Source organism: Symphalangus syndactylus, chromosome 16, assembly GCF_028878055.3.
Source record: "Symphalangus syndactylus isolate Jambi chromosome 16, NHGRI_mSymSyn1-v2.1_pri, whole genome shotgun sequence".
Classification (NCBI taxonomy): Eukaryota; Metazoa; Chordata; class Mammalia; order Primates; family Hylobatidae; genus Symphalangus; species Symphalangus syndactylus.
The window spans coordinates 33,332,787-33,388,500 of NC_072438.2; the positions used below are offsets into that span (position 1 = coordinate 33,332,787).

General features: G+C 46.1%; 1 non-coding gene and 1 pseudogene across 1 annotated transcript; one reads left to right on the plus strand and one right to left on the minus strand.

Annotated features, from left to right (window-relative positions):
* Positions 1–9,810: 9,810 nt before the first annotated feature.
* LOC129465076 (U7 small nuclear RNA) lies at positions 9,811–9,870 on the minus strand. Its single transcript, XR_008651855.1, has one exon. It is a non-coding gene; the product is annotated as a U7 small nuclear RNA (small nuclear RNA).
* An 8,362-nt stretch (positions 9,871–18,232) lies between these two features.
* On the plus strand, positions 18,233–35,698 carry LOC129464610 (S-phase kinase-associated protein 1-like; annotated as a pseudogene).
* The last annotated feature ends 20,016 nt before the right edge of the window (positions 35,699–55,714 follow it).

Genomic DNA, 55,714 nt, shown 5'->3' on the forward strand with positions numbered 1-55,714 from the left:
CTATTCCTTGTAATCGTAATAATAGCAAGAGCTGCTGTGAGTGGACGCTGCCTGCAAGAATTGCACAGTTCCTGGCTAATGACAGGGATGGGGGGCAACTGTGGAGCACTTCCCAGCACAGGAGGCCGGGGCCATTGTCCATATCCTGCTATAGGCCTGACGCCACCCAGATGGGATCGATTTTAGAACTGGGCAGCAGCCATGGAAGGAAGATGGTACCCAGCTGTGGAAGGAAGATGGTGGTGTGACAATCAATGGGACCCACAGCACTTAGACCCAGGGAGCGTGCACAAGACAGGAGCTGAGTTTGCCTTCAAGGTTTTGAGCCCAGTTTTTCAGGAATCTGGAAAACAGGCATTCCTACATTATCCGTGTTGTAGCTGAACTTGGGAAGATTTTTGTTTTTATTTTTTATTTTTTTGAGACAAGGTCTGATTCTGTCATCCAGGCTCTGGAGTTCAGTGGTGTGATCACAGCTCACTGCAGTCTAGACCTCCTGGGCTCAAGCAATCCTCATGCCTCGGCCTCCCAAAGTGCTGGAGTTACAGGCATGAGCCACCACGCCCGGCACAGGGAGATTTGTACAAATGCTTGTGCTCAGGAACACCTCAGATTCTGATTCAATTGACCTGGAGTGGGGTTAGATGTGGCCTCTTACGTGACCCTAGGGGACAGCTGGAGCTGAGAATCGCCATTCTAAACCTGTTGATTCAAGGTGTGGCCCATGCATTGGCATCACCTAAAAACTCTTTAGAAGTGCGGATTCTCAGCCCCACTCAAGACCCACTGAGTCCAAATTTGCATCCTAACTTCTCAAACAATGTGCCTGCATCTTACCTGGAATCATGTTAACATACGGATTCAGATTCAGATTTAGCTCCTCCTAAACCCTAAATCTGAGATCTGTCCGTGGGCCCACTAGAAGGTCAGCATGCTAATAATGGATATTTCTACAGTGATTCAGAGCTTGCCAGACATTTGAAGTGGCCTAATTGCATTTTCCCTAACCCTCAACCTCATCCTGCTCTGCAAAGCAGGCTGGCCAGGCATCATAGCACCACGTTCATGGTTTTGTTTGACAAACTGGAGGCCGAGGCTCTCAAAGCGGCCTCTTTTCTGAAGACCCATAGCTAGTATTGTGGCAGGAGAATAGGGCCTGCAGGCAGGGAACATAAGGCTGATCCACTCTGGCTTAATCAAATGAAAGCACTTCAGCAATGATAGGAATGCGAAGGGCTTTGTAACCTCTCTTCATCCTCTCCATTTGTACCCTTTATACTTTGTAACTTCACATTCATCCTCTCTGTTACATAGATCACACGCAGGTAACATCGTCTCCATTTACATAGGGCGCATTCCTAGTGAACGACTCCATAACTTCACTTCATTCTCTTCGTTTACATAGAGCATACACCAAGTAACCAATGGGAAACCTCTAGAGTATTGAAACCCCAGAAAATTCTGTAACCGGGGCTCTTGAGCCCCTATGCTCAGGCCTGCTCCCACACTGTGGCGGGTACTTTCATTCTCAATGAATCCCTGCTTTTGCTTTCCTCGCTTCTCGCTTTGTTTGTGCATTTTGTCCTTTTTTTTGAGACGGTGGAGTCTTGCTCTGTCCCCTAGGCTGGAGTACAGTGGCGCGATCTTGGCTCACTGCAACCCCCGCCTCCCGGGTTCAAGTAATTCTCCTGCCTCAGCCTCCCGAGTAGCTGGCATTACAGGCGCACACCACCACGCCCAGCTAATTTTTGTATTTTTAGTAAGGACTGGGTTTCGGCATGTTGGCCAGGCTGGTCTCAAACTCCTGACTCAGGTGATCCACTCATCTCGGACTCCCAGAGTGCTGGGATTACAGGCGTGAGCCACCATACCCGGCCGTTGCCCAATTCTTTGTTTGAGATGCCGAGACCTTCTACTAGTAACAGTATGGGTCCACTCAGGCCTTGCAATTCCAACTCTCTGGCACCAGATACCAGACCACACTAATCAGGGTCACCAGCCTCCCGTAAGTATTTGCTAGTTGAATGACAGCTTACCACACTCCGTGAAGGGGAAAGATGATTAGCATGTGACTTGTGGGAGGGGAGGAAAGTGGTCCTGGATCAGTAAATCCCAACCTTGGCTACACAATGGAATCTTGTAGGGATCTTTAAAAAAGTACTGAAGACTGTGTTCCAGCCCTAAGGATTCGGTTTTAACTGAAATAGATGTGGCCTGTGCTTTGAGACTTTTTTATTTTTTGAGACAGAGTCTTGCTCTGTTGCTCAGGCTGGAATGCAGTGGCACGATCTTGGCTCACTGTAACCTCCACCTCCCGGGTTCAAGCAATTCTCCTGCCTCAGCCTCCCAAGTAGCTGGGACTACCGGCGCCTGCCACCATGCCGGGCTAATTTTTGTATCTTTAGTAGAGACTGGGTTTCACCTTGTTGGTCAGGTTGGTCTCGAACTCCTGACCTCAGGTGATCCACCCACATTGGCCTCCCAAAGTGCTGGGATTACAGGTATGAACCACCATGACTGACCGCTTTGAGACTTTTTTTTTTTCTTTTGAGACGGAGTCTTGCTCTGTTACCCAGGCTGGAGTGCAGTGGAGCGATCTCGGCTCACTGCAAGCTCCGCCTCCCGGGTTCACTCCATTCTCCTGCCTCAGCCTCTCCGAGTAGCTGGGACTACAGGTGCCCGCCACCACGCCCGGCTTATTTTTTGTATTTTTTAGTAGAGACGGGGTTTCACCGTGGTCTCGAACTCCTGACCTCGTGATCCGCCTGCCTTGGCCTCCCAAAGTGCTGGGATTACAAGAGTGAGCCACCGCGCCCGGCCTGCTTTGAGACTTTTTAAAAGTCACGCGGGTGATTCTAATGTGCAGCGGAGGCCAGCAACCTCTTCCTGTCTCCTGCCCCAAACGACACAGTCTTGTCCTCTGAGTGGAGATAGCCTTCTCTTTTTTTTTTCTTTCTTTTTTTTTTTTTAGACAGAGTCTCGCTCTGTCACCCACCCAGCCTGGAGTGCAATGGCGTGATCTCGGCTCACTGCAACCTCTGTCTCCAGGGTTCAAGCGATTCTCCCACCTCAGCCTCCCAAGTAGCTGGGACTACAGGCACGCACCACCATGCCCAGCTAATTTTTTGTATTTTAGTAGAGATGGGGTTTTATCATGTTGCCCAGGCTGATCTCAAACTCCTGAGCTCAGGCAATCTGCCCTCCTAGGCCCTGCCAAAGTGCTAGGATTACAGGTGTGAGCCACTGCACCTGGCCATTTTTTTTTTTTTTTTTTTTGAGACAGAATCTTGTTCTGTCGCCCAGGCTGGAGTGCAGTGGTGCGATCTTGACTCACTGCAACTTCCACCTCCTGGCTTCAAGCGATTTTCCTGCCTCAGTCTCCCGAGTAGCTGGTATTACAAGCGTGTGCCACCACACAACTGTAATCCCAGGTAGAGACGGGGTTTTGCCATGTTGGCCATTCTGGTCTTGAACTCCTGACCTCAAGTGATCTGCCCGCCTTGGCCTCCCAAAGTGTTGGAATTACAGGCATGAGCCACCTCGTCTGGCCAGGAGACAGCCTCTGGCTGCTCAAATGCATCCTCCCAAGCCCTGGAATTCCCTGGGGTTGGCGTATAATCCCTGGGTAGCCTTGCACTGGGAATGCCTGCTGGGATCCCAACCTTCAACTTCATTTAGGGTTGCCACATACAGCCAAAAAAATAAAAGAAGAAGAAGAAGAAAAGGACATCCAATTTAAATTTGAATTGCAGATGAACAATGACAAGTAATTATTTTGGTATAAGTATGCTCCATTGCAATACATGTGGCATTTTCATACTTGAAATCTGTTGTTTGTCTGAAATTCAAATTTAACTGGTTGTGCTATATTTTTATCAAGTAACCCAAATTCTCATTCCCAGCGAGTGACCAGGTTATCTGGCGCGAGGGTATCTGGATGTAGCGTAGGTCACCCAGCTTCATTAGGTGCAGCTGCCAAGAAGAATTGGTTTTCAGGTTCCTTTGTTAAAACTCCCCCAGTTGGACAGACACAACACCCTCCTTGTCTCCTTGGCTACAGAGTCGATTTTCCATGAATACATCTCATGGGAATGAGCAAACCGGTTTCTCCTCTTCCTGGCACCAGACAGTGTACACCAATAACGTAGCCCAGCTAGAATCTGGGAGCCTAGAATTCGAACATGGAAAGATTTTTTTCCTGGTGCCACATAATTTAAGCCAAAAAGCTATACATAACATTTGGTAGAAATGTTACTGCTAGCACATTCTGAGAAGGTTGGTGGTAGGTGATTTTGACTTAGATACGCAGCTGGTGTTCACACTGAATGCACGCAACAAATGTGATCTATTGATAATAAAAATAGTAGCTGCTGAGTGAGGTCAGCATGATGGCAATCTAAAATGCAGGGGCATAAATTAGTATAAATTGCTGTTCACTCACTAATTCATTCAAAAGTGATTTCTGGCCAGGTGCAGTGGCTCACACCTGTAATCCCAGCACTTGGGGAGCCGAGGCGGGCAGATCACTTGAGGTCAAGAGTTCGAGACCAACCTGGCCAAAACGGTGAAACCCTGTCTCTACGAAAAATACAAAAATTAGCCTGGTGTAGTGGCGCATATCTGTAATCCCAGCTACTTGGGAGGCTGAGGTGGGAGAATCACTTGAACCCGGGAGGTGAAGGTTGCAGTGAGCTGAAACTGTGCCACTGCACTCCAGCCTGGGTGATAGAGCGAGACTCCATCTCAGAATAAATGAATAAATAAATAAATAAATAAGTGATTTCTTGTCCACCTATTATGTGACAGGCATTGGGCAAAAAAGATGCACCCCTGCCCTCAAATTGTTCCATTCAATCTCTTTAGGAGAGACAGATGAGTGAAGGCAATTATAATGCAACATGATGAGTGCTTTGATGAGGGTAACTACGAGGTGCTATGGGGACCCTTGGAGGGTATTTACCCAGGAGTGAAGGTCAGGAAGGTGTCTCTAGAGGAAGACCTGAAGCATGAGTGCGAACTAGTGCAGTGAAGCAAGTGGGAGGAACGGAGAGAACTCCAGGCAGAGGAAATAGCACATGGCAAAGCAGGGGGAAGAGAAAGAACATGACACCTTCAGGACGCTGCAAGTTGTGGGGTGCAGCTGGAGGGTAAGCGGTTGGGGAGCTGAGCAGGGACCAACGAGGACATTGGTAAGCCTGCAGTTTGAAGCAAAGGAAAGCCTCATGGAAGGTGTTTAAGCAGAAGAGTATGAATCAGATTTGTCCTGGCTAGAGTATGGAGGATGAATTGCAAGGGGCAAGACTAAAGTCAGAAAGACAAGTTGAAGGCTGGTCTAGGCATCCATGGGAGAGATGATGATAGACCTGCCTAGGTAGTGACAAAGGGGTGGAGAGAAGTGCATAAGCTGAAGAGGCATTGTGGAGGGGGATCTGCGGGACTTGGAGCATTCATAGGATGTGAGGCGTGAGGGAGGGTTAGTGTCTGGACGGCTCCCAGGGTAGGAGACGGATTTGGCAGTGTAGATGACCAGGTTAGGAGATGTGACCCAAGCTGGCACCTGAGCTCCAAGCTTGAAGACCCAACTTACCTCTTCTCCATCCTCATGGACAGCTAATAGGCTTTTCCAATTGGATTTGGCTACAGGGGAGGAAAAAACTTTTTCTTCTACCCTTGGGCAGGCACGGTGGCTCATGCCTGTAATTCCAGTACTGTGGGAGGCTGAGGCAGCCAGATTGTCTGAGCTCAGGAATTGAGACTAGCCTGGGCAACATAGTGAAACCTCATCTCTACTTTTTTATTAAATAACAAAGAAATTTTAAAAAATTTTCTTTTACCCTCTTAGGTCAGTGACAAGGGCTCTGCAAATTAAACAAATGACAGATTAACAGAAAAAAGGCATGTTCATTTTATTTGATGTTAATATTTTAATTTTTACATGTACATGGGGATCTCATAGAAAAAGAAGTAAAACTCTAAAGAAGCAGTTAGGTCTGAGAGCTTATATAGTAACAAAGAGCGTTACATTTATAGAGAAGTGAAAAGACAAAGGAAAAGGGTGTGGCCTTCTAGGGAAGGTAATTCTGGGAAGGTAAATATATGGGGGAAAGAAGGCCGTGTGAGGTGGCTCACGCCTGTAGTCCCAGTTCTTTGGGAGGCCAAGGCGGGCGGATCACTTGAGGTCAGGAGTTTGAGACCAGCCTGGCCAACATAATAAAACCCTGTCTCAACTGAAAATACAAAAATTAGCCGGGCATGGTGGTGCGCGCCTATAATCCCAGCTACTCAGGAGGCTGAGGCAGGAGAATTGCTTGAACCTGGAGGGCAGAGGTTGCAGTGGGCCAAAATCCTGCCACTGCACTCCAGCCTGGGTGACAGAGCGAGACTCTGTCTCAAAAAAACAAAAAGAAGTTGTTTTCTCTTCCTGGATTGGAGAGGGGAGGGGGAAACCTTCACAATAGGAAATGTATGCCCAGCTTTTAGACAGAAAGGAGGGTAGTAGAGAGCTTTTCCTGTGTCTGCTGTTTCTCAACTGCCATCATCTCAAAATAATCTTCATGCCAAAGTGGCATATTTTGGGTGGCATATTTTGGAGAAGTATATTTTGGGGTGGCATATTTTGGAGAAGTATATTTTGGGGTGGCATATTTTGGAGAGGCATATTCTGATCCTCTTTATGGCCAATATGGAAGTCTTGGTCTCATCCTTCTCTCTCCCTTCTGGATCCCTCTCTTCTGTCCCTCTTTCCTTTAATTCCAGTTCTGCTCCCATCAATTTGACCTCAGGTGGGTCATTCAAACCCCTGGGCCTTTCTGCATCAGTGAAATGGAGGCACCAGTGAATTCCTGTACCTCATCTGCAAGGAATCTTCCTGTTTTAAAGTTTCAAGACTTGGGCCTTTGAGCAAGCAGAATGTAATAGTTATGAAGGGGGACTTTCAAATCTAACCACCAGGATTTTATCCCAGCTCTACTGATGCTAAGCCTTTAATCTAAAGCAAGTCACATCAACTCTCCAAAGTTTCAGTTCCCAATATAAATTAGGAACAATCATAATACTTTCCAAATACAGTTATTGGGGGGAGATAATTTATTTAGTATAGTGCCTGACACAGAGTAAGCTCCCAATATATATTAGCTATTAAAATATAATATAGGTAGGCCAGGCATGGTGGCTCGTGCCTGTAGTCCCGGCACTTTGGGAGGCTGAGGTGGGTGGATCACGAGGTCAGGAGATCGAGACCATCCTGGCCAAAATGATGAAACCCCATCTCTACTAAAATACAAAAAATTAGCTGGGCATGGTGGCATGTGCCTGTAGTCCCAGCTACTCAGGAGGCTGAGGCAGAAGAATCGCTGGAACCTGGGAGGCAGAGGTTGCAGTGAGCTGAGATCATGCCTCTTCACTCCAGCCTGGTGACAGAGCAAGACTCTGTCTCAAAAAAAAAAAAAAAAAGAAAAGAAAAGAAAAAGAAAATATAATATAGGTAATGATATCACTATAGCCATTATTGTTATTCATGCACTAGCAAATGTTGTGAGCAGATAAGTGAACATAATAATAGCTAACACTTATTGAGCCCCTGCAATGTGCCAGGATTTTTTCTGCATTTTACATAATTCATTTATTATTTGCACAACTCCTTGAGGGGGGCCTATAATTAGCTCCATTTAATATATCAAGAAACCTGAGCACAGTAAAGTTAAGTGACTCGCCCAAGGTGATATAACTAAGAAATGGCAGAGCCAGGCCTTGGAACTCAGGAAGTCTGGCTTTGAGGACCATACCTGCGGTTACTATGTGTCACACGAACCTATCAGAATACACATTTTCAGGCCAGGCACAGTGGCTCATGCCTGTAATCTCAGCACTTTGGGAGGCAGAGGCAGGCTGATCACCTGTGGTCAGGAGTTTGAGATAAGCCTGGTTAACATGGTGAAACCCCATGTCTACTAAAAATACAAAAATTAGGGCCTGGCATGTTGGCTCACACCTGTAATCCCAGCACTTTGGGAGGCTGACGCAGGTGGATTGCTTGAGGTCTGGAGTTTGAGATCAGCCTGGCCAACATGGTGTATTGGGGGAACCCACCCCCAATATTTCAATGTAGGTTCTTTCTATTTTCCCTAAGTGTTGGCTGGCTGAGAAATAAAGAGAAAGAGTACAAAGAGAGGAATTTTACAGCTGGACCTCCATGGGTGACATCACACATCAGTAGGTTCGTGATGCCCACGTGAGCTGCAAAACCAGCTGGTTTTTATTAAGGACTTCCAAAAGGGAAGGAGTGTACAAACAGGGAGTAGGTCACAAAGATCACATGCTTCTGAGGTCAATAAAGATCACAAGGCAAAGGGCAAAGCAAAGATCACAAGGCAAAGGGCGAAATCAAAAACTCCTGATAAGGGTCTATGTTCAGCTGTGCATGTATTGTCTTGATAAACAGGGTTCGAGAGCAGAGAACCAGTCTGACCTCAAATTTACCAGGGCTGGGGTTTCCCAATCCTAGTAAACCTGAGGGTACTGCAGGAGACCAGGGTGTATCTCAGTCCTTATCTCAACCGCATAGGACAGACACTTCCAGAAGGGCCATTTATAGACCTCCCTCCAGGAATGCAATTCTTTTCCTAGGGTCTTAATATTATATTCCTTGCTAGGAAAAGAATTTAGTGATATCTCTCCTACTTGCACATCCATTTATAGGCTCTCTGCAAGAAGAAAAATATGGCTCTTTTTGCCAGACCCCACAGGCAGTCAGACCTTATGGTTGTCTTTCCTTGTTCCCTAAAATCACTGTTATTCTGTTCATTTTCAAGGTGCACTGATTTCATATTGTTCAAACATACATGTTTTACAATCAATTTGTTCAGTTAACGCAATCATCACAGGGTCCTGAGGTGATGTACATCCTCAGCTTATGAAGATAACAGGATTAAGAGATTAAAGTAAGACAGGCATAAGAAATTATGAGTATTATTAGGGAAGTGATAAATATCTATGAAATCTTCACAATTTATGTTTCCTCTGCCTCTGCTCCAGCCGGTCCCTCTGTTCAGGGTCCCTGACTTCCCATAACAGTGGTGAAATCCTGTCTCTACAAAAATACAAAAATTACCTGGGTGTGGTGGTGGGCCCCTGTAATCCCAGCTACTAGGGAGGCTGAGGCAGGAGAATTTGTTGAACCCAAGAGGTTGCAGCGAGCCGAGATTGGGCTCATTCACTGCATTCAATCCAGCCTGGGTGACTGAGTGAGGCTCCATCTCAAAAAACAAACAAACAAACAAACAAACAAACAAACAAACACACACACACATTTTCAGCGTTTTATTCTCAGTCTCTGCTCATTCCTTTGCAATGTCCCATGAATCTCCTCATTCAGGAAAATAGACTTAACATCCATGTAGCTTAGATTATTTTTTCCACCAATAACTCTAAATGGGCCAGGTGCAGTGGCTCACAGCTGTAATCCCAGCACTTTGGGAGGCTGAGGCAGGAGGATTACTTGAACCCAGAGTTCAACACCAATCTGGGCAACATATGAGACTCTGTCTCTACAAAAAATTTAAAAATTAACCTGGCATTGTGGTGCATGTCTATAATCCCAGCTTCTTTGGAGGCTGAGGTGGGAAGATTTCTGGAGCCCAGGAGGTCGAGGGTGTAGTGAGGCTGGGTAACAGAGCAAGACCCTGTCTCAAAAAAAAAAAAAGAAAAGAAAACTTTAAGTAACCTAAATCTGTGCTACTCAAATTGTGTTCCATGGTCTATCACTTCTGTAGCAGTAATATGTTTTTGGTTTTTTATTGACTTTTTGGGGGGCAGGGCTTTCTGGCAAATGCCAGAAAGCCTGCTGTATAAATTCCAAAAGAGCTAGCTATAACACCGTTTGTTTGTTTGTTTCTTTTTTCTTTTTTTTTGAGATGGAGTTTGTCTCTGTCGCCCAGGCTGGAGTGCAACGGTGTGATCTCGGCTCACTGTAACCTCCAGCTCCCAGGTTCAAGCAAATCTCCTGCCTCAGCCTCCTGAGTAGCTGGGACTACAGGCTAGTGCCACCACACCCAGCTAATTTTTGTATTTTTAGTAAAGACAGGGTTTCACCATGTTGGCCAGGCTGGTCTCCAACTCCTGGCCTCAGGTGATCCGCCTGCCTTGGCCTCCCAAAGTGCTGGGATTACAGGCGTGAGCCACCACACCCGGCCTGTCAGACTTTTTTTTTTTTTTTGGTAGTTGTTGTTGTTGTTGTCATTGTTTTGAGATGGAGTCTCACTCTGTCTCCCAGGCTGGAGTGCAGTGGTGCAATCTCGGCTCACTGCAACTTCCACCATCCAGGTTGAAGTGATTCTCCTGCCTCAGCCTCCCAAGTAGATGGGACTACAGGTGTGTGCCACCACATCCGGCTAATTTTTGTACTTTTTGTAGAGACGGGGTTTCACCACACTGGGCAGGCTGGTTTCAGACTCCTGACCTCATGTAATCCACCCACCTCAGCCTCCCAAAAGTGCTGGGATTACAGGTGTGAGCCACCATGCCCATCCTGTTTTCGTTTGTTTGAGACAGGATCTCTTTGTCACTGAAGCTGGAATGCAGTGGCACAATCTCAGCTCACTGCAGACTCAACCTCCTGGGCTCAAGCAGTCCTCCCACTTCAGACCCCCAAGTAGCTGAAACTACAAGTGTGTGCCACCACACCTGGCTAATTTTTTGTATTTTTTTGTAGAGATGGGGTTTCACCACATTGCCCAGGCTGGTCTCAAACTCCTCAGCTCAAGCGATCCGTCTGCCTCAGCCTCCCATAGTGCTTAGGATTACAGGCCTGAGCCACTGTGCCCTGCCAGCAGTAACATGTTAGTAGAAGCTATGCTGGCCAGGAGTGGTGGCTCATGCCTAGAGTATCAATGCCTTGGAAGGCCGAGTTGGGAGGATCACTTGAGGCCAGGAGTTTGAGACCCAGCCTGGACATCAGAGCAAGACCCTGTCTCTACAAAAAATAATTAAAAATAAAAAATTTATCCGGGCATGGTGATGTGCATTTGTAGTCCTAGCTATTCAGGAAGCTGAGGCAGGAGGATCACTTGAGCCTAAGAGCTTGAAGCTACAGTGAGCTGTCATCACACCACTGAACTCCAGCCTGGGCAACAAAGAAAGACCCTATCTTAAAAAAAAAATGTGCCAGGCATGATGGCTCATACCTGCAATCCCAGCACTTTGGGAGGCCAAGGCTGGTGGATCACTTGAGGTTAGGAGTTCGAGACCAGCCTGGCCAACATGGAGAAACCCCGTTTCTACTAAAAATACAAAAATTAGCCAGGCATGGTGGTGCACGCCTATAAGCCCAGCTACTTGGGAGGCTGAGGCAGGAGAATCGCCTCCCAGGAGAACTCGGGAGACGGAGGTTGCAGCGAGCTGAGATTGCACCATTGCACTCCAGCCTGGGCGACAGAGCCAGACTCCATCTCAAAAAAAAAAAAAAAAAAAAAAGAGAAGTTATGCCCCCAAAGGGTACTGTGGCTACATGAGCTTGGAAAATAGTAGACTATGCAAAGTTTACTTGCTTAGTAAACTGCAAGACTTCTCAGACATTTTAAAGCACCCAGTGGACACTGTGAATCTCTGGATGGGAAATATAAAAAGCAGTGTTTCTCAAACCCATTGAACCATGGAACCCCCTGCCTACCTTTGTTTTCAACAGAGCATCTCATGGGACTTGTGTTCCCTGGAATATACTTCGGGAAATACTGACCTAGGTGCTAATGTTGAAACAAGCTAATAGAGAGGCTGGAGAAGAAGGGGAACAGGGCAATTATAATATATTTTTAAGTTTTTTGTAGAAGCAGGGTCTCACTATGTTGCCCAAGCTGGTCTGAGACTCCTGGCTCCAAATGATCTTCTGTCCTCAGCCTTCCAAAGTGCTTGGATTACAGACATGAGCCACCATGCCTGGCTGGGCAGGGCAATTAAAATCTATAGCCTGAGAGTAAAAGCCAGAAGTTTGAGTATCAAGTCAGAGCAACCGGAAACTTTATCTAACTTAAAGGTCACTGACAATGGCAAACTGGAACATAGATTTTGTTTGACCTCACTGTTTAAAAAAAAAAAAAAATGCGTGGGGCAGGGAGTGAGGCTGCAGGGAGATTTGTAGAAATGCTTGTGCTCAGGAACACCTCAGACTCCGATTCAATCAACCTGGAGTAGGATTAGATGTGGCCTCTTATGTGACCTTAGGGGACAGCTGGAGCTACGAATCACTGTTCTAAATCCTGGTGATTCAAGGTGTGGCCCATGGCCCACAGTGTTGGCATCACCTAAAAACTCCTTAGAAGTGCAGATTCTGGGCCAGGTGTGGTGGCTCATGCCTGTAATCCCAGCACTTTGAGAGGTTGAGGGGGGTGGATCACCTGAGGTCAGGAGTTCGAGACCAGCATGACCAACATGATGAAACGCCGTCTCTACTAAAAAAAAACAAAAATTAGCCGGGTGTGGTGGTGAGGGCCTGTAGTCCCAGCTACTCGGGAGGCTGAGGCAGAAGAATTGCTTCAACCTTGAAAGTGGAGGTTGCAGTGTGCTGAAATCTCACCATTGCACTCCAGCCTCAGTGACAGAGCGAGACTCCATCCCCCCCCAAAAAAAAGGAGAGTGAATTTTACCTAAATGTCCAATATCAGAGTATTTGATAACACTGGCCTCACATTTTCACATGGCAATAATTGGCTGCCCTGTTTAGACAAATTTCCTCAATTTGCCACAGTACCCATTGTACTCTATTGTATTATATTATATTATATTATATTATATTATATTATATTATATTATAGTTGGCCCACTTCTGTCACTTACGTTACATGTAAGTGGTTGAGTTTGTGACCCTCGGTCTAACTGCAAATTATAAACTTCTCAGAAGCTGGAGTAGTGGTCTAGATTCTATAACTACCACTCAGGCATTTATTTTTGTAACTTGTTTCTTTTTTTCTTTTTTTTTTTTTGAGACGGAGTCTCGCTCCGTCACCCAGGCTGGAGTGCAGTGGTGCAATCTCGGCTCACTGCAAGCTCCGCCTCCCGGGTTCACGCCATTCTCCTGCCTCAGCCTCTCGGAGTAGCTGGGACTACAGGCGCCCGCCACCACGCCCGGCTAATTTTTTGTATTTTTAGTAGAGACGGGGTTTCACCGTGGTCTCGATCTCCTGACCTTGTGATCCGCCCGCCTCGGCCTCCCAAAGTGCTGGGATTACAAGCGTGAGCCACCGCGCCCGGCTGTTTCTTTTTTTCTGATTATAAAAGTTACTCATGCTGATTCTAGAAAACTTGGAAATACAAAAAAGTATGAAAAATAAAACAGTGACATGCATGGTAACCGCAATTTAGTGATGACTGTTTAACTTCTGTTATTTTTTTCATCTTTTTTTGCATCTAGTTATCTAAATTTTCATCATATTTTGGATCAGACTATATTTGCAGTTTGGTATTTTGCCTTATTTAGAAGACATTCTACCAGCTACTAAGTATGGCTTGTTCTGCCATATTGCAGTAGTTCAGTTTTCAAGAAAACTCATTTGATCAAAAATCACTTACAATGGAACTAGAGAGGTTATAGGCTAGAAAGTTTTAGACTCCCTCAAAAGGGGTATTCTTTTTATGCTGGAATGTCTATCCGAGAGTACTTTTTTTTATAGTTATAAGGGCACAGCTCTAAAAGTTAAACATAATTGGAGAATTCCAACATCATATGGTTTGAAAGTCACTCAAATAAAAAAAAAACAAACTAATGTCTAAGTGCATGTGAAAGGCTTGAATAATGTTATTTCATTAGATGAGAGAATTGAGGGTCAGGCATAGTGGCTCATTCCTGTAATCCCAGCACTTTGGGAGACGAAGATGGGCAAATCACTTGAGCTCCAGAGTTTGAGATCAGCCTGGGGAAGACAACAAAACCCTGTCTCTACAAAAAATACAAATGTAACCACAAGCAGTGGCATGCACCTGTTGTCCCAGCTACTTGGGAGGCTGAGGCAAGAGAATTGCTTGGGCCCGGGAGACAGAGGTTGCTTGTGTCCGAGAGCCGAGATCATGCCACTGCACTCCTGCTGGGGCAACCGGAGTGAAATCCTGTCTCCAAAAAAAAAAAGAGAGAATTGGAAAAAGCAAATTTTCTAAATCCTATTTAGAATTTAGAATTATAAATTCCTATTCATAATTTTATGTAATAAGTAAATGTAAAGGTTTGTATAACTAACTGATATAATAAAAGTATGGGCCAGGCGTGGTGGCTCATGCCTATAATTCCAGCACTTTGGGAGGCCGAGGAAGGCGGATCATTTGAGATCAGGAGTTGGAGACCAGCCTGGCCAACATGGTGAAACCTTGTCTCTACTAAAAATACAAAAATTAGCCAGGTGCGGTGGTGGGCGCCTGTAATTCTGGCTACTCAGGAGGCTGAGGCAGAGGAATCACTTGAAGGTGGAGGTGGAGGCTGTTGTGAGCCGAGATTGCGCCACTGCACTCCAGCCTGGGCAATAGAGTGAGACACCTTCTCAAAAAAAAAGAAAGAAAAGTATGAACAAACATTTGACTATTTCATCTATATGCCTAAAAGTTCATTTATTTTAATTAATTAATTAGTTTATTTATATTTGAGATGGAGTCTCACGCTGTCACCCAGGCTGGAGGGCAGTGGTGTGATCTAGGCTCACCACAACCTCCAACTCCCAGGTTCAAGCGATTCTCTGCCTCAGTCTCCCCAGTAGCTGGGATTACAGGTGCCCACCACCACGCCTGGCTAATTTTTGTATTTTTAGTGGAGACAGGGTTTCACCATCTTGGCCAGGCTGTTCTTGAACTCCTGACCTCGTGATCCACCCACCTCAGCCTCCTAAAGTGCCGGGATTACAGGCATGAGCCACCACGCCCAGCCTTATTTATTATTATTTTAGAAATGGGGTCTTACTCTGTTGTCCAGGGTGGAGTGCAGTGCCTTCCTCATAGCTCACTGCAGCCTGGAACTCGTGGGCTCAACTGATCCTCCCACCTCAGCCTCCCTCATGGGTGTGACTACAGGTGCAGGCCACCACTATTGGTTTTTATTTTTTATTTGTAGAGATGGGATCTTGCTATGTTGCCCAGGCTGGTCTCAATCTCCTGGCCTCAAGGGAGTCTCCCGCCTTGGCCTCCCAAAGTGCTGGAATTACAGTTTAATTTTTTTGTAAATTAAATTAAATTTTACTTTTCAGACAGATCTAGCTCTGTCCCTCAGGCTGGAGTGCAGTTGTACAAAATTACAGCTCATTGCAACCTCAACCACCTGGGTTCAAGCTATCTTCCTGCCTCAGCCTCCCGAGTAGGTGGGAGTCCAAACACATGCCACCATGCACAGCTAATTTTTCATTTTTTTTCTAGAGACAGGGATCTCACTATGTTGCCCAGGCTGGTCTTGAACTCCCAGGCTCAGAACTCCCAGGCTCAAGTGATCCCTCCACCTCAGCCTCCCAAAAGTTGGAGGTGTGAGCCACCACACCTGGCTCAAAACCTTTTTCATGAAGAAAAACACTGGAGATATTAGGAACATAAGTAGTCATTGTATTTAGTTTTTTTTTTTTTTTTGACAGAGTCTCACTCTGTCACCCACGCTGGAGTGCAATGGTGTGATCTCGGCTCACTGCAACATCTGCCTCCTGGGTTCAAGTGATTCTCATGCCTCAGCCTCCCAGGTAGCTGAGATTACAGGTGAGCACTGCAATGCCTGGCTAATTTTCATATTTTTAGCAGAGATGGGGTTTCACCATGTTGCCCAGACTGGTCTCAAACTCCTGGCCTCAAGCAGTCCGCCCGCCTCAGCCTCCCAAAGCGCTGGGATTATGGATGTCAGCCCCGGTGCCTGGCCTCGTATTTGGCACTTAATTTCAAATCATAGCATTCTAAAAGTGAGAGGGCTTTGGATGCCATCCCTGTAACTCTCTCCTTGAAATTGAAATCCCCTCTACAAATGACAGTAAGTTATTGTCCATTCTCCACCTGAAGTTCTCCTGCGATGGGAAACCCACTGCCCCAGAGGAGCAGTCCAGAGCTTCCTGACTAAAAAGTTCTTCCTCGCTGGGTGTGGTGGCTCACGCCTGTAATCCCAACACTTTGGGAGGCTGAGGCGGGTGGATCACCTGAGGTCAGGAGTTTGAGACCAGCTTGGACAACATGGTGAAACCCTGTCTCTACTAAAAATACAAAAATTAGCCAGGCGTGGTGGCACAAGCCTGTAATCCCAGCTACTTGGGAGGCTGAGGCAGGAGAATCACTTGAATCCAGGAGGCAGAGGTTGCAGTGAGCCGAGATCATACCATTGTATTCCTACCTGGGCGACAACAGTGAGACTCCATCTCAAAAACAAAAAGTTCTTCCTCACGTTGAAGCAAAGTGTCTTCTGCTGACTTCCACCTGGTTGCCCAATTCTGCTCTCCAACTCTGATTCTTGTCCATATGACAGGCTCTTCACTATTTCAAGAAAGTGATGACATTGCCAAGCAATCTTTTTTAAGCTAAGCATCTCTAATTTTTTCATGTTTCTGATATGTCATCGTTTCCAGATGTTTTCAGAAATTCAGAATGATTTTAGGATTACATGAAATTAAAAAGGAGTTAGATGAAAATAGCTCTGGATCTGAACAAGGAAAGGAAAGGAATCTTGCTCATAGTAGGAATAATTCATGTCATCTCAATTAATCCTCACAGCTGCACACTAAGGCCAACTGTTGGTGAAGTCTTACTGTCCTGCAAATGACAGAAAACCTAACTCAACCTGGCTTAAGCAAAACAAATATACACACTAATGAGGAGCTAAAAAGTCCCACAGTTGATCTCAGCCTTCAGTATAACTTGAGCACAGGGCCGGATGCGGTGGCTCACGCCTGTAATCCCAGCACTTTGGGAGGCCGAGGCAGGCAGATCACGAGGTCAGGAGATGGAGACCATCCTGGCTAACATGGTGAAACCCCATCTCTACTAAAAATACAAAAAATTAGCCGGGTGTGGTGGTGGGCGCCTGTGGTCCCAGCTACTCAGGAGGCTGAGGCAGGAGAATGGCGTGAACCTGGGAGGCGGAGCTTGCAGTGAGCCGAGATGGTGCCACTGCACTCCAGCCTGGGCCACAGAGCGAGACTCCGTCGCAAAAAAAAAAAAACAACTTGAGCAGGAACTTGTAGAGACCAAAGGAAATTTCCTCTTCACCCTTTGAAGATTTGCAGAAAAAAAAGAATGAACTCACAAAAGACAGATTAATTGGAGAAAAGGGATACAAATCTTTTTTTTTAATTAATTAATTAATTTTTTTTTGAGCCAGAGTTTCCACTCTCTCACCTAGGCTGGAGTGCAGTGGTGCGATCTTGGCTCACTGCAACTTCTGCCTCCTGGGTTCAAGTGATTCTTCTGCCTTAGCCCCCAAGTAGCTGAGATTACAGGCACATGCCACCACACCCGGCTAATTTTTATATTTTTAGTAGAGATGAGGTTTCACCATGTTGGCAAGGCTGGGCTCAAGCTCCTAGCCTCAAGTGATCTGCCCGCCTCGGCCTCCCAAAGTGTTGGGATTACAGCTGTGAGCCACGGCTCCCAGCCACAAATCTTAATATGTATTCGGGGAGAAACGGAGAGTGATTACCCAACTGCACAGTGGTTCAGAAGTTCATATACCATCCTGGTAAAATAGCTTATGGGAGGACTGGAAAAGAGGAAATCTATTGAGGGGATTACTAGGAAGAACGAGTGGATCAAGGAACAGAGAACTTGGACAAGCCAGGCACGGTGGCTCACACCTGTAATCCCAGCATTTTAGGAGGCTGAGGCGGGTGGATCACTTGAGGTCAGGAGTTTGAGACCAGCCTGGCCAACACGGCAAAACCCTGTCTCTACTAAAAATACAAAAGTTAGCCAGACGTGGTGGCACAAACCTGTAATCCCAGCTACTGGGGAGGCTGAGGCAGCAAGAATTGCTTGAACCCGGAAGGCGGAGGTTGCAGTGAGCTGAGATTGCACCATTGCACTCCAGCCTAGGGGTCAGAGTGAGACTGCATCTCAAAAAAAAAAAAAAAAAGAAAAAGAAAAAAGAAAAAAAACTTGGAGATTATCTTGGGAAAAGGTCTGTTCAGGTGTGGTTACATTCTTCTTGGTCTAACAGGGAGGGGAAAGAAAACACAATAGTTTTTTTGGCGGGTCTAGATTTCAGTCAGCTGAAGGAACTTCAATGTTAACCTGTGCTTTGTGAGGGATGGCTGGGGACGGGCAAGGTCAGAGAGGCCTTGAGGTTTCTTCAGTTTACCATGTTGAAGTGCCATATACTGGTTTCTGTGCTCCAGCAAACTCAAATGATGACACTAGGTTCTGGTTTCTGTCCACCTCTCAGCAATGTTATCTTCCGTATTGCCTTCATTCTTGGTCAAGACTGTGGTGGCGGCCGGGCGCGGTGGCTCACGCTTGTAATCCCAGCACTTTGGGAGGCCGAGGCGGGCGGATCACGAGTTCAGGAGATCAAGACCACAGTGAAACCCCGTCTCTACTAAAAATACAAAAAAATTAGCTGGGCGTGGTGGCGGGCGCCTGTAGTCCCAGCTACTCGGAGAGGCTGAGGCAGGCGAATGGCGTGAACCCGGGAGGCGGAGCTTGCAGTGAGCCGAGATCGGGCCACTGTACTCCAGCCTGGGTGACAGAGCAAGACTCCGTCTCAAAAAACAAACAAACAAACAAACAAACAAAAAACTGTGGTGGCTCCATGGCCTGGGGTAGTGGCTCATGCCTATAATCCCAGCACTTTGGGAGGCCAAGGCTGGAGGATCACTTGAGGTCAGGAGTTTGAGGTCAGCCAGGCCAATATGGTGAAACCCCATCTCTACTAAAAATACAAAGAATTATCTGGGCATGGTGGTGCATGCCTGTAATCCCAGCTACTTGGGAGACTGAGGTGGAAGGATGGCTTGAACCTGGGAGGTGGAGGTTGCAATGAGCAGAGATTGTGCCGCTGCACTCCAGCCTGGGTGACAGAGCGAGACTGTCTCAAAAAAAAAAAAAAAAAAATTAGCTGGGCATGGTGGCTTGCCTGTAGTCCAGCTACTTGGGAGGCAGAAGTGGGAGGATCACTTGAGCCAGGGAGGTTGAGCAGTGGAGTCTGTGGTGAGCTGTGAACACGCCACAGCACCACACTCCAGCCTGGGTGACAGAGCTGCTTTGTCTCCAAGAAAGCAACAAAAAGAAAATCACTTTATTGACTCCTGCAACTGTAGGCTCACATCCTCCCCAAGTTCAAGTACATCAGGGAAAAGCACTTGATATTCCAATAAAAGTTTCGTTGTATTGCACTGGCTCTGACTGCATGAAATGCCTGCCTGTGAACCAGTGATTTGGCCAGGGACATGGTAAGTCTTGCTGGCAGTCAGCGTCCTATATCACCTCTGAAGTTAAGGGCAGTGGTGCCACCATCCAAAATGTATGGACTACGAGTGGCAGAGGGGTGTTTCCCCAGAAGCAAATCCGGGTGCTGTTACCCAAAGAAAAGGAAACCAAACAAGCCATGTCCAGTTATTATCTTATTTATTTATTTATTTATTTTTTGAGATGGAGTTTCGCTCTTGTCGCCCAGGATGGAGTGCAATGGCATGATCTCGGTTCACTGCAACCTCTGCCTCCCTGGTTCAGGTGATTCTCCTGCCTCAGCCTCCCAAGTAACTGGGATTATAAATGCCCACCACCACGCCTGGCTAATTTTTTTTAATTTTTATTTTTAGTAGAGACAGAGTTTTACCATGTTGGCCAGGCTGGTCTGGAACTCCTGAACTCAGGTGATCCACCCACCATGGCCTCCCAAAGTGCTGAGATTACAGGCATGAGCCAGTGTACCCAGCCCAGTTATTATTTTAATTTCCCATTTAGATATAAAGGAATCAAAGCTCAGAGAGAGGAAACTGTTTGTCCAAGGTCATTCACTTAGAAAGAGGCAGAACTGGGCCGGGTGCAGTGGCTTACGCCTGTAATCCCAACACACTGGGAGGCCAAGGTGGGTGGATCACCTGGGTTCAGGAGTTCCAGACCAGCCTGGCCGACACTGCAAAACCCCATCTTTCCTAAAAATACAAAACTTAGCCGGGTGTGGTGGTGCATGCCTGTAATCCCAGCTGTTCGGGAAGGTGAGGCAGGAGAATTGCTTGAACCCAGGAGGTGGAGGTTGCAGTGAGCTGAGATCGCACCACTGCACTCCAGTGCGGGCAACACAACGATACGCCGTCTCAAAAAAAAAAAAAAAAAAAAAAAAAAATCCAAAAAACAAAACAAAGAAAGAGGCAGAACTGGGATTTATGCATGTTTGTCTGCAAAGCCATTCTTTTATCCTTCTTCCCACAGTGTCCAGGGAAGTTCTGCCAACTGGAACTGAACCATAGCAAGTGCATCTCCACTTTCCATGATTCAGTAGCTTTGAGTGACAAAGTAACTAATCTCCAGCCCTGGTTATTGAGAAACTCCTGAATTGTTTGCACTGAGCTGCCGGTTTCATCCAGAATTCCTGGCAAGGTGTTAGAACGGCTCCATGATTGGTCAGTGAGATCATCACCATCTTCCCAGAACTCAGGCGCAAGCTGTTGGGATGGGAAGCCAGTCACTCACTTTATTTTCATTTCCTGAAAGTGATCTGGTACCGTTTGTCATGGGTCTTTGTCTTAAGAAGCCTCAACCGTAAGCGTAGAGACTGAGGACACCACAGTGGACACTGATGCTCCAGGGATGAGGCATGCCCAGCTAGTGCAGTTTTAAGACAGAAATGTGAATGCCTTGGTCACCATGGGCACCGGTCATTACTGTTACTCTGCAAAGCATTTCATGTATTTCTCTTATCTGTCTGTCCTGAAGACATTTGAAATGCCATCCCCAGTTAGAGTTCAGAAAGTTAAACTACGTCCTTCATCAATAGCAGAATAAACTGTGATATAACCATGCAGATAATATGTTCATGCATGGAATACCATGCAACTGATTAAAATAATAAACTGGCTGAGCATGGTGGCTCATACCTATAATCTCAGCACTTTGGGAGGCCAAGGCAGGAAGATCCTTTGAGCCCAGGAGTTTGAGACTAACCTGGGCAAAATGGCAGAACTCCACCTCTACAAAAAAAAAAAAAAATTAGCCAGCCACGGCTGTAGGGCTGTAGTTCCAGCTATTCGGGAGGTAGGCTTGAGCCAAGGAAGGTGCTGCAATTCAGTTGTAATTGAGTCACTGCTTTCCAGCCTAGGCGATAAACTGAGGACTGGGCTTGGTAGCTCACACCTATAATCCTAGCACTCTGGGAAGCTGAGGCTTCTCTTGAGTCTAGGAGTTCAAGACCAGCCTGGGCATCATAGTAAGACCCTGCTTTTCGGGTTTTTTTTTTTTTTTTTGAGATGGAGTTTCACTCTTGTTGCCCAGGCTGGAGTGCAATGGTGTGATCTTGGCTCACTACAACCTCCACGTCCCGGGTTCAAGTGATTCTCCTGCCTCAGCCTCCCTAGTAGCTGGGATTACAGGTGCTCACCACCACGCCTAGCTAATTTTTTGTATTTTTAGTAGATACAGGGTTTCACTATGTTGGCCAGGCTGGTCTCAAACTCCTGACCCCAGGCGATCCACCCGCCTCAGCCTCCCAATGTTCTGGGATTATAGGCGTGAGCCGCTGTGCCTGGCTAGGACCCTGGTTTTATAATAAATAAAAAAACAAGCCAGGCGTGGTGTCACATGCCTGTGCTCCCAGCTACTCAGGAGACTGATGCAGGAGAATCGCTTGAGCCCAAGGAGGTTGAGGCTGCAGTGAGCTATGATCATACCACTGCACTGCATGCCAGCTGTGTGACAGAGCAAGATTCTGTCCCTTAAAAAAAAAAAAAAAAGAATAAACTGGGATGACCGTATATCAGTATTGGTAAATCTCTAAAACATAATGTTGAGGAAAAAAAGCAAGTTGTAGAAGGAGGCACACAAAGTCAGAGATATATGGGCTACATAAGAGGTAAAAATGTAAACACATACACAGGCACTTCAAGATGATAGGTCCTTGAAGTAAGAGGTAGAGGTTTTAAGTGGTAAAGAGGAAACAGAGCCATCAATTTTATTTCCTTCCTTTTTTTTTTTTTTTTTTTTGAGATGGAGTCTGGCTCTGTCACCCAGACTGAAGTGCAGTGGTGAGATCTCGGCTCACTGCAACCTCCACCTCCCGGATGCAAGTGATTCTCCTGCCTCAGCCTACCCAGTAGCTGGGATTACAGGCACCCACCACAATGTCCGACTGATTTTTGTATTTTTAGTACAGACAGTATTTCACCACGTTGGCCAGGATGGTCTTGAACTCCTGACCTTAGGTGATTCGCCCGCCTCGGCCTCCCAAAGTGCTGGGGTTACAGGCATGAGCCATCGTGCATGGTCATTTTTTGTTATTTATTTATTTATTTATTTTTGAGACAGAGTCTCACTCTGTGGTGCAGGCTGGAGTGCAGTGGTCCAGTCTCGGCTCACTGCAAGCTCCGCCTCCCAGGTTCAAATGACTCTTGTGCCTCAGCCTTTCAAATAGCTGGGATTACAGGCGATGCCACCATGCCAGCCTAATTTTTGTATTTTTAGTAGAGTTGGGGGCTTTGCCATGTTGGCCAGGCTGTCTCCAACTCCTGACCTCAAGTGATCCGCCCACTTCAGCCTCCCAAATTGCTGGAATTACAGGTGTGAGCCACCTGGCCCAACCTCAATTTTATTTTTGAAACTTGGTGGTGGATACAAAGATGTTTGTCATGCTATTCTCTATGTTTTTTGTTTAAATAAAGTATTTGGCAATGAAATCTCCTCCCTGCCGCAGTCCTGGTCAAGTTTTCATCTCAGTGCTGTACTGGTCAGGAGTCAGTGACAGACATAATCGACTCTGGCTGGCTAGCTAGTTTAGGCTGAAGGAGAATTAATATTGATTACAGAATCGATCAGGAGGCTGAAAGTACCACTCTGAGCTTTAGAAGGGGGAGCATATGCCGGACACAGTGGCTCACGGCTATAATTCCACCACTTTGGGAAGCCGAGGCAGGCAGATCACCTGAGGTCAGGTGTTAAAGACCAGCCTGGTCAACATGGTGAAACCCTGTCTTTACTAAAAACACAAAAAAATTAGCCGGGCGTGGTGGCACACACCTATAGTCCCAGGTACTTGGGAGGCTGGGGCACGAGAATTGCTTGAACCCGGGCGGTGGAGGTTGCAGTGAGCCGAGATCGTGCCACTGCACTCCAGCGTGGGGGACAGAGCGAGACTCTGTCTCAAAAAAAAGAAAAAAAAAAGAAAGAAAGAAAAGAAAAGAAAAAAAAGAAGACCAGGCACAGTGGCTCACGCCTGTAATCCCACCCAAGCCGAGGCGGGTGGATCACGAGGTCAAGAGATGGAGACCATCCTGGCCAACATGGTGAAATCCCATCTCTACTAAAAATACAAAAATTATCTGGGTGTGGTAGTGTGAGCCTGTAATCCCAGCTACTAGGGAGGCTGAGGCAGCAGAATTGCTTGAAATGGGGAGGGGGCGCGGAGGTTGCAGTGAGCCGAGATTGCGCCACTGCACTCCAACCTGGGTGGCTGAGTGAGACTCTATCCAGCCCCCACCACAAAAAAAAAAAAAAAAAAAGAAAGAAGAAAAGAAAAAAGAAAAAAAAAAAAAGTGGGAGGTCAGGCAGCAAGGAAATTACTGACTCTTATGTTACTGGCTGGCTTGGGAAGCCACCATGGGAAAGCCAGACTCCACAGGAATGGCCCTTGCCACGAGAAACAGTGGAAGCAGCAGAAGGGTGGTCTTATCCTCATTGCTTCCTGATGGTTGATGGAATCTCATCAGCATGTGGAATCCTGGAGCTTGGGAACTGTGGTTCTTAACTTTCCAGCGTCTGCTGTGGAGGAAGACCCACCCTAGGAGAAGGCAGGAAATGTTGATCCATCCACTGTATGTACTTCTCACAGAAGCCATATTGTTCATCTCTTTTAGCTTCTATACACCCAGTCTTCCAGCCCTGAACTTCCACCTTTGCCCCTACTCTGAACTGTTAACACCAGCCTTTGTAATAGATTGGGGTGGGCAGTTGGAGCAACTCTTAGTGAAAAATAATGCCATTCAGTAGGCACTATTATAAGATGGCATGTTTATGCATGTAGGACGCAGGCACAGAACTGGTATGAATGCATTAGATCTAGAAAGATATCTGAGGTCACAGTGGACCACAGCTAGCTAGATGGTCCAGGGGAAGGCAGTAGTGTTTAGTGGTAAAAGAGCTTGGCTCTGAGCTGGGCACAGTGGCTCACGCCTGTAATCCCAGCACTTTAGGAGGCTGAGGTGGGTGGATCACAAGGTCAGGAGTGCGAGACCAGCCTGGCCAGCATGGTGAAACCTCATCTCTTCTAAAAACACAAAAAATTAGCCGGGCATGGTGGCGGGTGCCTGTAATCCCAGCTACTTGGGAGGCTGAGGCAGAAGAATTGCTTGAATCGGGAGGCGGAGGTTGCAGTGAGCCGAGATAGCGCCACTGCACTCCAGCCTGGGCAACAGAGCCAGACTCCGTCTCAAAAAAAAAAATATATATATATATATATATACATACATATATACACACACACACACACACACACACACACACACACACACACACACACACAAAGGGTTCCGGACAGACTATGCACCTGGTGAGGCCAAAGTAACCTTTAGGTGTTACTCCCAGGTGGATCAGATAGAGAGAAAGGGTGGGGAACTAACAACAACTACCTGTTGAGTGAAATGCCAAACGTGCTCCATGTGGCCAGGGGCTAGTGCAGAGCTTGGCTGAGCCCCCTGGAGGCAGGCAGCTGTGTTCTCTAGCACCATGCAGTCCTACCTACTGTGTCCGGAATTTATTCCTTCCAGTGAGTTCTTGGTCTTGCTGACTTCGAGAATGAAGCCACGGACCTTCACGGTGAGTGTTACAGCTCTTAAAGATGGTGTGTCCGGAGTTTGTTCCTTCAGATGTTCAGATGTGTCCGGAGTTTCTTCCTTCCGGTGGGTTCATGTTCTCGCTGACTTCAGGAGTGAAGCTGCAGACCTTCGCAGTGAGTGTTACAGCTCTTAAAGGTGGTGCGTCCAGAGTTGTTTGTTCCTCCCGGTGGGTTCATGGTCTTGCTGACTTCAGGAATGAAGCCACACACCCTCGCGGTGAGTGTTACAGCTCATAAAGGTAGTGCAGACCCAAAGACTGAGCAGCAGCAAGATTTATTGTGAAGAGCGAAAGAACAAAGCTTCCACAGTGTGGAATAGACCCGAGAGGGTTGCCGCTGTTGACTGGGGTGGCCAGCTTTTATTCCCTTATTTGGCCCCGCCCACATCCTGCTGATTGCTCCATTTTACAGAGCGCTGATTGGTGCGTTTACAATCCTTTAGTTAGACACAAAAGTTCTCCAAGTCCCCACCCGACCCAGAAGCCCAGCTGGCTTCACCTCTCACTAGACAAGTAGCGACAAGTGAAAGGAATAAGAACCTGCAGCAAAAGTAGTTTTGATTTTTTTCACTTTTTAGAAAGCTCTCCCATGTGACAAGCAGCAGCAACCCACTCATGCTTCCTCAAATGGAAATGGAATCTATTGGAAGTCTACGGGTGCTCTGGCAATCAGTGGGTGCCCAAAGGTGCAGGTTGGGAAGATGGGTAGGAGCTGAAAAGGAGCCTTGGAGAGGAGTCCTGCAGGTGACAGCCAGCAGGGATACTGTGACCATGATCTCCCTGGGAGAGCTTCTCATCACCTCTTCATCTCCTGGGTAGTAGCATCTAAGTGACTGTACTTAGGCGTGCCGGGGCTCCTGGCTCCCAGGAGGTGAAAAGTACCACCAGGAGCTGTTCAATTCTAATCAGGTATTTCTGCTTGGGGAAGGTTCTCAGCCTGCAGCCTCCTCTAAGTTACAAAGGGAATTTAGCAAGTGTTAGAAAAGTGTTAGAGACAGGCTGGTACCTAACCAGGACTTTCTTGGGTAGAAAATATACTCAGCGATAAAATGTCACATAAAATTAAGAAACTCTTTCAAATACATGTGTATTTTATTAAATTCAATAGCGATAACATAGGGCTGGGCGCCATGGCTCACGCCTGTAATCCCAGCACTTTGGGAGGCTGAAGTGGGCAGATTATAAGGTCAAGAGATCGAAACCATTCTGGCCAACATGGTGAAACCCCGTTTCTACTAAAAATACAAACATTACCTGGGCGTGGTGGCATGGATCTGTAGTCCCAGCTACTCCGGAGGCTGAGGCAGGAGAATTGCTTGAACCCGGGAGGTGGAGGCTGCAGTGAGCCGAGATCACACCACTGCACTCCAGCCTGGGCGACAGAGCAAGACTCTGTCTCCAAAAAAAAAAAAAAAAGTGATGACATAAACCCTGAAAAATAGCAGTAGATAGAAACACTAGAAATATTCACTCAGCCTGCAGATAATGACTGCTTGGTGAATATATGCATGAGAGGATGAGAGGGGGAGTAGGAAGCAAGAGGATCTGAGCCCCCAGCGCTTATGATTTCCATACCCACTAGGCAAGACTGGTTACAGAGTTTGCAGAGCTCAGTGCTGATAGAAAATGTAAGCTCACTGTTAATAACTTATTAAGAATTTCGGGGCCGGGCGCGGTGGCTCAAGCCTGTAATCCCGGCACTTTGGGAGGCCGAGGCGGGCAGATCACGAGGTCAGGAGATCGAGACCATCCTGGCTAACACGGTGAAACCCCATCTCTACTAAAAATACAAAAATTAGCCGGGCGTAGTGGCGGGCGCCTGTAGTCCCAGCTACTCGGGAGCCTGAGGCAGGAGAATGGCGTGAACCTGGGAGGCGGAGCTTGCAGTGAGCTGAAATTGCACCACTGCACTCCAGCCTGGGCGGCAGAGCCAGACTCCATCTCAAAAAAACAACAAAAAAAAGAATTTCAGGGCAGGTGCAGTGGCTCATGCCATAATCCCAGCACTTTGGGAGGCCAAGGCGGGCGGATCACCTGAGGTCAGGAGTTCGAGACCAGCCTGACCAACATGGAGAAACCCCTTTTCTACTGAAAAAAATAATAAAAAAATAGTTAACCGGGCGTGGTGGCACATGCCTGTAATCCCAGCTACTCGGGAGGCTGAGGCAGGAGAATCGCTTAAACCCGGGAGGCGGAGGTTGCGGTGAGCCAAGATTGCACCATTACACTCCAGCCCGGGCAACAAGAGCAAAACTCCGTCTCAAAAAACAAAAAAACAAAAAAACAAAAAAAACAAAGAATTTCAGCCGGGCATGGTGGCTTAGGCCGGGCGCGGTGGCTCATGCCTATAATCCCAGCACTTCAGGAGGCCAAGGCAGGCAGATTACTCCAGGTCAGGAGTTTGAGACCAGCCTGGACAACAACATGGTGAAACCCCGTCTCTACTAAAAATAAAAAATTAGCCGGGTGTGGGGGCACGCACCTGTAGTCCTAGCTACTCAGGAGGCTGAGGCAGGAGAATCGCTTGAACCCAGGAGGCGGAGGTTGCAGTGAGCCGAGATCGCACCACACTCCAGCCTGGGCAACAGGGAGAGACTCCATCTCAAACAAACAAACAAACAAACAAACAAACAAACAAACAGAATCAGAATAAAGAATTTCAAGATAGTAACAGAAGAGCGTTAAATTAAATGTAAGGGCTTTTTAAGTGTGGGATGCTGTGTGATGGTACAGGTCACACATACTCGAAGCTGGCCTGCGGCTAGGGGACTCTCCCCAAATAGACTGGATGCAGCAATGGCCACTCTACTGGAATCCCCTTTTTCATGCTGAGAAGTTAGGTGAGCAGGCTGACAAGTCACTTTTGTGGACTATCACAGTATGTGAAGCTCAATGGGCTTCCTATTGCCCATCTTCTATTCTTTCTTTTTTAGAGACAGGGCCTCCTTATGTTGGCCAGGCTGGTCTCGAACTCCTGACCTCAGGTGATCCACCTGCCTCAGCCTCCCAAAGTGCTGGGATTATAGGAGTGAGCCACCAAGCCTGGCCTTTTCTTTTTATCTACAAGCAATTTTTTTGTTTGTTTGTTTGTTTTTAAACCATTTTCTCAGTGTGAGGCGCTGGGAAAAACATAGTTCCCTCCTTTAGGATGCTCATAGTCTAGTGAGGCAGATTGTTTTTTGTTTGTTTTTTGAGATGTGGTCTACTTCTCTCAGCCAGGCTGGAGTGCAGTGGTGTGATCTCAGCTCACTGCAACCTCCCGGGTTCAAGTGATCCTCCCACCTCAACCTCCCAAGTAGCTGGGATTACAAACATGTGCCACCAGGCCCAGCTAATTTTTGTACTTTTTTTAGTAGACACAGGGTTTCATCATGTTGCCCAGGCTTGTCTCGAACTCCTGGCCTCAAGTGATCTGCCTGCCTCGGCCTCCCAAAGTCCTGGGATTACAGCCGTGAGCCACTGCGCCTGGCCTTGAGGGAGATAATTTTGCAAGCAAAGAATTAAAATGCTGTGCAATCCCCAGTGCACGGGACATATGTGAAGGTCTGAGAAAGGGGCCCCAAGTTGGCCTGGGGGAGACAAGAAATGGCCTCACTGGGCCATTCTAAAGACCATGGACTTTGTATATGGTGGATGTGGACCCAGGGTTCTGATTTGTGTTTAGAATATCACGTGGCTGGGTGTGGTGTTGGCTCACGCCTGTAATCCTAGAATTTTGAGAGGTCAGGGTCGGTGGATCACTTGAGCCAGGAGCTCAAGACCAGCCTGGGCAACATGGCAAAACGTTGCCTCTACAAAACATACAAAAATTAGATGGGTGTGGTAGTGTGTGCCTGAAGTCTCAGCTACTTAGGAGGCTGAGGGATGGGATGATTGCTTGAGCCCAACAGGTTGAGGCTGCAGTGAGCTGTGATCGTGCAACTGCACTCCAGCCTAAGTGACAGAGTGAGACCCTGTCTCAAAGCCCAAAAAAACAGGCCAGGGACGGTGGCTTATGCCTGTAATCCCAGCACTTTGAGAGGCCGAGGCAGGCGGATCACCTGAGATTAGGAGTTCGAGACCAGCCTGACCAACATGGTGAAACCCCATCTCTACTAAAAATACAAAAATTAGCTGGGCGTGGTGGTGCGCACCTGTAATCCCAGCTACTTGGGAGGCTGAGGAGAATCAGCCTCCCAAGAACCTGGGAGGCAGAGGTTGCAGTGAGCCGAGATCGAACCACTGCACTCCAGCCTGGGCAACAGAGCAAGAACCTGTCTCAAAACAGAGAAAAAAAAAAAAAGACCAGAACATCACACTAGCAGGGTGGAGGCAGCTGGGCTGGTACTAGGGAGCGCAATTATGGGACTGCTCATGAAACCGCCATTGCAAAATTATGACTGGGATAGTGAAAGAGATCTGACCTAACCATTTCCACCTTGCTTCTAAACCTCCAAGCAGTCCTTGTTCATTCCTGGGCATAATTTTGGGAGGCATTTAGCTTACAGTTTATAGTTTAGAACAAAGACGATAACAGTCCTTTCCCAAAACAAACCCCTTTGTTGCCTGGGAACTAGAGTGTCTTTGTAGACTAACGAATTAGTCAAAAGATTAGAAATTATGGTTTAGGAGTCATGCAGCTGGAGGCTACAAGATTCTGACCCTTCCCAAATTGCTCCTGGAGATAGCGTCACTTTGGAAAGCCTGAGGTCAGTGCTTGAGATATTTTGCGGACCCTGGACTTGATGGATCAACTGGCACCACCCAGATCAATAAATTGGTTCATCTGATCTTGTGGCCCCCATCCGTGTTCTTGTGGAACTCACCCAGGTGAGTTCATGTCTGACCCAACCAATCAACACTCCTGACTCACTGGCTGTCCCCCCACCCACCAAATTATCCTTAAAAACTCTGATTCCCGAGGTGGGCGGATCACGAGGTCAGGAGATCAAGACCACGGTGAAACCCCATCTCTACTAAAAATACAAAAAATTAGCCGGGTGTGGTGGCGGGTGCCTGCAGTCCCAGCTACTCGGGAGGCTGAGGCAGCAGAATAGTGTGAACCTGGAAGGCGGAGCTTACGGTGAGCCGAGATCGAGCCACTGCACTCCAGCCTGGGTGACAGAGCAAGACTCCATCTCAAAAAAAAAAACAAAAAAACAAACAAACAAAAAAACTCTGATTCCCTTATCAGGGAGACTGATTTGAGTAATAATAAGACTCCGGTCTCCTGCACAGCTAACTCTGCGTGAATTACTCTTCACTGTTTTCTCTATTGCAATTCTTCCTGTCTTGATAAATTGGCTCTGTCTAGGCAGTGGTCAAGGCGAACCCACCGGGCTATTACACTCATTATTCCAGTGAGACACAGCCAGGTCCTGAGCTACAACAGTGGTACCAGGCCTGGGGAGGGGGGTTGGATTCAACAGTTAATTCAGGGCTGGGTGCGGTGGCTCACGCCTGTAGTCCCAGCAGCACGTTGGGAGGCCAAGGAGGGCAGATCACTTGAGGTCAGGAGTTCGAGACCAGCCTGGCCAATACGGTGAAACCCTGTCTCTATTAAAGATACAAACAATAGCCAGGCATTGGTGACACGGGCCTGTGGTCCCAGCTACTCAGGAGATTGAGGAAGGAGAATTGCTTGAACCCTGGAGGCTGAGGTTGCAGTGAGTGGAGATTATGCCACTGCACTTCAGCTTAGGCAACAGAGTGAGACTCTGTCTCAAAAAAAAAAAAAAAAAGTTAAAGAGTTAATTCAGACTGGGTACAGTGGCTCACTAAGTGCTGTAATCCCAGCGCTTAGGGAGGCTGAGGCAGGAGGATTGCTTGAGTTTCGGAGTTTGTGAACAGCCTGGGCAACATAGCAAGACCTCATCTCTATTAAATAAACAAACAAAAAAAGAGTTAATTCAGAGATGAGATCAAATTGGGCTGTTGATTGATTGGATTGGGTGGAGGTTGAGTGGGTATTAGAGTTGAAACAATAATTTTTGTTTTTGCAAAGTCGAAACAATATTCTAAGAAGACTAATTGGCTTCTGACTTTGGGCAGATATATGGACACAAGAAGAAAGGTAGCTTGGAGGGAAAGACTATGAATGTTATTAGTAATTTTGTAACTCAATAAAGATATTGGGAGAACTACATGTCACTAAATTTTTTTTTGTCTTGCAGAATCACCAATGATTTTTAGTATAAATATGGCAGAGTTGGAAACCTGGAAAATAGAACAAAATGAACGGATTGGTTATCCTACCGCTGAAGCAATCAAAACAGCACAACTCGGAAAGAGAAAATTTAGGGTTCACAATCGTTTTTAGTTCTGTAATTAAGCCAATCATTCTTACACAAATATGTTATTTAAAAATAAAAACAATTTCCCTAGATTTTATCAGTAGACTCGTAACTTATTTATTTATACCTTTAATAGACTGTGATAGAAGAATTCAAGTACTTAAATTAAAAGATGTAGGGGGATGATGGGGAAGGAGGATTCTTCTAAAGTTCAACTAAATCATTCAAATTAAAAAATGTCCTTAATGATTTAATTGGTTAGTAGTCACTCTGTGTATACAACATAAATCCTTGAAATGATTAACAGGAGGGAAAGATGGGTGGCAGCCCATAACAGTCTCCTTATTTAGAAAGCATTTGGGGGCAGGTTTTATAATGCAGTCTTAAAATAGCCGCTAACCAGATTCTGATTTCAGGAGCTGTAAGAATGTGGAAGCCTTAGCCACATCACCTGAGTGGTAATTAGCATTAAATGACTCGGCAACCATTTCTCATTTCACACTTTATAGGCCCCTTAGTTCCACCTCTGCAGTAATGGAGGGAAACTATTTAGGTATTCATATATGCGAGATCATACCAGGTACCCTTGTGGGGGAAATATTGCTTTGATAGAATTTAGCAAGCAGAGGGGCGGGGGAGCGCGAGTGCAGTGGCTCATGCCTGCAATCCCAGCTACTCAGGAGGCTGAGGCAGGAGAATCACTGGAACCCGGGAGGCGGAGGTTGCAGTGAGCCGAGATCACGCCACTGCACACCAGCCTGGGCGACAGAGAAAGACTGTCTCAAAAACAACAACAAAAAAGAATTTAGCAAGGGAATTCTTGTCTGTTGAAACATACCAGTTTTCAAGGTACCCAGCACAGGTCTTAAAGCAAGGGCTTTTCTTCTCTTCCCAGCTGTGATGAGGACTCTGCCACCTTGAAGCCATGTGCTTGTCTTAGTTCAGGTTTGGGAGACAGGCACAGGGAACTACAAGGATTTAGGTACCTGTTCTCAGAGCTGCCAGTCTTTCTTTCTTTCTTTCTTTCTTTCTTTCTTTCTTTCTTTCTTTCTTTCTTTCTTTCTTTCTTTCTTTCTTTCTTTTCTTTCTTTTCTTTCTTTTCTTTCTTTTTCTTCTTTCTTTCTTTTCTTTCTTTCTTTCTTTTTCTTTCTTTTTCTTCTTTCTTTCTTCTTCTTTCTTTCTTCTTTCTTTCTTTTTCTCTCTCTCTTTCTCTCTCTCTTTCTTTCTCTCTCTCTTTCTTTGTCTCTCTCTCTCTTTCTCTCTCTGTCTCTCTCTTTCTTTCTTGTTTTTTGAGATGGAGGGTCTCTCTGTCTCCCAGGCGGGAGTGCAATGGCGCAATCTCAGCTCACCGCAACCTCTGCCTCCCGGGTTCAGGCGATTCTCCTGCCTCAACCTCCCGAGTAGCTGGGATTCTAGATGTGCATCACCACTCCCGGCTAGTTTTTGTATTTTTAGTAGAAACAAGGTTTCACCATGCTGGCCAGACTGGTCTCAAACTCCTGACCTCAGGCGATCCACCCACCTCGGCCTCTCAAAGTGCTAGGATTACAGGCTTGAGCCACCGTGCCTGGCCCAGCCTTCTTCTTTCATAGCTTCCTGCAAGAGGGAGCTACCACAGCAGTTGGCATAGGGGGAGATCAGAGAGAGACTTTGCTACCAACCTGTTAAATGATGTGATCACATATTTTTCTTTTTCTTTAGAATTTTAAAAAATTGAAACAGGGTCTCCTTATGTTGCCCAGACTGGTCTTGAAGTCCTGGCCTCAAATGATCCTCCTGCCTCGGCCTCCCAAAGTGTTGGGATTACAGGCGTGAGCTATTGCACTCAGCCGATAACACACTTTTCATATAGGTAATGGCTCAGTAAATTTGGCTTTTGAGTCTTTCCACCTATAAGGCTGGGCAGCTGGGAGGATGAATGACATAACAGTCCTGATGATACAGGCTCTCTCTTCTCTCTGCGTTGGGGACTTTGGTTTTTGTCAGAGGCCAGCTGTCTCCTGGAGCACATGTTCACTGGGGCCAAAGAGTCTGCACTGTTCTAAGGGACTTCGTATGTGGAAATCGCATTACTGCCTCTTACGGGAACTCCTTTTGTTTGGAACCAGCCTAACAAGACTCCTCTCTGGGCAATAGTTGATGTAGAAGTGTTTCTTCTCTTGACAGCCCTGCTCTAGGGGTTGAAGAATGACCAAGTTGATTCGGGTTCTCAAAACTTAATCAAGCATCTTCCTAAATGGGATTATTCACATTCCTGCGGCATGTGAAGCAAAATTGGAATCTGCTTGAGTATTTTTGCTGGAAGCAGGTGGAAGTTTTATAACCAGCCTTTAGGGGAAAATGCCAGATATTCTGATGGACAAAGGAGGAACTTTGCTGAGAGAGTCGGCAGCTGGAGGGCATGCATGGGGGTCATAGATTTTACTTGGCAGCCAGGGTGGGACAGTTGCTGGCCTTGGAGGAATCATTGAGAGATTGCTTGTCACATGGCTTTGTGTCAAAGTGTCAGACCATGAAATGCCTCCACCCTAGGTAACTTCTGGATGACTGAGCACAGAGCACATTGGGGCTAAAACAGCTTCAAACCTTCCGTGAATTAGTGACAGTCATTGTTTGGTTATTAACTCTTCAGTGTGGGGGCCGAGCCCCTGACGGCTAAACCAGGGGAATAAAACCACCTTCTCCACTGAGAGCCCTTAACCCATTGCTGACTTATGTTCTGGGTCCTGCTTGGACAGCCTTTCAGATTGGCTACAGGATGTCTTGATCTAGGTACTGCAAAAAAACTTCCTTCTAGAAGCCAGGACTCTTAACTTTACTCAAATATCTCTTTGACAAAAGGATGTGGTTATTTTGTTTCCTTGTCTCCAGCTCAGGGAAGCTGTCAATAGCTCTCTGAGGCAAAGAGTCTTCCAGCTGAAAACAGTTACCTCTGGGATTCAGGAGGGTAAAAATGCAGGAAGTTCCCATAACTATGTACAACTTAATGTAGGCATAATAATTAAAAATAGGTTTTTTGTTTGTTTGTTTGTTTTTTGAGACAGAGTCTCGCTGTGTCACCCGGGCTGGAGTGCAATGGCACAGTCTCGGCTCACTGCAACCTCTGCCTTCCTGGTTCCAGTGATTCTCCCACCTCAACCTCCCGAGTGGCTGGAATTACAGGCACGCGCCACCACGCCTGGCTAATTTCTTGTATTTTTGGTAGAAATGGTGTCTCACTATTTTGCCCAGGCTGGTCTCAAACGCCTGAGCTCAAGCAATCTGCCTACCTTGGCCTCCCAAAGTGCTGGGAGGCATTCCAAAATGCTGGGAAGGTCATTCCTCCCAGGTCATTCCTCCCACAGCACCTAGTCCTAAAATTTTTTTCAAAAAAGAAAAAAGTGGAGAAAGGAATGACTTTAAATGTTCTTCCTCAGATCACCCAATATAATTTATCTACCCTCCACCCAGGCACTGTCTACTATATCAATCTGATATATTTCCATATATAGTATAACACATTGCTATTTAAAATGATCCTGTTTGAGCAGATGCTGCGTTGCTGCAGAGGCCCCGTCGTCTGCCTTTCCTCTTTCTCCGCTGAGGCCGTCAAGCTCTCCTTAGCCTCTGGCTGGCCGTCTCCTTAAGACCCAACACCCATAATACCTTCAATTAAGTTGCTGAGTTCTGATGGAGAGCCATTTGAAGTTGATGTGGAAATTGCCAAACAATCTGTGACTCTCAAGATCATGTTGGAACATCTGGGAATGGATGATGAAGGAGATAATGACCCAGTTCCTCTGCCAAATGTTAATGCAGCAATATTAAAAAGGTCATTCAGGCTGGGCACGGTGGCTCATGCCTGTAATCCCAGCACTTTGGGAGGCTGAGGCCGACGGATCACATGAGATCAGGAGTTCGAGACCAGCGTGGCCAAGATGGTGAAACCCCGTCTCTACTAAAAATACAAAAATTAGCTAGCCGTGGTGGCAGCATGCCTGTAGTCCCAGCTACTTGGGAGGCTGAGGCAGAAGGATCGCTTGAACCCAGGAGCCGGAGGTTGCAGTGAGCTGAGATCGCACCATTGCATTCCAGCCTGGGCCACAGAGCAAGACTCCATCTCAAAAATAAATAAATAATAATAATTTTTTTTTAAAAGATAATTCAGTGGTGCACCAACCAAAAGGATAGCTCTCCTCCTCCTGCAGAGGCTGATGAGAACGAAGAAAAGTGAACAGATGCTATCCCTGCTTGGGACCAAGAATTCCTGAAAATTGACCCAGGAACACTTTTTGAAGTCATTTTGGCTGCAAACTACTTAGACATCAAAGGATTGCTTGATGTTCCATGCAAGACTGTTGTTATTTGATCAAGGGAAGGCTCCTGAGGAGATTTGCACAAACAGTCTTCCGTTGATACCAAAACTGACTTTACTGGAGGAAGCCCAGATACCCAAAGAGAACCAGTGGTGTGAAGAGACTTGAAATGTTGTGCCTGACAACTGTCACACTGTAACGATTGTTTCAAATACTGGTTGCACTGCCCTGTTTATAATTGTCAATATCAGACAAACAGTAGACAAGCACAGCAGCATATCAATTGTATTAGCAGAATATCGTCATCACTGCATGTGTAGTTTGAGTACAGATTCCAAACCTATGACTGAGTTTCCTCTAGTATGATCGAAAGTTTCTTTTCTCTTTGCTGTGAATAAAACTGAACAGTGGGTTCTCTATAAGTGACATTTTGAGCTTTCCTTCTTTTTTTTTTTGTAAAGCAATGTCTGCCTAGTTTATTGTCTAGTTAACTTTAGTGACCTTTTGAAAGGTGGTATTGTAAATAAAACAACTTGCAAAAAATAAATAAAATAAAATAATCCTGTTTATTTAAGTGTTTCTTTGGTTATGGTCTTTTCCCCATGTAAAATAAACTCCAGGTCGGGTGAGGTGGCTCACACCTGTAATCCCAGCACTTTGGGACTGAGGTGAGCGGATCGCCTGAGGTCAGGAGTTCAAGACCAGCCTGGCTAACATGGTGAAACCCTGTCTCTACAAAAATACAAAAATTAGCTGAGCATGATGGCAGGTACCTGTAATCCCAGCTACTCGGGAGACTGAGGCGGGAGAATTGCCTGAACCCAGGAGGTGGAGGTTGCAGTGAGCTGAGATTGCTCCATTATACTCCAGCCTGGGTGACAGAGCAAGACTCTGTCTCAAATAAATAAATAATAAACTCCAGGAATCTCATTTGTCTTTTTTTGGGGGGGGCAGGGTCTTACTATGTTGCCCAGGCTAGTCTCAAACTCTCAAGCTCAAACAATCCTCCTGCCTCAGTCTCCCAAGTAGCTGGGACTATAGGTGGGTCCCACTGCATCTACTTCATCTGTCTTGATCATCCATCTATCCTTGACCTAGGACAGTGCCTGGTTCAGGGTAGGTGCTCAATAAATATTTGTTGAATGAAGAAATTCATGATTGTATGAATTTCTTCAAGTGTGAACCTTCTACGGAGCCCCACACTTTTTTTTTTCTTAAGTAGACATTTGGGTTAGAAATTTTCTAAAATGAATTATTCAGTTCCATGCTATCTGCAGATAGAAGATACCAGAAAATTAAACCTACTCTAAATGACTCAGGGCACCATCATGAACACTGCCTATTATACTGGGCTATCATCCAGTTCTATTGAGCTCATGAATTTTTTTTTAACCTCTACCCAAATCCCTGTGATTGTTGAATTTTTGGCTGTCTCTGCCATGTGTGGCTTTTCTCTCTTCGTTTTGGCTGGGCTATCAGCTCTTTCTCTCATAGAAGCACCTGCCACAGCTATTTTCCTGATATTCATTTATAACTTTGATAAAAACTGCATAATTGAGCTTGTGAGGAATGAATTTAAAAGATAAGTAAATAGGCCCTGCCTGAGATGTAAGGGAATCTCTTAAGCAACCTATGTGACTGTTAACTTGTCCTTAGTGGCATTTATTTAACTTAATTCAAAATTTTTTTTCCCACCCGTTGTTCATGCTGGATAAGTCAGGGAGTAGTTTGGTTGCAAGCAACAGAAACTGATTTTGGTTATCTCCAGAAAAAGGGGGACTTTTTTGGAGCCCTGTGGAAGAGCGCATAAAATGGAAGCGATTGTATGTCACCAAGGAGCTCATAGTCTACACAAGGAAATTAAATAAAACCATTTGGAGGCAATAATAGAAGAGGCAATTGTATCATTCTTTCTGTTGAGTCTCCATGTTATGTATACAAACTCTAAATGAGCAGGAGTTCTGAGGAAGAATGGGTCTGTCTCCGCTGAGAAGGTCACATTAGACTTTAAAGTAGAGGCGAGATGGGATTGGGAGCCTAAGGGGGTTTATAATTTGCTGAAGTGGGCCGAGCACAGTGTCTCATGCCTGTAATACCAGCACTTTGGGAGGCTGAGGTGGGGGGATCACTTGAGGTCAGGAGTTTGAGAGCAGCCTGGCTGACATGGTGAAACCCCTGGCCTGGCCAGGGAGCGGTGTCTCATGTCTGTAATCCCAGCACTTTGGAGGCCAAGGCGGGAAGATTGCTTGAGGTCAAGAGTTCAAGGCTGCTGCAGTGAGCAGTGATCACGCAACTGCAATCCAGGCTGGATGACAGAGTGAGACCCTGTCTCAAAAAAAAAAAAAAAGAAAAGAAAAGAAAAAGAAAATTAGCCAGGCATGGTGGTATGCCCCTGTAGTTCCATCTATTTGGTGGAGGGTGGGGGTTGGTGGGGGGAGCTAAGGAGGGAGAGTTTCATGAAGCCAGGAGGTCGAGGCTGCAGTGAGCTATGATTGTGCCATGGTACTCCAGCCAAGGCAACAAAGCAAGACCCTGTCTCAAAAAAAAAAAAAAAAAAAAAGGTTGAATCTTGACTCAAAAATGCCCCTATAATGCAAAGGCAAAGTTTTGAGTGCCTTCACAGTGTGCTAGGTGCTGGGGTTACAGCAATGGATGAGACAAAGGTGGTTCTGTGTATATTTCTCATCTATTTTTGCACTGAAATAGATATTTTGTGGCAAAATGCTTAATGTAATGTCTGGAAGCTGGGGTGGGCTTAATCAGTGTCAGTGGAATGAATAAGTGAATACATGAATAAAAATGATAAAGCTAGCAATTTCTCTGATTGTTTAGTAGGGGAGCACAGAAATCACCTCATTCAGTATCTTCCAATTTTCTGTCATTTTCATACCATCATCATGATTTTGCCATATACACAAATCACATTACTATTATTTATTGAATATTCATTCTTAAAGCCTAATCACTTGCTTTTTGCCTAAAAAATTATTTGAAATGAAAACATGCTATTACTGTGACAAATGGAAAATTATTATCACTTTGTATTTAGATAGAAGTAACCCTGAAAGTGCATATAATGGAAAAACAGCAATGTTATTCAATTCTATGCAGGTATTTCTTCTTGAGGAAGGTTCTGAGCCTACGGCTTCCTTTCTACTGCTTATAAAGGGAACTTAGCAAGTATTAGAAAGTGTTAAAGGCAAGCTAGTATCCAACTGAGACTTTCTTTAGTACAAATATACACAATGATAAAATGCCACTCAAAATTAAGAGAGTTGGCCGGGCGTGGCGGCTCATGCCTATAATCCCAGCACTTTGGGTCACCAAGGGGGAAGGATTGCTTGAGTCTAGGAGTTCGAGACCAGTCTGAGTAACATAGTGAGACTCCCATCTCTCTTTTTTTGTGTGTTTTTGTTTGTTTTTGAGACAGATTTTTGCTCTTGTTGCTCAAGCGGAGTGCAATGGTGCGATCTCAACTCACTGCAACCTCCGCCTCCCAGATTCAAGTAGCTGGGATTACAGGCGCCCACCACTGCGTCCAGCTGGAGACCGCCATCTCTACAAGAAATTTTTCAGTCCAGGCATGGTGTCTCATGCCTGCAATGCCCGTGCTTTGGGAGGCTGACATGGGTGGATCTCTTGAGGTCAGGAGTTCAAGACCAGCCTGACCAACATGGTGAAACCCTGTCTCTACTAAAAAAAATACAAAATTAGCCAGGCACGCGCCTGTAGTCCCAGCTACTCAGGAGGCTGAGGCAGGGGAATCACTTGAACCTGGGAGGCAGAGGTTGCAGTGAGCCAAGATGGCGCCACTGTACTCCAGCCTGGGTGACAGAGTAAGACTCTGTCTCAAAAAAAAAAAAAGGAAAGAAATAATTTTTAAAAAATTAGCCTGGCATAATCTGTAAGCCTGTAGTCCCAGCTATTAGGGAGGCTAAGGCAGGAGGATCGCTTGAGCCCATGAGGTTGAGGCTGCAGTGAACTGTGATCATGCCACTGCACTCCAGCCTGGGTGACAGAGTGAGACCCTGTCTCAAAAAAAAAAAAAAAAAAAAAAAGACTCTTTTTAATTTTATTCTATTTTAAGTTCCAGGATACATGTTCAGGATGTACAGGTTTGTTACATTGGTAAACGTGTACCAAGATGGTTTGCTGCACCTATCAACCCCTCACCTAGGTGTTAAATCCCACACACATTAGCTTTTTATCCTGATGCTCTCCCTCTCCCCACCTCCTCCAAGAGACTCTTTCGATGAAGGCTTTTTGAATGAAATTCACAGTGATTACACAGCTTTGAAAGATAGCAATAGACATGTAAAAATTATTCACTCAGCCTCACGCCTCACGAAATTAATGCTTGATGAATAGAGGTGTTGGAGGACAGAGACTTGGTCTTATTTATAGCTGTGTATTAGTTTGCTAGGGCTGCCAAACATAGAACCACATACTATGTGGCTTAAATAACAGAAATGTATTTTCTTTCAGTTCTAGGCTAGAAGTCTGAAATCAAGGTGTCGGCAGGGATGGTTTCTTCTGAAGCCTCTCTCCTTGGCTTCTGGGTGGCTATCTTCTCCCTGTGACTTCATAGGGTCCTCTGTGTTTGTGCCCAAATTTCTACTTTTTGAGACGGAATCTCGTTCTGTTGCCCAGGCTGGAGTTATAATGGTGCGATCTCGGCTCACTGCAACCTCCGCCTCCTGGGTTCAAGTGATTCTCCCCCCTCAGCGTCCTGAGTAGCTGGGATTGCAACTGTGTGCCACTACACCCAGCTAATTTTCACTTATTTATTTACTTGAGACTGAGTCTCGCTCTGTCACCCAGGCTGGAGTGCAGTGGCATGATCTCGGCTCACTGCAATCTTTGTGCCCCTGGGTTCAAGCGATTCTCTTGCCTCAGCTTCCCAAGTAGCTGGGATTACAGGCGCCCGCCATCCCATCTGGCTAATTTTTGTATTTTTTAGTAGAGATGGGGTTTCATCATTTTGGCCAGGCTGACCTCGAACTCCTGACCTCAAGTGATCTGCCCGCCTCAGCCTCCCAAAGTGCTGGGATTACAGGCCTGAGCCGCCACACTCAGCCTTCTTTCTCTTTTTTTCTAATTAGAAGAAAGTTGGAGTACCATTATATACTATGCATTAATTCATTCATTCAATACGTGTATATCTAGGAGGGATGGTGAAATGGTCCCGGCTTCTTTCTCTGAGTTTGTTTCCTTGGTTTCACCTCTGATTATGTCATAGTCTCAATCTGCAGCAGATACCCAGCAGTTCCTGGCAGACTGCATAACTGCATGCCTAGATCTGACCAAAACCTTATAAATTCCAGGAGGCCCCAAAACTGCCCAGCTCTGGCTGGGCACATTGAAATCATCAGGAAGCTTTTTTTTGTTTTTTTTGCTTGTTTGTTTTTTAGATGGAATCTCCTTCCGTCACCCAGGCTGGAGAGCAGTGGCACAATTATAGGTCACTGCAGCCTCAAATTCCTGGGTTCAAGCAATCCTCCCATCTCCCAAGTCACTGGAACTACAGGGGTGCACCACCACATCTGGCTATTTTTTTTTTAACTTTTAGTAGAGGTGGGGTCTTGTTATGTTGACTAGGCTGACCAGGAAGCATTTTTTTTTTAATTCCATCTTTGGGCCAGGTGCGGTGGCTCATGCCTGTAATTGTAGCACTTTGGAAGGCCGAGGGTGGATTGCTTGAGCCCATGAGTTCAAGACCAGCCTGGGTAACATGACAAAACACTGTCTCTACTAAAAATACAAAATTAGCCAGGGATAGTGGTGAAAGCCTGTAGTACTAGCTACTCAGGAGACTGAGGTGGGAGGATCACCTGAGCCCAGGGAGTTGAGGTTGCAGTGAGCTGAGGCTGTGTCACTATACCGCAGCCTGGGCAACAGAGTGAGACCCTGTCTCAAAAAAAAATTTTTTTTCATTTTCAGCTCAGCTGGGTGCAGTGGCTCATGCATATAATCCCAGAACTTTGGGAGGCCGAGGAAGGAGGATGGATTGAGGCCAGGAATTCAAGACTAGCCTAAGCAACAGAATGAGGCCCTGTCTAAAAAAAAAAAAAAAAATCTATTTTCTAGCCAGGTGCAGTGGCTTGTACCTGTAATCCCAGTGACTCTGGAGACTGAGGTGGGGGGATCACTTGAGTCCAGGAGTTTGAGACTAGCTTTGGCAATGGAGTAAGACACCATTTCTAAAAAAATAAAAAATCCAGTGTCCAACTCTCATCATTGCCCATTGAATTGGAATCTCTGGGTGAGAGGCCTTAGAACTGGTATTTTATCAATTGCCCCACATGACTCCATGTTCAGCAAATACTGAGAACCAAGGAACTCCACGCCTTTCTGGAGAATAGGCAGATCATGTGATTGTAAGTTCCAGGGGTGTCCACACTTACCTTGGTCTCCAAAGGCACTGCCTTTCTGCTTTGACCATCCTTCCTAACTCTCATTTTTCCACACAGGGACACACTTGTCCATCCATTCAACCAAGACTCATTGAGTATCAATGTAGCAGCTACTGGGAGAAAAATATAAATACGACATGACCTTTCCTGTTTAAAAAATAAAGCATACAGTCTTGGAGGAAAACCAGAAGTATGATTATTTAATAAGTATAGTGCTATTCATTCATATATTTATACATTCATTTATCAACTATTATTTATTTATTAAGTATATGATTGTACTTTTTTTTTTTTGAGATGGAGTTTTGCTCTTGTTGCCCAGGCTGGAGTGCAATGGCACAATCTCAGCTCACTGCAATCTCTGCCTCCCAGGTTCAAGAGATTCTCCTGCCTCAGTATCTTGAGTAGCTGGGATTGCAGGCATGCACCACCACGCCCAGCTGATTTTGTATTTTTAGTAGAGACAGGGTTTCTTCATGTTGCTGAGGCTGGTCTTGAGCTCCCAACCTCAGGTGATCCTCCCACTTCGGCCTCTCAAAGTGCTGGGATTACAGGCGTGAGGCACCGTGCCTGGCCATATATACATATTTATATCCATATAAATTAAAGATGGGGTCTTGCTATGTTGCCTAGGCAGGATTTGAACTCCTGCCTCAACCTCCTGAATAGCTGAACTACAGGCATGTGCCACCATGCCTGGCTTTCATTGACTACTTTTTGTTTGTATTTTTAAATATTTATTTATTCATTTTTAGAGGCAGAGTCTTGTTCCACTACCCAGGCTTGAGTGCAGTGGTGCAATCAGGGCTCATTGCAGCCTTGACCTCCTAGGCTCACGCGATCCTCCCACCCCAGCCACCTGAGCAGCTGGGACTACAGGTGTGTGTCACCACATCTGGTTAATTTTTTAAATTTTTTATTAACAGAGATGGAATCGTGCTATGTTGCCAAGGCTGGTATTGAACTCCTGGCCTCAAGTGGTCCTCTCACCTTGGTCTCCCAAAGTGCTGAGATTACAGGAGTGAGCCACTGCACCTGGCATCATCAATTACTTTTTTTTTTTTTTTGAGACAAAGTCTGGCTCTATCCTCTAGCCTGGAGTGCTGTGGCACAGTCTCAGCTCCCTGCAGCCTCCGCTTCCTGGGCTCAAGCCATCCTCCCACCTCTTGAGTAGCTAGGACTACAGGTATGCCTCACCAGACCCAGCATATATATATTTTAGAGCTAGGGTTTCACCCTTCTGCCCAGGCTGGTCTCGAACCCATGAGCTTGTGTGATCCGCCTGCCTTGGCCTCCCAGATTGCTGAGATTGTAGGCGTGAGCCACTGCACCCGGCCTCAACTACTTTTTGAATGTCTACTATGCACCACACTGGGTGCTGGGGACACAGAGATGAGCAAGAGAGCCAGTGCCCATCCCCATGGCTCTGGCAGCAAAGAGAGAGGTTGAGCAGCAATCAAGTGTGGGATAAGTTATGGTAGAGAAGGGCAAAGCATTCTGGAGACGCACACCAAGGGACTCAAAGAAAGAAGGAGCATGGCCTTGAGGAACTGATATTTAAGTTGATATCTCGAAGATAAAAAGGAGCCACCCAGCCCACTGTAGCCCTCATAGGAGCAGAAATCATGTTGCCTTCTTTCTTCCAGTGCTTGGCTCACATTAGGAGCTCAACAGATTTTTGTTAAATAGCAGAGGGAAAATGTCAAGGTTGATGGCTGGAGGGGTAAGCAGGGGCTAGATCAGGGAGTTTCATAAACCATCAAAAGAAGTTTGGCTTTATATTGGAGTCAAGGGGTAGCCAATGAAGATTAGGAAGAGTGGCCAGATTTGTGCTTTAGAAGAAGCATTTTGGCTGTGATGTGGGATTGGATTGGAGGGGGATGTGGGAAATGAGATCAGCAGTTGGGTGACAGTGGTCTGCTCTAGGGACTGGAGAGATGAGGATTATCCAGGCAGAATAGACTGGGTTTGGTGATTGATTGATTGGATTTGGGGTGAGGGAAGAAGCAGAGGCAACCCTTGGACAGCTGGTTCAGGAAGCCTGGGGAATGGTGACACCATCCACTAGAGCAGAAAGCACTGGAGACCAGACAGGTGTGGGGCAAACATGCACTGTTTGTCTTTTTAATTAATTTATTTAATTTTTTTGTTTTAATTTAATTTAATTTAATTTAATTTAATTTAATTTAATTTAATTTTATAGACAGGGCCTTGCTCTGTCACCCAGGCTGGAGTGCAGTGGTGTGATCATAACTCACTGCAGCCTTGAAATCCTGAGCTCAAAGGATCCTCCTGCCTCAGCCTCCCGAGTAGCTGGGACTATAGGCACTCGCCACCACATCCAGCTAATTTTTGTATTTTTAGTAGAGACGGGGCTTCTCCATGTTGGCCAGGCGGATCTCAAACTTCTGACCTCAAATTATCCACTGGCCTCGACCTCCCTAAGGGCTGGGATTACAGGCATGAGTCACCGCACCCAGCTCAACCCTTTCTTTACACAAGGGGTGCAACCTACATCATAAACTGACTTTTTGAGTTTGTCAAATCTTTTGACGAGCACAAAAAATAACCACCATTTACTGAACAACAACATATGTATGAGACACCCCAGCATGTGTTAGCTGTGTGGCTTTGGGGAGATTACTTAGCCTCTTTGTTCCTTAATTTTCTAACCTTCAAAATGAGGCAAAAATTACTTACTTCAAAGGGTTGTTGTTGTGAGGGTGGAATGAGTTTCTTAGTAGATGTAGACTCCTGGAATAGCTCCTAGAACACAGTAAGCACAATCTGGCATTTGCTGTTGATCACTTTTATTATTGCTGTTGCTGTTTTGTCCAATTACTCTGCATAGCAGGAATTAGTAGCATCATTTTCTAGATAAGAAAAGAGAGGCTCAGAGAGGTAAAATAACTTGTCCAGAGTCCACCGCTAACCTCTAAGGAGTTTTGTGTCTTTTTTTATTTTTGCTTTTTTTGTTTTTTGTTTTTTTTTTGGTGGTGGTTGTTTTTGTTTTTTTGAGACAGGATCTCACTGTGTTCCCCAGACTGGAGTGCAGTGTGGCATGACCTTGGCTCACTGCAACCTCTGCCTCCGGGTTCAAGCGATTCTTCCGTCTCAGCCTCCTGAGTACCTGGGATTACAGGCACACGCCACTACTGCCTGGCTAATTTTGTATTTTTAGTAGAAATGGGGTTTTGCCATGTTGGCTAGGCTGGTCTCGAATGATCCACCCACCTGACGTCAAATGATCCACCCACCTCGGCCTCCCAAAGTGCTGGGATTACAGGTATAAGCCACCACGCCCGGCAGGACTCTTGACCACAAGAGATGGAAATACACCTGGAGCTTACTTTGGGGGATGTATGCAGGGCTATCTCATGGAACTGAAGCACCTGATATAACTGCATATATCAGTCAGTACCTCTCAGTGGCAAATCAGAGAAACCAACTCTGGTTTTGCTAAAACAAAAGGGAACTTAAAGACAGAAAGAAGGGGGCACACAAAGCTGAAGGCTGATGACAGCTAAGGCAGAGCCAAGGCAGCCTGGAGGGGTGGGCAGGAGGCCTACCAGGATCGCCTGGGCAGGCAGCCACCACTGCAGTCACTTGTGTGGGATTTGTGACCTGGGAGAGGCCAGCTGAAGACATGTGCCCGTGTGTGGCAGTCCCTGGCCGTGGTCAGAAGAATTTGGCTCCCCTCAGTATGGTGAAGGTGGCCTGGAATGACCCTTCTTCGAAAGGCGACCCACTGTTTTAGTTTATTTGGGCAGCCATTACAAAATGCCATAGACGGGGTGGCTCACAAACAGCAGAAATGTATTTCTCACGGTTCTGGAGGCTGGGAAGTCCAAGATTAAGGTGCCAGCACATTTGGTGTCTGGTTAGGACCAAGTTCCTCGTTTGTAGAAAGTAACTTCTCCCTGTATCCTCACATGGTGGAAGGGGTGAATGAGCTCCTGTGAGCCTCTTTTATAAGGCCACTAATCCCAAAGCCCTCACCTCCTGATACCATCACCTTAAAAGGATTTCAACATATGAGTTTGGGGGAAACATAAACATTCAGACATAGCGCTCACCGTGGAAATGGGGGCCTGTTTTGGAAGCTAATGGGTAGTGGGCAGCCAAAAACACACAAACCTGCACCTCATGAGGACCTGATCGGGGACTTGCCAGGGACAGGAATGCCCACAGGACTGTCTCCAAGTCCCATTTCAGCCCTTATTATATTTCTGCTTCACTCTTCTCTCTTTCTTTTCCTGAAAACTGTCTCTGCAACCTATTATCGTTCCCGGGGTAGAAAATGCCTTAGAATTTATTTTTCTTTTTCTTTTCTTTTCTTTTTTCTTTTTGTTTTTTTTGAGATAGAGTCTGGCTCTGTCACGCAGGGTAGAGTGCAATGGTGCAATCTCGGCTCACTGCAACCTCTGCCCACTGGTTCAAATGATTCTTCTGCCTCAGCTTCCCGCGTAGCTAGGATTACAGGCACCCACCACCATGCCCGGCTAATTTTTGTATTTTTGTAGAGATGGGGTTTCACCATGTTGGCCAGGCTGGTCTTGAACTCCTGACCTCAGGTGATCTGCCCACCTTGGCCTCCCAAAGTGCTGGGATTACAGGCATGAGCCATCCCACCTGACCAAAGCCTTAGGATTTCTTGACTGGTCCAGCCTCCATGGGACTAAAATCTCTTAGCATAATTTCAAAGTTTGAGGCCAGGGACCCACTGGTTCCACTCAGGTCAGATGTCTACTTGGGGGCCAATCAGTTGAGGCCGGGGGGATGGAAACAAGCTGAACACTCTACCAGTGTGGATTGGGAGAGGGGAGCACTTTGCAGGACAGAGTTGGGGACCTCTCATAGGATATGAACCCCAGTCGAGATCATGCTACTGTACTCCAGCCTGGGCAACAGAACGAGACTCCGCCTAAAAATAAATAAATAGGCCAAGCGTGGTGGCTCACGCCTGTAATCCCAGCACTTTGGGAGGCTGAGGTGGGAGGATCACATGAAGCCAGGAGTTTGAGACCAGCCTGGCCAACATGGAGAAACCCCGTCTCTACCAAAAATACAAAATTAGCTGGGCGTAGTAGCACATGCCTGTAATCCCAGCTACTTGGGAGGCTGAGGCAGGAGAATCGCTAGAACCTGGGAGGCGGAGGTTGCGGTGAGCCAAGATCGCACCATTGCACTCCAGCCTGGGCAACAAGAACAGAACTCTGTCTCAAAAAAAAAAAAAAAAAAACAACCCAAAACAAAAACAAAATTAGCTGGGCATGGTGGTGCATGCCTGTAATCCCAGCTACTCAGGAGGCTGAGGCAGGAGAATCGCTTGAACCTGGGAGGCTGAGGTTGTGGTGAGCCGAGATCGCACCATTGCACTCAAGCCTGGGCACTGAGAGCGAAATTCCATCTCAAAAAAATAATAAAAAAATAAATAAATACTAAACAAACAAATAAATAAATAAAACTGGAAGTCCAGGCCAGGCACAGTGGCTCATGCCTGTAATCTCAGCACTTTGGGAAGTCGAGGTGGTAGGATGGCTTGAGGCCAGGAGTTTGAGACCAGCCTGGGTAACACAGCAAAACCTTGTCTCTCCTAAACAAATGAAAGAGTCTCACCTTGCAGGTTTTAGTCTCCTTATGCATGTGTCACTTCTGGCAAACCAGAAGGACTCAGGTTACAGTGAAGTGAGTGAGTCACTCACCTGGAGCACAAAATCTAAAGGATACCAAAAAACTCAGCACCCAAGAAAAATAACATCTTAATGCAATATTTAAAAAGTAATCTAAGTTAATGCAAACAATTCATAATGAACAAAATAACAATAAGATATAGTATTGCTCTTTTGCCCATGCTGGAGTGCAGTGGCGTGATCTCAGCTCACTGCAACCTCTGCCTCCCAGGTTTAAGTGATTCTCCTGCCTCAGCCTCCCAAGTAGCTGGGATTACAGGTGTGCACCACCACACCAGGCTAATTTTTGTATTTTTAGTAGAGGCGGGGTTTCCCCATGTTGGCCAGGCTGGTCTCAAACTCCTGACCTCAAGTGATCCATCTGCCTCAGCCTCCCAAAGTGTTGGGATTATAGGCGTGAGCCACTGCGCCTGGCCATAAAATTTAAATAAATAAAGAACTGGTGCCAAGTGCATCACTACTCCCCTCCTCCTGCTCTGAGAACACATATTTTTGGGTGGGAGACGTGGGACCAGACATAAGGAAGAAAAAGCAGGAATGCTAACAGCCTTGGGCAGGTTAGCGGAGACAGGAAGGTCCAGCTTCTCCTCCCTTCCCTCCCAGTTCACCCTAGGGAACCTACTGGTTTTTCTTCACTTTAGACTGGTGGGCAGGGGTCTCTGCAGACAGCAGGGATAGCTGCTGCAATGGAGAAGGAGGAGCTTGTGAGAGGAAATGCAGGAGGTGGTATTCCCTCCAAGGGAAGTGTATGGCTACCAAGAGCAGGTCATGGGGGAAAGACCAGCACATGGGATAGGAAAGTGGTCCTTTTAGTAGGACAGAGGACTAACTCTGTTGGGAAAGGCTTCTAGAAGCCCATTTGCTGTAAAGGCATTGTTGGCAGCTGAGGTCAGAGGAAGGAGAAAGGTGTTCTGCAACCGAGGAAAGAGAAATAATTGGACCCGGGGTGGAGTATCTCGGTGGAGCTAGAGACAGAGAATGATGCTCCTACATTAACTTGATGTGACCCCTCCTGCTGTCCTCCCCTCCCCATCTTGAATTAAATTTGCATCCATCACAAATTGCTGGTCTGTAAGGAGACAGCAGAGGCCAGGGTCAGCATGGCCCCCAGCTCACTTCTGGATTTTACTAACATCATATCTGTTGGAAACGGATGCATCCCTCTTTCTGGGAAGGATAGCTCCTTTGTGACTGTTAGCCAGCAATTATGAGATCCCAGAGCAATTTTGCTGTTGATTAGATTGTCTATTTTTGTATTCACTTTGGATCTCCATAGATCTGGGAGAGCAGAAGGTCTCTCTCAAGGGTTTTAACAGTGACTTTGCCATTTGGCAGAGATTTATGGAGCTTGCCTGAGGTATCTCAGAAAGTTGAACTCTTGATTTTCTCTCTGAATCTGTTCCAGTCTCATTTTCTGCATCCCAGTAAATGGCACCACCAGCCACTCAGTTGCTCAAGCTAAATTCCTATCAGTCACTGTCAGTTTTTTCTTTTCTTTCCTTCCATCCATCAGCGAGTAAGGTGGACTTGATCTCTACCCATGGTGGCCTAGGATGACCACCCATCCAGATTTGCCAAGGACTTTCTCATTTTACCACTGAAGTTCCTGTGTCCCAGGAAACCCCTCAGACCCAGCAAACTGAGGTCGTTGGTCACCCTCATCTTTCACAGCCATGTGAGTCCAATTGGCACTATTCTATCCCTTCCTAGCCAGCATCCCTGCTTCCTCCTGGACCTGCAAACATTCATCACACAGCAGCAGAGTCAGCTGGTAACTGAATGAATCAGAGGATAGGATTCCTCTGTCTGCTTGAGACCCTTCAATGCACATGAACCCACGAGAGCCCCCTTACAGCCCTGTACGATCAGCTCTGGCTTTGCTTGGGCCTCTCTGCCACAGCGCTTCCTCATTTGCATTCTAAAGCCACATGCTTCAATGTGCCCAGGCCCTTCTTCCATGTCTGCCCTTGTTGTCCCTCCTCCCTGACATGCTGTCCCTGAATCTCCACAAGGGGCTTGCTTCTCGTCATTCAGGTCTCAGCACACAGGTCACTATCTCAGAAAGGACCACCCAGATCTGAATTAGCCTTCCGTTTCCTGACTTAGTGAAGGCTAAAGTTGATCAGTTTCTAATCATTGGCCTCTTTATCTCATAACTCTGTTTTAATCTCCTGATATATTTGTCACTGCTAAAACAACTTTGTGCTGGACACGGTGGTTCATGCCTGTAATCCCAGCACTTTGGGAGGCTGAAGCAGGTGGATCACTTGAGGTCAGGAGTTGGAGACCAGCCTGGCCAACGTGACGAAACCCCGTATCTACTAAAAATGCAAAAATTAACCAGGTGTGGTGGTGTGTGCCTGTAAGGAGAAAGAGATCCCTAAATCTTTGTGGAGGATGTGAGTCCTGAAAGAAGACGGATTTCCAGAGGCAAAGCGAAGGGCACTTCAAGGGCATTCCGCATATGTGGATAATAAATGGATAAATTCCCCATAAATGGATAAAGGCAGGAATGAGCAATGCGCACACAGGTCTGCCCATTGGTATGGCTTGTGGAGTCTATATGAAGTCATCAATGCCTGGGTGACGAAATCTGCCATAGAAGGAGCAGGGAGCCACAGAATTCTTTGCCACAACACACTTTTTTTTTTTTTTTTTTTTAGAGACGGGGTTGCACTCCGTTGCCCAGTCGCACTCCATTGCAATCATAGCTCACTGAAGCCTCAACTTCCTAGGCTCAAGTGATCATCCCAAATAGCTGAGACTACAGGCATGTGCCACCACACCTGGCTAATTTTTAGAAATGTTTTAGTAGAGCCAGGGTCTTGCTGTGTTGTCCAGGCACCAAATAGTATTTTGGGGAAAGTCATTCCGTTTGCAGAAGACAGCAGAGTGGCATGGAGAGCTATTGGTCCAGGGCTGCGCTGATACTAGTGTGAGGGGCAGACGAGAGAAGGCAGGACTGGGAGAAAGGAAACAAAATAGAGAACATTAAGGGGGAAGTAGGCCAGGTGCGGTTGCTCATGCTTGTAATCCCAGCCCTTGGGAGGCTGAGGCGGGTGAATCACTTGAGGTCAGGAGTTCAGTACCAGACTGGCCAACATGGTGAAATCTCATCTCTACTAAAAATACAAAACTTAGCTGAGTGTAGTGGTGTGTGCCTGTAATCCCAGCTACTCAGGAGGCTGAAGCACGAGAATAGCTTGAATCTGGGAGGCAGAGGTTGCAGTGAGCCGAGATTGCGCCACTGCACTCCAGCCTGGGCCACAGGGCAAGACTCTGTCTCAAAAAAAAAGAGAGAGAGAGAGAAGCATTGCTAGGGTCTCATGGCAGTTTAGATTCTTGTGGCAAAGAGGAAGGAAATCTCCAATCAATTACCAAATTCTGTTGATTTCCAATAGAATTGATCAATAGAATCAGGTAATTTCAGAAATCAATAGAACTAGGGAATTCAACAGGAAGAGAAACAGAATTAAGTAATTGGCCAGATATTTTTGGCAAAGGAGAGGGTGAAAGCTGACAAAATTTGGGTTGCTGGGTAGAGAGTGATCTCTGTGTGAAGTACTTGCTTGAGAGGGTCACACTAGTGAAACGATTTTACAGACTATTACGTGTAGGGTGGCTTCCCAGGTGGTGTTCTCAACAGCCACTGTCCTGTGGGGCTGGAGAGAGAAGGAGACAAGTTGCTTCTGCTACAGGAAAAAAGGCTCTTAACTTCCTTTAGGACAAGGACCTTTGTGAACACACACAAAAAGCTCCCCAGAAAGATTCATTTACCCACAAACTTAGAAAAACTTGCATTCATAGCCAGTCATGAGACTAGTTAAAACAAATAAATAAATAATTTTTACAATTTTATTTTTATTTTTTGAGACAGAGTTTCACTCTGTCACCCAGGCTGGAATGCAATGGTGCGATCTTGGCTCACTGCAACCTCCACCTCCCAGGCTCAAGTGATTTTTCCTGCCTCAGCCTCCCGAGTAGCTGGGATTACAGACATGCACCACCATGTCCGACCAATTTTTGCATTTTTAGTAAAGATGGGGTTTCGCCACGTTGGCCAGGCTGGTCTCAAACTCCTGGTTTCATGTTATCTGCCCGCCTAGGCCTCCCAAAGTGCTGGGATTATAGGTGTGAGCCACAGTGCTGGGCCAATTTTTTTTTTTTTTTTTTTTTGAGATGGAGTCGCCCAGGCTGGAGTGCAGTGGCGCAATCTCAGCTCACTGCAAGCTCTGCCTCCAGGGGTTCATGTCATTCTCCTGCTTCAGCCTCCCAAGTAGCTGGGACTACAGGCACTGGCCACCACGCCTGGCTAATTTTTTTTGTATTTTTAGTAGAGACGGGGTTTCACCGTGTTAGCCAGGATGGTCTCGATCTCCCGACCTCGTGATCCACCTGCCGTGGCCTCCCAAAGTGCCGAGATTACAGGCGTGAGCCACTGCACCCGGCCCAATTTTTTTTTTTTAAAGAAAAACTTGCATTCTAATTTAATCCATCTTTCTTTGTTTTTTGTTTTGTTTTGTTTTGTTTTGTTTTGTTTTGTTTTGTTGAGATGGAGTCTTACTCTGTTGCCCAGGCTGGAGTGCAGTGGTGCCATCTCAGCTCACTGCAACCTCTGCCTTCTGGGCTCCAGCGATTCTCCTGCCTCAGCCTCCCCAGCAGCTGGGACTACAGGCGGGCACCATCATGCGTGGCTAATTTTTGTATTTTTAGTAGAGACAGGGTTTCACCTCTTTGGCCAGGCTGGTCTCGAATTCCCGACCTCAAGTGATCCGCCCTCCTTAGCCTCCCAAAGTGCTGGGATCACAGGTGTGAGCCACCACGCCTGGCCAAACACATGTTTCAAATGGGTGTTTTTTGTTTGTTTTTTATTTTTTTGTGTGCCCTTGACAGTTGGGTTTTATGCATGGAAAAGATTTTCCAGAAATGGTTTTGGTTTTTGAAATAGCATTTTAAATTTGTTAAAGTTTTAACTTTTAAAAACTCTCTTGTTTTCTTCATCTTCTTAAATTCAGTTTATAAATATTTTTGTACTATTTCTAAAGTAACTAAAGTTTAAACAACCCATTTTAAAAGCACTTTAATTACTCTTTAAACTTCATTTATACTTTTAATATATTTAGTTTATTTTTACAAGTTACTTCAATTGTCTAATATAACAAACCTTTCTTTTTTTTTTTTTTTTTTTTGAGACGGAGTCTCGCTCTGTCGCCCAGGCTGGAGTGCAGTGGCGCGACCTCGGCTCACTGCAAGCTCCGACTCCCGGGTTCACGCCATTCTCCTGCCTCAGCCTCCCGAGTAGCTGGGACTACAGGTGCCTGCCACCGCGCCCGGCTAATTTTTTGTATTTTTAGTAGAGACGGGGTTTCACCGTGTTAGCCAGGATGGTCTCGATCTCCTGACCTCGTGATCCGCCCATCTCGGCCTCCCAAAGTGCTGCGATTACAGGCGTGAGCCACCACGCCCGGCCTAATATAACAAACCTTTCAATATATCTGAATAATTTTTTATAAATCTAATGAATTAAACCTAAAAATGATGGATCTGAAGTTCTCATCAGGGTTCTAACATGATTTACAAACTTAATGAGATTTCAACTTAATCAGAGTTCCAATGCAGAAAAAAAAAGATTTCAACTTAAATTCACAAGTCTAAATCAATTATTTTTATATTTATTTATTTAGAGATGGAGTTTCACTCGTTGCCCAGGCTGAAGTGCAATGGCGCAATCTCGGCTCACTGCAACCTCCACCTCCCAGGAATTTCAAGCGGATTCTCCTGCCTCAGCCTCCCGAGTAGCTGGGATTACAGGCATGCGCCACCGTGCCCTGCTAATCTTTTGTATTTTTAGTAGAGATGGGGTTTCTCTATGTTGGTCAGGCCGGTTTCGAACTCCCGACCTCAGGTGATCCGCCCGCCTAAGCCTCCCAAAGTGCTAGGATTACAGGCATGAGCCACGGTGCTTGGCCTCAATTACCTATTTTAAATTATAATCACTAGGTTAGGCCTGGCGTGGTGGATCCTCCCTGTAATCCCAGCACTTTGTGAGGCTGAGGCCGGCAGATCACTTGAGTTTAGGAGTTTTAGAGCAGCATGGGCAATCCATGGCAAAACCCCATCTCTACTAAAAATACAAAAGCTAGCTGGGCATGATGGCACATGCCTATAATCCCAGCTACTCCAGAGGCTGAGGCATGAGAATCCCTTGAAACTGGGAGGTAGAGGTTGCAGTGAGCCGAGATTGCACCACTGCCCTCCAGCCTGAGTGACAGAGCGAGACTCTGTCTCAAAAATAAATGAATAAATAAAAAATAAATAAAAATAAATACATAAATAAAATTAAAATTAAAAAATAAAAATAAAATTTAAAAAATCATTGGGTTAACCTACTATAAATGCCAATATGCTAAATTATCCTTAACATTTTAAGAAATTAAAATGACAGACATGTACAGATTTTTTTAAATTCATTACAAAAAATGGAATATTCTGGGTTTGATTTACCTTGTAGCTCTTCTAAATTCTAAATCTTCCCTGGGGTTAGTTTTTCTGGCAAGAGAATATCATTTAATCAAGGGACAAGATTATGCCACCCGAATTTGGAGCTTATTTTTGCAGTCCTTCTATCAAGGGCCCCAAAACTCTGAAAGGGATAGGCCCTCATCTCCTCCCAGAAGGCTGCATGGCCTGCATCGCCACCCAGACCACCCTCACAAGAGGACATTTTTCTGCTTTTAATCAGACTTGATGCTTAAAAATAGATTAGATTAGATTTTCTGGACTTTTTGCTTGTTTTCTGTTCTTAGGATTGTTAAAATATCTTTTCTATCAAACCCCAAATACCTTGAACTTGATGGAATTCTTTCATATGTCCTGTTGCTGTCCCACTTGATGGGACAGGAGTTGTGTGGCAGGATCTCCCTGGTCACGTGAATCTCAGGGCTGTGGGGGCAGCAGGGTGGTAAAAGGCCAGCCAACCCCGGGGAATGACCCGCGAGGCATATGTTACCAGTCGAATTTAGAGAAAGTAGAGAAGAGACCTTGTTCACAGGGGTGAGGGAGGTGCTGGGAGGGTGCCAAGTAGTCAATGGCAGAACAAACTGAACCAAGAACTGGGAGGGGACCCAGAACCATGCAGTGTCACAGAAGCCAAGGGTGGAAAGTGTTACCAGAAAGAAGCATTTATAAAAAATGTCAAGCCGGTCGTGGTGGCTCATGCCTGTAATCCTAGCACTTTGGGAGGCTGAGGTGGGCAGCTCATGAGGTCAGGAGTTCGAGACCAGCCTGACCAACATGGTGAAACCCTGTCTCTACTAAAAATACAAAAATTAGCCAAGTGTGATGGCGGGCGCCTATAATCCCAGCTACTCAGGAGGCTGAGGCAGGAGAATCGCTTGAACCCAGGAGTCAGAGGTTGCAGTGAGCTGAGATCGCGCCACTGTACTCCAGCATGGGCGACAGAGTGAGACTCCATCTCAAAAAAACAAAGTCAAAACTAGGTAAAGTTTGATGGCTGGGCATGGTGGCTCACGCCTGTCATCCCAGCACTTTGGGAGGCTGAGGCAGGCAGATCACTTGAGGTCAGGAGTTTGAGACCAGCCTGACCAACATGGTGAAACCCTGTCTCTACTAAAAATACAAAAATTAGCTGGGCGTGGTGGCGGGCACCTGTAATCCCAGCTACTTGGGAGGCTGAGGCAGGAGAATCACTTGAACCTGGGAGGCAGAAGTTGCAGTGAGCTGAGATCCTGCCAATGCACTCCAGCCTGGGTGATAGAGCAAGACTCAGTCTCAAAAAAGAAAAAACAAACAAACAAAGAAAACAACTATGTAAAGCTTGAGATGGATGAGGGCTTATGAAAGATCAGAAATCATTTGGATTACAACAGCTTGGTTCCTGAACTTGATCGTTAGCTGAAGCTTTTCTGATACCAGGCACAAAGGTCAGCATCATTTCAGAGAGTGTACCCTTTTCTTAAAAGGTGTTGGAATTTCTATGTCCCCAGTACTATGTTATAGTTAAAGTGGCAGCTGTGTTTTTTCATATAGGCTCCATATTGTTATACCAGGTATTTCAA